The following is a 72,089-nucleotide window of genomic DNA, read 5'->3' as shown; positions in this document are numbered from 1 at the left end:
AGCTGTACATTTCTTGTCTGTGTAGAATTTGTAGCATTGAGATGCTTTAACAATAGAAGTCTTTGGAGGAAAGATTCAGAAGTCAGAACAGAGGTTGATGGCAAGGGAGTGAACAATGGTACTCGAGGGTGTAATTTGTTTGAATGAAACGGAGTGGATGCAGAGGACACATACGAGGGCGGATTGGAAAGTAATGAGACTGAAGGAATCACACAGAAATTTTTTGGCGGAGGCAAATTTGCATGTTTCCATACACTGGACTGTTTGGAATTCAGATTATAGTGACGATTCGTCGCACGTCACAATCAATGTCAGGAAATCGGGTATCCTCTCCAATAATCGAATGGTGTTCTTGTGTGCCCTGAGCTATGATGGACACCTCTGACGATCAGGTGACCAGTCCAGGAAATACTCAGGCATTGGAGCTCAGCAGCAGCACTGGGGAGGGAAGGAAATTGGAATATGCAGACAGAGGAAACTCATAAAGGAGAAAAAGGTGAGGAAGATCCTAGGGGGAGATCTGTGTGTGTGGGTGGGGGAAATCTTTTGTGCTAGTGGGAGATATGTGTGAGGGGGATCTGTGCTACGGGGAATCTGTGTGGGGGGAGATCTGAGCAAGTGGGACAGGTTCATATATGTGTGTGTAGATCTGCCTCTGATTCTAGCCAGTGCCTCCTTAGAGGACGGTCCATTCTCGGGTATTGTTGTTTTTTTCTTTTCTGAAGATGTGGATTCTACATGGAGAAGAGGACGTGAATGGCTACAGGGATTGTAGGTGAGTATGTGTGAGTGTAATAAAGTTGTATTTTCACGGTGTGTGAGTCTTGTCTTTATATTAATATTTCTTTTGCAGGTGAATTATAGGTCCCAGCAGGCCCTTTCTGCCATGCATGCTGGTACCTGTGGTTCTCCAAGTACCATCATGCTGGGGAGGCTTGCTGGGACCTCTAGTTCTTCTGTAAAAGACAATATTAATTCCTCTATTTTTTTTGACACAACCAACCCGGCACCCACCACCCAGGGGTGCCGATAGCCCAGGTCTGGGGGGCCTTGGAGAGGGGAAACCAATAGGCTGCGGTAGGGTCTCGTTCCCGCAAGCCCCAGTGAGCTTCTGGCTCTTAATAAAGCCGGAAGCTCACCACTGACATCACTTGTGATGTCAGTGGGGCCGCCCCCAAACGGCAGTTGTTCCATCTGTAACGCCTCCGTTTGGTCAGCCACCTCACCTGTCCACCTCCAAAACGGTGCGAGCTGTCGATCGAAATCAACAGCCGCCCCCTTTTGGTGCGAGACCCAGAGCGACGGAGCTCCCGTCGCTAGCCGGGTCTCGCGTATGTGCATTGGCCAAACATCGACCCGCTATGCGCTTGCGAGCGGGTCTGAATCAGGCCCACTGTGCGATGTAATGTGAATAAGATTGTACTACTATGTGGCGTAATTTGAATTGGGGATACTATTGTGTGACCATGCCCCTTTCTTTTGAGAAAACGAGGACATGGGGAGTTTCACCACGTCTCTAGGACCACTTTAAGCACTGGCTAAATCGATCTAAAACTGTAATGCAAGTCCTTATTGCACCTATTTACCTCTACTGGTATTCCTGAACGGGCTCAATGGTTTTATCTCCAACACCACTTTGCCTCTCAGGGAGGGATTGCTAAATTTGACAGAGATCTTACAGCATTTGAAACTATGTGGCATATTCAATTGGGTGCAAGACTATAAAATATCCCTCACCTGCGAGGTTTTTCCTGCAGGTGCAGGATTTTTGATATTCAATTAGGTGCAGGGTATTTTTTTCCCATGTCGGGAGGTGTTTTCCTCGCACCTCCAGAGCAAGTGTGATATTTCCTAAAATCGTTAATTTTAGGAAAAATCAGTTGACTTGCTCTGGGACCCCGACAGCACCCCCCCCCCCTTAGGATTAATTAAGCAATTGGAAGTTTCCAATTAGCTTAATTAGTCCTTAATTACTCACCTTCAGCGCTGTCTTCTGCATCCAGAGTCGGGAGCCAGCTCTTCTGCAGCAGGGTGAGTATATCAGTGTGTGTGGTGTTTGTAAGTGTGTATGAGTGGGTGTGTGTGCCCCCCCCGAGTGACAGTGTGGCCCCCCCAGAATGGGCGCTGAGAGACCTACATCTCCCAGCAGCCCTTGCCCCTCCCACCAGCTCCTGGCGCCTCCCAGCAGCCCCCTCTCCAGTAAGAAGATAGAGGGGAGGCCACAGGGCAGGTAAGTGCTTTTTTATTTTTTACGCAGCGCGGGGTTTTCAGAGCTGAAAATCCCGCAACCACTATTTTTTTAATTGGATACCGCAGGGATCGAGAACGCGCATACCTGCTGTATTCCAAAATTGAGCGCGAGGGGCACAAGGTTTTTTACCTCGATAAACCTTGCGCCCAATTGAATATGCCCCTATGTGTTCTCACTCTTCAGATCCCACCCATGTTATCTCAGGTATCTATCAAATCCTTGATTTCCTGATAACCCATCATTCCGTGAAGCTTGGGACAGGGACCTTATAAGTCATGACATACAAATAAATTGGGAGAAGACCTTTCAGATTACCTCTGCATGCTACTTTAGCTTAGAAGTCCTGGAGACTCAATATAAGCTGTTGACAAGCTGTCCAGTAATATTACATATATGTTTCCCTTCTGTTTCTCCTCTATGTTGAAGATGTGGCAAAGATAGAAGTACCCTGAAGCATATATGGTGGGACTGCCCCCTGTGATCCTCCTTTTGGTTCAAAATTATAACATTAGCATCCAAAATTCTGGGTTACCAGGTTCTGACGGGACCGGATTTCTGGTTACTTTTGTATACCAACACACCTATTTCTCGGTATAAGAAATCCCTCCTCAAGCATATAAATATTGCTGCTAGAGCGGTTGTCCCAGTACACTGGTGCTCCGAGGTGGCTCCTTCAGTATGGGATTGGTGTCAAAGATTGGACTTTTATATGAACATGGAGGATGTTTTTCACACAGCCCTAGAGACACATCCAGATTTTGTCGCAACCTGGTTTAGTTAGATGGAGTTTAAGTCCTCTTCCTCATATAAAGGTTTGCGTACATCTCCGATGGTGGGGCGTCTGTGCATGCGCAGGACCAATTCTCTGCACATATGCAAAACGGGTCCTGCATCATTGCGCGCAGTGCCCCCTGAGTTGCAACCTGATTGACAGGCTGTGGCCGTTTGGAGGTGGGGGGGGGGGGGCAGTGCCGGCCTTTTCTCTGAAAAACAGGGTCATTCGCCCCGATTTTCGGAGAGTGCCGAGGCCAGGGTCTCTGTCTTCTGATGTAGACTTCCTGGCCTCAGCTACGGAGCTGCGTGGGACAATCTTTTGACGATGGCTTTTGACCAGCCTGTCACTTTAAATTTTAAACAGAGCGCCACATGCTTCCCTATGGTACAACACAGCTGTCTTTAATAGAGCCACACTGGAGCAGCAGCCGGGGAGAGGAAGGAGATACTGGCACCAGTCAATGCTGGTCAGCCGTCCAGCACCCACCCACTACAGAGACACTACTGCCCCAGGTGATCAGTACCACCAGACCCGATAAGGAGATGGGCTCCTGTATACTGTGACGTTACGCCAACTACCCCACGCTAGTTTTATGTGGAAACTTCACTTGTGTATGAGTTGAGGTGCATGGTCATCTGAATGCCGCACCCAACATCTTTCCTAAGGGACAAAACCCTTCCAGTCCACCAAATATTTAATGGATCTTGGGGTGATTTGAACGCTGTTACAGGGATGTGCCAAATTAAGCCTCTTCGATTGTATGTGCTAGCAGAGGGCTAGTTGGAGACAGGAAGTTTAGCAGTTTGTGAGGTAGGGTCAGATCAACCACAACTGTGCTAATGGTTCCAATGTTACTCGATGTTACCAATGTTTTCGCTGACTTTCAGATGCATGTCATGGGAAGTTGGCGGCTTTATACAGTGGTGGGCGTCTTGGTATAGTGCAGCAGTTCTAATGCGATTGCATTCATTAGCATATTTTCGCAGCTAGCGGGTGCGTGCGAACGCAGCTGTGTGATCCATGCTGAATCAGGCACCTAGATCCAACTTAGAAAATACTCTGGACCAAGAGATCAAAGGTGTGGGATACCAATCCTTCACCTTAGTGGCAGTACATACTCCACGCACTGGGTGACAACAAAGGTAGGGAAGCCACTGGTCTTGTATATACTCAGTTACCACTTGAGTGTAAAAAGACTCACCCTCAAGGACGTATCTTCCCAGGTAATAAATCAATGGGGCAATCCCATTCTCAGTGAGCAGGTAGGGTTGCTGCAGCTTTCTTGCTGAACACATCGATAACGGATTAATAAGGAAGAGGCAATAGGTAGACGTGACGGTGGTACTTTGAATGAACCGACATGGAGTAATTACTGATTGCAAGCACTTCTAATAGCAGCAAGGTTCCCAAGACAGGATTTGGGGTTTACTCCAATCTAGGGTGGAAATGTGTAAGCGTAGCCAGGGGTGGCCCAAAATGTTAGGTTTGCAGCCGATGGAAGCACAAAGAAGGATATTAGCTCTGGCCTTTCCAATGATTATTACAAGATTCTCTCCTCAAGCATTTCTGAAACCCTTATGGCACTATATAATTCCATTTTAATGGGTAATAGTCCTCCACAATATTTTAATTCTGCCACCATCAGAGTTTTACCTAAACCAGGTCGGGACCCAGAACTCCTGAGTTCCTACCGTCTGATATCATTATTAAATACGAACTATAAGATCTTCACGAAGTTACTAGCTAATAGACTTAAATTAGTCCTACCATACATTATACACGCTGATCAATCTGGTTTCATCCACAGCCGCCAGTCTGTTGCAAACATTAGGAAGGTATTCTCAATTATGCAATGGGTGGAATCCGCTGGTTCTCATGATGTCAATGTAATACTACCAATAGATGCCGAAAAGGCATTTGATTTAATCACGTGGGACCACCAATTGGAATCATTGCGGAAGTTTGGGGCACCGGCGGAGTTCACTCAATTAATAGCTAATCTGTACTCTGATCCTATGACACAGGTAATGGGTAATGGATATCTGTCCTCCCCGTTCTATGTAAAGAGGGGTACACGCCAGGGTTGTCCTCTGTCACCTTTACTTTTTGCACTAGCTTTGGAACCCCTGGCGATTGCTCTTCGAGAATCCTCACTTTTTACTGGTATTATGGTAGGGAAATTAGAGGCTAAAATAACACTGTTCGCAGATGATATGCTACTATTCATATCTAAGCCTAGTGAATCTATTCCAGTAATTATATCTTTAATTGAAGATTTTGGGAAATTTGCTGGTTATAAAGTAAATTATACTAAGTCTGAAATGCTTCCATTATCAGGAGAGGTAACAGGATTTGATTTACACCCAATTCTTTCCCTGTTCCCAGTGGTCACAACTACTCTCACATACCTGGGAATTGAACAAGGTATCATTAGTGAAATAGATGTGCTTGGAGATCACACTGTGGCTGATCGAACGGCACCTTGAGACCAACAGCAAGAGCATCACAGACAATTGCCCATTGCTGTTAGGAAGAATCTGATTAATACCCCTTTCAGACATACAACCCAGGACATTTCCTGCTCAGACCCGGGAATTTCTCCTTTGAAAAATCCTGGGTATTTCTTCTAGACCCCGTTTCACACTACAGTGTCTACCCGGGAAATTCCCGGGTAGCACCATTCAGACAAGAGCAGGGTTTTTCAGAGTTTTACACAGTTTTATTAAAGTGGATGGTAAGGTGCAGAGGGACAGGTGGGGAAAGTGGCAGAGGGACAGGTGGGGAAAGTGACACGGGGAAAGTGGCAGAGGGACAGGTGGGGAAAGTGACAGAGGGACAGGTGGGGAAAGTGACACGGGGACAAGTGGGGAAAGTGGCAGAGGGACAGGTGGGGAAAGTGACAGGGACAGGTGGGGAAAGTGACACGGGGACAAGTGGGGAAAGTAACAGAGGGACAGGTGGGGAAAGTGACAGAGGGACACGGGGGGAAAGTGACAGAGGGACAGGGGGGGAAAGTGACAGAGGGACAGGTGGGGAAAGTGACAGAGGGACAGGTGGGGAAAGTGACACGGGGACAGGTGGGGAAGGTGACAGAGGGATACGGGGGGAAAGTGACAGAGGGACAGGTGGGGAAAGTGACAGAGGGACAGGTGGCGGAAAGTGACACGGGGACAGGTGGGGAAAGTGACACAGGGACAGGTGGGGAAAGTGACAGAGGGACAGGTGGGGAAAGTGACATGGGGACAGGTGGGGAAAGTGACAGAGGGACAGGTGGGGAAAGTGACACGGGGACAGGTGGGGAAAGTGACAGAGGGACAGGGGGGGAAAGTGACAGAGGGACAGAGGGGGAAAGTGACAGAGGGACAGATGGGGAAAGTGATAGAGGGACAGGTCACTAAAAATATCTGCTCCTACTCCCTCTCCTTGCCCCCAGCCCCTCTCCTGTATGCGTCATGTGTGATAGAGCAGGAGTCTCCCTGTACCTGTAGTTTCCCAGCTGTAATCTCTTCCTCCACTTCTGCCTGGTGACAGCCGGAAAGTTCCCCCACTGGGGCTGACCACAGGGGAGCCGCTGATCTCAGTGCTGCCGGCGGTGAGTATGGGAAGGGGGGGGGGGGTGCGGGTGCTGTTACCAGCGGCTTTGCTACCGCCGGTAATTATAGGGACAGGGGGGCCGCTGCTCTCAGTGCTGCCGGCGCTGAGTATGGGAAGCGGGGGAGGTGCGGGCGCTGTTACCGGCGGCGCTGCTACCGCCGGTAATTACAGGGACGGGGGCTGCTGCTCTCAGTGCTGCCGGCGCTGAGTATGGGAAGCGGGGGAGGTGCGGGCGCTGTTACCGGCGGCGCTGCTGCCGCCGGTAATTACAGTGACGGGCGCCGCTGCTCTCACTGCTGCCAGCGCTGAGTATGGAGCCAGGGCCAATTAGAAACTGCCCGGGAGGAAAATCCCCGGGTTGCACCATTCACACTAGAGCAGGGTAGTCTTCCCGGGACTTAAGTCCCGGGAAATACCCTGGTCACTTGCAGGGTCGGCTACCCGGGAACATGTTCCCGGGTAGGTACCTTTCACACATACATGAGACCCGGGAATTTTGGCCGAGGCACTGCCAAAATCCAGGGAATCTCAGTATGTCTGAAATGGGTATTAGTCTTTGGTAAATTTTATGCGTGAATGATTCCAGACAATGAGTTGGTGAAACAAGCCTCACTGCCATTACTGAAAGCTGACTCAACAAATAATGAACTTTGTGGATGTCACAGCCATTCTGCTTAAATCAATGATTTACCTCTAAAATCAAAGGAAGCAACTGTCTGGTCTGCAGCTTCATCAGTTCTGAAGACAATATTGATTGAACCATAATGGCAGGCTCTGTCTCTTGCACTAGCATGAATAATATTTCGTCTAAGCCTCACTCTGCAGAAGTTGACCATCTCATTAGCAGTTAAAATGCAATGAAATTGCACATGCAATCATCGCTTGCAAGTGACACACTTCACGTATATTTAATCATACGTCACCACTTACTGCCACTGTCAGACTGGAATCAAAGTCTGGCAATCCACCAGTGGCTGTCAGATAAATCAAGGAGACCAGATCAATCACATCCATCAGCACCTAAAAAAGTTTTATTTAGACGTAAGGATCCAGCCGTCTGCTCTTGACTTGTGACATGGATTTCCTAATTTTGTAATTAAATTCAAGTTATATGCTGTAAGTTTCAACACTTTGCACAAGTTAAGGTAAAAAATGAGAGTTATGGTAAAACTTACCCTTGTTAACTCTCTTTCTTCAAAGTCCATAGGGTCCTTCCCCCTATACCCAGCCCACAGCCTGAAGGCAACTCAGTTTTATTAATAATTCCAAGGCAGGAGTAGGATAGGAGAGAAGGAAGACTGGTACACTGAGGAATCACACTTTCACAAAGAGAAGGAAACAAGTGACCAAGAGAAGGAACCCATAGAAGCCAGGTGCATCAGGGCAGGTGCCCTGTGGACCCTATGGACTTCGAAGAAAGAGAGTTAACAAGGGTAAGTTTTACCATAACGCTCCTATTCTTCTTCAGGGTCCATAGAGCTCCACAGGGAGACAATGGGGATGTCCCAAAGCAGTTGTTCAAGGACGAGGACGTTCCTGAGCTGAGAGGGGAACCCGATGCCCGAAAGAAGTATCCTGAGAGGCATATGTATCAAAGGCATAGTACCTAAGAAAGTTGTGAACAGAAGACCATGTGACAACCTTGCATATTTGTTCAGCAGACGTGCCACGCCAAGCTACCCACAAGGGATCCACAGAGCGAGTAGAATGAGCAGATACTGTAGCTAGCACAGGAAGGCCCATCTGCGTGTAAGCCTGTGAGTTAGTCATGCGAAGCCACCTAACCAGAGTCTGTTTGTTAGCTGACCGTCCCTTCTTGTGGAATCCATATAGAACAAAGAGGGACTCTGATTAATGGAACTAGTACGGTCCACGTGATCTTCAGAGCAAGGACCACATCCAAAGAGGCCTCACCTGCCGATATGACTGGTGATTGAAAAGCCGGAACCACAATTTCCTCATTAATGTATAAACGAGAGACCACTTTGGGAAGGAAATCAGGGCTTGTTCGGAGAACAGCTCTGTCTTGATGAAAGATTAGAAATGGGGAGCAACAGAGGAGCACCGATAAATCCAATACCTTACGGGCAGATGCTATAACCAGAAGAAACAGAGTCTTCGCAGTGAGCCATTTGACATCTACTGAATCCAGGGGTTCGAATGGAGGTTCCTGAAGTGTGTAGAGAACCACTGACAAATCCCATGGAGCCACAGGAGGGACAAAGGGAGGTTGTATACATAGAACACTTTGCAGAAAGGTGTGAACATCAGGTAGAGGAGCAATTCTGCACTAGAACCAGATGGACAAAGCAGAGATGTGCACTTTCAGAGAGGCTAGATGGAGTCCGAGATCCAATCCAGCTTGAAGAAAAGCAAGGATTATAGAAACCCTAAAAAACCAGAGGGTCATATTTTCTAGTAACATACCACTGGAAATATGCATGCCACACCCGGTGATAAATCCTGACAGAGACTGGTTTATGCACTCTGAGCATGGTCTACAAAACTCTTTAGACCTTAGGAGGGATATCTCAAGAACCAAGCCATTATAGACAGACGGGCCAGGTCTGGATGTAAACAGGGACCCTGAGACAACAGGTCTGGTCATAGAGGAAGTTGGAGAGGAGCGTCTATGGAGAGACTTGAAGATACCAATGGCATCTGGGCCAAGCCGGAGCTACCAACAGGACCGTGCCCCCATCTTGCTTGAACTTCCGAAGAACCCGCGGAAGAAGGGAGACTGGGGGAAAGAGATACGCCAAATGGAAGGTCCACTCCACAGATAATGCGTCCATGAAGGCTGTGTCGGGGTCCCTTTTCCTGGTGCCATACACTGGAAGCTTGTGGTTGTGTCGTGAGGCCATGAGGTCCACATTCGGTAGACCCCATTTGTCCACCAGGAGCTGAAAAATTTCTGGATGTAGAGACCACTCCCCTGCATGCACATCTTGACGGCTGAGGAATTTCGCTTCCCAATTGAAAATCCCTGGGATGAACACTGCGGAGATGCCTGGGAGATGATATTCGGCCCATGTGAGAATGCGGGACACTTCTGCCATTGCTGATCGACTTCGAGTGCACCCTTGGTGATTGAGGTAGGCCACTGTCATGGCGTTGTCAGACTGTACTTGTACTGGCTTGCCCTGAAGAATATCTTGAGCCAGAGTGAGGGCTTTGTAGATGGTTCAAAGTTCCAGGACGTTGATTGCTAAGATCGCCTCGGCTGGAGTCCAGCATCTTTGGAAGGAGTGCTGGACGGTCACTGCACCCTACTCGCGGAGGCTTGCATCTGTGATGATGAGTGCCCAGTCCGGGATCCAAAAGGGGTGACCCTTGTTTAAGTGGGATGTCTGTAGCCACCAGGATAGGGACAGGCGAACCGCCGGAGAGAGGCCCATCATCTGGGATCTGAGCAGATGGGGCAGCCCATTCCACCTGGAGAGGTTCAGGTGTTGTAGAGCCTAGAGTGAAACTGAGGGAACTCCACCATGTCGTAGGTGGACACCATGGATCCCGCATCTGCATTGCAGAGTTAATTGACACTCGGCGACTGTGGAGTAACCTGCACACTCGGTGCTGTAGTGCAGAGATCTTGACTGTTGTCAGGAAGATTCTCTGAACCTGAGAGTCCAGGAAAGCTCCCAGATGTACCAATCTTTGCGAAGGGGTCAGGGAAGACTTTTTCCCGTTGATCAGCCAACTTATCATCCAAGTATGGGAGCAGTCTGATCCCCTGACAACAAAGATAGGCCACCATAACTGCCATGATCTTGGTAAAGACCAGAGGAGCTGAAGAAAGCCCAAAAGGCAGTGCTTGAAATTGGTGGTCAATGGATACTGCTGATGAGAGGGTGCTATTGGTACATGTAGGTAAGCATCCTGAATGTCCAGAGACACCATTAAGTCCCCAGGCTCCACAGCCAGGACAATAGAGCATAGGGTTTCCATACGAAACCTGGGTACCCCTATAAACTTGTTCAGAGACTTGAGGTTGAGGATAGGCCAATGAGACCCATTGGGCTTCTGAACTAAGAAAAGGGTAGAATAATAGCCCGTCCCTTCCTGTGATAAGGGGACCAGAATTAATACCCCCGAGAGCAGCAAGAACTGAATGGCCTTCTGGAGGAGCAAGGCTTTGCCTGGGTATGATGGATGTCCTGTGCAAAAGAACTGCTGGGGGGGCCACATTAGAAATGAGAGGGTGTATCTGTGGGAGACCACTTCTTTTACCCAGGCATCTGAGGTGGTCTGACACCAGAACTGGGTGAACTGAAGAAGTTGGCCTCCCACCCTGGCAGCCCCCAGGGAGAGGCCTGTCTTCAGATTTGGTAGGAGGATGTCTAGTACTGTAGCCCAAGGCCTGTTTGGTCTTAGGCTTGGAGGCCTTAGTGAATGCTGACTGCCGTGAAAAGGACTGACCTTTAGCTTTTGTTTGGGGATGAAAGGACTGAAAGGATGACATCCGAGGCTTTGTAGTAGATGCAGAGGGGCAAGAACGCCGTCTTGGAAGCTGCCAAGGTAGTCACAATCTTCTCCAATTCTGGGCCAAACAGGATCTCCCCAGAATAAGGCAGAGACTCTAAAGCCTTTTTAGAGTCCAAATCTGCCTTCCATGAGCGAAGCCAAACAATACGGCAGACTACCACGGAAGTAGCAGATGCCATGGAAGCTAGGAGACCAGTATCCAAAGCTGCTTCTCCAAAATAGGAGGCTGCATCTCTAATGTGAGATATGTAGGACAGCTTTTCCCTCAAAGCATCAGAGGGAAATGTATTTTCTAGGGCCTCTGCCCAACTCTCAATAGCTTTTGCCACCCAGGCCGTAGCCCTGGCAGGACGAGTAATAGCTCCTGTAAGAGAGTATAATGACTTCAGGCAAGGTTCAATCCTTCTATCCATAGTCTCCTTTAACCACTTGCCTGGCACAGTCGTATCAGATACGACCATACCAGACAGGGCTTTCTCTGACATGGTCGTATCTGATACGACCAGTCAGAAACACACAGTGGGCGGCTTGCTGGAAGTTAACTTCCAGCAGCCGCCCACCTCAGAGGGACCTGCTGGTCGCTCTACACTTGCGGCTCCCCCTCCTTTGTGTCCTGATCACTGCTGGCCACAGTGATCGGGCCCCAGCGGCACCCCCCTAGAAGCAGCAGCCACGGCTCATGTAGCCTGATGCAGATCTCAATACAGGTAACTAATCCCAGTACAGCACTCTTCACTATTACTGCGGTAAAGAACCCCCTGGGACATATATATATGTATATGTATATATATGCATATATATATATATATATATATATATATATATACATATATACAGTCAGGTCCATAAATATTGGGACATTGACAGAATTTTTAGATTTTGGCGTCTATTCACCACCACAATGGTTTTGAATGAAACAAACAAGATGTGCTTTAACTGCAGACTTTCAGATTTAATTTGAGGGTAATTACATGCAAATCGGGTGAACGGTGCAGGAATTACAACAGTTTCAATATGTGCCTCCCACTTTTTAAGGGGCCAAAAGTAATGGGACTATCAACTCAAAAGCTATTTCATGGACAGGTATGGGCTATTCCCTCGTTATTTCATTATCAATTAAGCAGGTAAAAGGTCTGGAGTTGATTCTAGGTTTGACATTTGCATTTGGAATCAGTTGCTGTCAACTCTCAATATGAGATCCAAAGAACTGTCACTATCAGTGAAGCAAGCCATCATTAGGCTGAAAAATCAAAACAAACCCATCAGAGAGATATCAAAAACATTAGGTGTATCCAAATCAACTGTGTGGAACATTCTTAAAAAGAAAGAACGCACCGGAGAGCTCAGCAACACCAAAAGACTCTGAAGACCACGGAAAACAACTGTGGTGGATGACAAAAGAATTATTTCCCTGTTGAAGAAAAACCCCTTCACAACAGATGGCCAAATCAAGAACACTCTCCAGGAGGTAGATGTATATGTGTCAAAGTCAACAATCAAGAGAAGACTTCACAATATTGAATATAGAGGGTTCACCACAAGATGCAAACCATTGGTGAGCCTCAAAAACAGGAAGACCAGATTAGAGTTTGCCAAACAACATCTAAAAATGCCATTACAGTTCTGGAACAACATCCTATTGACAGAAGAGACAAAGATCAACTTGTACCAGAGTGATGGGAAGAGAAGAGAAGGAAAGGAACTGTTCATGATCCAAAACATACCACCTCATCAGTGAAGCATGGTGGTGGTAGTGTCATGGCGTGGGCATGTATGGCTGCCAATGGAACTGGTTCCCTTTTATTTATTGATGATGTGACTGCTGACAAAAGCAGCAGAATGAATTCTGAAGTGTTTCGGGCAATATTATATGCTCATATTCAGTCAAATGCTTCAGAACTCATTGAACAGCGCTTCACAGTGCAGATGGACAATGACCCGAAGCATACTGCAAAAGCGACCAAAGAGTTTTTTAAGGCTAAAAAGTGGAATGTTATGCAATGGCCAAGTCAATCCGATTGAGCATGCATTTCACTTGATGAAGACAAAACTGAAGGGAAAATGCCCCAAGAACAAGCAGGAACTGAAGACATTTGCAGTAGAGGCCTGGCAGAGCATCACCAGGGATGAAACCCAGCATCTGGTGATGTCTATGTGTTCCAGACTTCAGGCTGTAATTGCCTGCAAAGGATTTGCAACAAAGTATTAAAAAGTGAAAGTTAGATTTAGGATTGTTTAGTTTGTCCCATTACTTTTGGCCTTTTGGCCCCATAAAAAGTGGGAGGCACATATTGAAACTGTTGTAATTCCTGCACCGTTCACCCGATTTGGATGTAATTACCCTCAAATTAAATCTGAAAGTCTGCAGTTAAAGCACATCTTGTTTGTTTCATTTCAAAACCATTGTGGTGGTGAATAGAGGCCAAAATCTGAAAATTCTTTCAATGTCCCAATATTTATGGACCTGACTGTATATATGTTCGATATATATATATATATATATAATTGATAGATATCGCAGAGCCTCTGTTTAGGGATGGCAACCAACAATCGATGGTTTGCAAACATCGATGGTCTGACTGAAAACAAGTGGTTTGCTATTGCTAGTGGCCATCAATGTTGCACCATCGATGGTAGCCATCAATCGATGTTTAGGAAACATCGACAGTTGTGGTCTACACAGATCTTGCCCAATCGCTAAACAATTGATGGCTTCTAACGATGGTTGAACCATCAATGGTACAGCTGTCAATGGCCATCTCTACAGTATAACATAAAAATTGCTATTTTTATGGTATACTGGGTTTTAAAAAAAATTTTTTTTTCAAATAAAATAGTGATGGATAAGTTTAAAATTATGTTCTTGACCTAATTCAATCATAAAAGAAACCGACAATTTTGGAGCTGTTTTTGGAAAAAGAATTTGTCAGTTAAGTGGTTAAGGAGGTTGCTGTATGGATAGGTAAGGTAGCGTTCTTAACTAGGCATGTCACGTGGGAATCCACAGCTGGGGGGAAATTCCCATTTAGTGCAATCAGTAGCTGGAAGAGGGTAAAAAGAAATCAAGCGTCTAGGCAGCTGAAACCTTTTACTTGCATATTCCATGTTTCACTCATTGGGGCATATTCAATAGGCTGAGAGAATAGCAAAAAACCCGCACCTGCGAGGTTTATCCTGCAGGTGCGGGTTCTTTGCTATTCTATTAGGTGCGTGGTTTTTTATTAAACACGCGTCAGAAGGTTTTTTTCCACGCACCTCCTGAGCAAGCGTGATTTTTCCTAAAATCGTTGATTTTAGATTAAATCATCGACACTTGCTCTGACACCCCCGCGGCACCCCCCCTGAGGACTAATTAAGCAATTGGAAGCATCCAATTAGCTTAATTAGTCCTTAATTACTTAACTCCAGCAGCGCTGTCTTCTTCATCCTGCGTTGGGGGCCGGCTCTTCTGCAGCAGTGGTTCGTATGTCAGTGTGTGTGGTGTATGTGTGTATGAGTGTGTGTGTGTGGATGAGTGTGTGTGTCCCGGTGTCACTGTGCCCCCGCAGTGCTAGTGTGGCCCCCCCAGAATGGGTGCTGGGAGAATTACATCTCCCAGCAGACCTTGCTCCTCCCACCAGCCCCTGAGACTCCCAGCAGCCCTCTCTCCAGTAAGAAGAGAGAGGGGAGGCCACCGGGAGCCGCGGAGACTACTGGAGACCCCTGGTAAGGTAAGTGGTGGGGTTTTTTTACAGTAAAAAATATGCGCCGCAGGGTTTTCAGAAGTGAAAACCCCGCGACCAGTATTTTTGGTATTGAATACCGCGGGTATCGGGAGCGTGCATACGCGCGTTGTTTCTAAACTGGGCGCAAGGTTTTTACCTCGCTAAACCTCGCGGCCAATTGGATATGCCCCATAAGATCAGATAGCTGATCAGAGTGAGGAAATTCTGTCAAAACTACCTTTTGTCGCTTAAAGAGCGGTTCTTTTGCCTTAGGAGTGGGTTCTAACTCTTCTATTTGAAAAATAGATTTTACAGCTCTCACAAGTGCAGGTATATTTAATTTAGAGGGGGGCTCCTTCTCTCCCAAAAGGGGGAATCAGAGTGCAGAGAGAGGTGTGCATCTTTTGCCTCCCCAGATGATAACTTAGAATCTGATAGCTTGGTAGACTGAGAAGATAACACAACTCACTTAGTAGGTTTACTAGGTAAGGGTCTCTCCTTGTGCAGCATTTATTGAAAGGTAGCCAGGAGTGTAGCGTGCAGCCATGGCACCCGGAGCATGTGTTTGCTACCGCGCCCCCACCCCCCAAGTGTGCCACGAAGGGGGCATGTCCGGCATGTATGGGCAAATTAAAGGGAAATATAAATAAACATTAGGGGCAGTATCAAACTGGGACATGGAGGGCTAGATATATTCTCACCCACTAAAGAAATTCCTCCAATTAAAAATAAGCCACACAGTAGTGCCCACAATTCACATTATGCCACACAGTAGTGACCCTTATTCACATTACACCACACAGTAATGTCTTTTATTCATGATACACCACAGCACTTCCCCTTATTCACATTATGTTACACAATAATGGCCACAATGCACGTTATGCCACACATTAGTGCCCATTAATTTGCCTTATACCACAGTTTTGCATATTTTTTCACATTATGCTACACAGTAGTCCCCACAGTTCATATTATGCCACAGTAATGTCTATATTTCACATTATGCCACAGTAGTGCCCCTTATTCACATTATGCCTAACAATAGTGCCCCTTATTTACGTTATGACCCAGTAGTGTCCCTTTTACACATGCCACAGTAGTGCCCCTTATACACATGCCATAATAGTGCTCCTACTAGTCATTCATGACTTCATTGGACTCACCGCTTAGGCTTCCCCTAGTCACGGGTGACGCGACCCAGGCTCTCAGCAGCAGTAACACCCAGCTCAGGCCTCCCCTCAGCAGCAGGGACACAGCCACCATGTTCTCTCCACCATGCAAACCGGGCCGGCTGACATCAGGGCCAGGGTGGTAGGTGGGACCCACCTCGGAGGTGGAAAAGAGGAGAAGCCAGGGGGTGATGATGGGAGGTGATCGCCTCCTCCTCCCTCTTCATTATTGCCTGTGGGTCCACCCTTCCTCCCTTCTGTTCAGTCCCAGAGCCGGATTAAGATCCCACAGGCCCTATGCAAATCTCCACCTTGGGACTATATATTAGTGTATGTATAAATGCATAAAGTGTATAAATTAGGGATGTGCACCGGTCCATTTTTGCTGGATTTGGATTTGGCTCTGATTCGTCATCCGGCTATGGATTTGGATTTCAATTTGCCAGACCTGCCGTGACTGGTTTTGGATTTGGATTTTTTACAAAAATTGCCAAAAAAAAGCTAAAATCCCATAATTTGGCCTTTTTTTTGTTCCTAGAGTATTATTAACCTCAATAACATTAATTTCCAGTCATTTACAGTCAATTTAGGCCACCTCACATCTCACAATATTGTTTTCACCATTTTTATCCAAAGGCTGCAGTGAGCTGGCTAGTTACTAAGCAACAGAGCAGCGGCACAGACACTGCAATTTAAAGCACATCTATTAAACATTGCCCAAGGAGTCACGGTGCTTATACACACAGCGGGCTATTGCCCAAAGAGTCACGGGGCTTATACACACAGCGGGATATTGCCCAAGGATTCACAGTGCTTGTACACACAGAGGGCTGCTGCCCAAGGAGTCACAGTGCTTATACCTCAGCGGGCTATTGCCCAAGGAGTCACGGTGCTTATACACACAGCGGGCTATTGCCCAAGGAGTCACGGGGCTTATACACACAGCGGGATATTGCCCAAGGAGTCACAGTGCTTGTACACACAGAGGGCTACTGCCCAAGGAGTCACAGTGCTTATACACACAGCAGGCTATTGCCCAAGGAGTCATAGGGCTTATACACACAGCGGGATATTGCCCAAGGAGACACAGTGCTTGTATACACAGAGGGCTACTGCCCAAGGAGTCACAGTACTTGTATACACAGAGGGCTATTGCCCAAGGAGTCACGGTGCTTATACACAAAGAGGGCTATTGCCAAAGGAGTGACGGTGCTTATAAACACAAATGTCTATTGCCCAAGGAGTCATGGTGCTGTACACACAGAGGGCTATTGCCCAAGGAGTCACAGTGTTTGTATAAACAGAGGGCTATTGCCCAAGGAGTCACGGTGCTTATACACACAGAGGGCTATTGCCCAAGGAGTCATGGTGCTGTACACACAGAGGGCTATTGCCAAAGGGGTCAAAGTGTTTGTATACACAGAGGGCTATTGCCCAAGGAGTCACGGTGCTTGTACACACAGCAGGCTAAGGCCCAAGGAGTCACGGTGCTTATACACACAGAGGGCTATTGCCCAAGCAGTCACAGTGCTTGTATACACAGAGGGCTATTGCCCAAGGAGTCACGGTGCTTATACACACAGAGGGCTATTGCCCAAGTAGTCACGGTACTTATACACACAGAATGCTATTGCTCAAGTCAGTGCTTATACACACAGCAGGTTACTGCCCAAGGAGTCACAGTGCTTATACACACAGCAGGCTAAGGACCTCATTCAGAGCCGCTCGCTACTGGCGGGCGCTTGCTCTGAATGTGGGTGTTGTTTTTTCTCTTTCTCCGGCCGCTCGCACAGCTTGTGCGAGCGGCCAGGAGACCATTGCGACCATCGGGCTTGCGACGAGACCCTGGGGTAGGGTCTAGCTGCTGCAAGCCTGAGTGGACTTCCTGCTCTAATACAGCAGGAAGTCCACTACTGACATCACTAGTGATGTCAGTAACCCCTCCCAACAAATGCCAGGTATTCCTAAGGGAATGCCTGCGTTTGTCCGACCACCCCCCCTACCCGCCCCAAAACAGGGTAAGCTGTCAATCAACATCGACAGCCGCCCCGTCTTGTTGCCCCGGATGCGGTGCATGCACAGGGTATTAACATCGAGCCGCTTGCGAGCGGCTCTGAATCAGGCCTTAAGACCCAAGGAGTCACAGTGCTTATACACACAGAGGGCTACTGCCCAAGGAGTCACAGTGCTTCTATACACAGAGGGCTACTGCCCAAGGAGTCACAGTGCTTGTATACACAGAGGGCTATTGCCCAAGGAGTCACAGTGCTTGTTTACACAGAGGGCTACTGCACTGCCCAAGGAGTCACTTTAATTAGCAGAGTAGCGCAGCATCAGCGTGCAGTGTGTAGCCACTAGTCTGGAGTCTGCACACATCCAACTTCCTTGCAGAGCTCTGTGTAGCGTCTGACTATCACATGAAGCTGAGTCCCGGCTGGGCGGGCCTTATATAGAGGCCTCGAAGTGGGATCCGAGTCAGGCGGGAACACCCGAGCCGCGGTTCGGGTGGACTCGGATCCCCACTGTTCAGACCGGTTCGGATTCCACAGAATCCCAACCGCTCATCCCTAGTATAAATTTATCACACAGCTCTCCCCACTCACTCAGATCTTCCCCCTTCTCACACATATCTTCTCCCCTCAAACACTCACAACGATCCCCCCTCATTCAGATCCCGGCACGGCTCTCCCCCTTACACAGCTCACCTCCCCTTACACAGCTCTACCTCTTCAATCACCCTCCCCTCCCCTCCCACACACAGCACTCCCCCCTTACTCAGATCTTCTCCTCACTTAGATCCCCCCTTCACACACATAGGGAATCACCTGCTGATGAGCTGAGCCTGAAGCACATAAAGAGATCAGTGCATCCATATGGGGGGGGCTGGTGAGTGCAGAGCCACAAGCATTGCTCTGCTCACACCATGCCCTCTGTCTGGAGGCACTGATCTCTTTATGCGTCTCAGGCTCTGCTCAGCCCTTCATCAGATGCTGACCTCCGGCACCCTGGCCAGAGCAGGCTCCTGGAGCAGGTGCTCCACTGGAACCACCCTTGCTACTCCCCTGGAGGTAGCCGCCAGACTCTGCACTGAGGTAGAAAGTATGTCTACCCATGGGGGAGGCAAAGGATTTGCAGGGAGTACCTGCTGTGGCCATCCCATAGGGGGAGCTACCACAGGGACTGCTAGGTGGTCCACAATTTTTGCCAACGCCTGTGAAAAAGAAGCCCAGGGGGGACCTGAGGAGAGGATGCAGGGGCTGATGGGCCAGGTGCCGTATAACAAGATGCACATACAGTGATTTAACTAGGGGGGTCGAGCGGGGCACGTGCCCTGGATGTCGCTGTGGCAGGCCCAGCAGAAGGGGGGCACCTTCGGTCAGGGAATCATACCCAACGCTTCGCCCCCCCACTCAATGCGCCTGGTCCAAAGAAGACTTGTCACTCTAATAATGAGCAGGCAACTGTGCCTGCTGGTGCTGACTGTAGGGGAGCTGCAGCAGAAGCGCGCAGTCACTGTTATTCCCATTAGAGCTGCCGGGTGACAGAGTGACTATTAGTTTTTTTTGCTGGGGGGGTGGACTGTCACAGGGGGGGGGAGGAGTGTGACTTTTAAAAACAATTGATGTGAGTCTGTCAGTGTGTGTGTACCTGTGTCAGTGTGTGTGTGTCAGTGTCTGTGTGTGTCAGTGTCTGTGTCAGTTTGTTTCAGTGTCTTTGTGTGTCTGTGTCAGTGTCTGTGTGTGTCTGTGTCAGTGTGTGTGTGTATCTGTGTCAGTGTATCTGTGATGGTGTGCTGAGAGACAACAAGGGGGGGAGGCGATGGTGTGGCTAAGAGACGATGCAGGGGGAGATGATGGTGTGCTAAGACGATGCTGGGGGGGCGGTGATGGTGTGGTTGAGAGATGACGCAGGGGGGAGGTGATGGTGTTGCTGAGAGATGACACAGGGGGGGAGGTGATGGTGTGGCTGAGAGATGACGCGGGGGGAGGTGATGGTATGGCTGAGATGACGCAGGGGGGAGGTGATGGTGTGGCTGACAGACAATGCAGGGGGGAGGTGATGGTGTGGCTGAGAGATGACACAGGGGGGGTGATGGTGTGGTGAGAGAAGATGCTGGGGGTTAGGTGATGGTGTGGCTGAGAGACGACACAGGGGGGAGGTGATGGTGTGCTGAGAGACGACTCGGGGGGGAGGAGATAGTGTGGCTGAGGGACAACGCAGAGGGGAGATAATGGTGTGCTGAGAGATGATGTAGGGGGAGATTGTGTGCGGAGAGATGCAGGGTGAATGAATCTGGTTAAACCGCTGTTGTATGATGATGACCTTGTTAATATTCCTACACAAACAGGCATCTTCCTGATGATGCGACCTACATGAATAGTGAATACCGACTGAAGACGCCATCTTCCCAGGGAGGATACATTTCCTCAGAGGTTCCACATTGTGAGAAACTTCCATATAGGTAAAGTGCATATGGAATGGAAAGAAATGTTCCCAGAGTGACAAGAAATGGGTGGCGTGTCATGCTGGCACACCCTATTTTCAGTGGCTAGGTCCCTTCAGTATGTAACCACGCCCATTTTGTGTTTGTGTGTGTGTGTGTGTGGGGGGGGGCTGTTCTTCAACTCGCCCTGGGCTCTAAAGACCCTAGTTATGCCACTGTGCACATAGACCATCTTGAATGAGATCCTCTGAAGCTAAGCCTGCTAAACAGGACTTGCAAGAGACCAGAGTGGGAGCAGCAGGCAGCTTGTTATTCCTACCTTTGCTAGACATAGCTGCAAGGATAATACAGCACACAATCTGGCACAGTGTAGTTCGCAACACAGATATACTGTATGTGATAACCCTCACAAATATAGGTAGATGTGAGGTACAGTGAACACACTATACCTTAGTATTCCAGGGTTATTTTGAAAGAAAGAGAAAGGTATAAGCTGACAGTTAAGAAAAGTAACAGACAGCAGTGCATGCAAGCTAACTGCAGTTGGCACTAAATTCAACTACACAGACCGCAGTGGCTGGTAAGAAATAGAGCTGTATAACCTGGCTCCTGGGAGAGGTATACAGGGAGACCAGACCCAGCGTTCCCAGAGACCTGAGGCTATTGCAGAAAATGGCTGCCGTGAGTCTACGAGGGGGCAGAGGGTGAGGGAGGAGCAGCTCAGGGGCGGCAAGACCGCAGTGGAATGGTGTCCTGAGCTGGGGGAGGGGCATCAGAGGACCCTCTCCCCTATACTGACATCAACCACCTGATCCCTGGCCTTAGCTGTCCCCTGCGCCAGTATATGTTATGCCCTGGGGAAAAAATTAAAGTAAAAAAGTAAAAATAAATCATAAAATAAAACTTAGGTTGCTTAATAGCAGCCCCACTGTTCTAACGGTGATCCAACTCCTGCCAGACACCAACGAAACTGAGTTGCCTTCAGGCTGTGGGCAGGGTATAGGGAGAAGGACCGGAGCACCCTGGGATAGAAAAAAAACGTTGCTGTTGGTGTTCGGTCCTCTAAGTACCTCCTACACCCCATTGTCTCACTGTGGAGCCCTATGGTCCCTGAAGAAGAAATTATGTTTTTGTTGACTATAACTAGCATCCATTCAGAGAACTTTGCAACCCGGACAGTTTTTGACAGTTTCTTTTTTTCCCTATTATAGGCCCTAGGTAAAAATATGGCATACTCACATATACCGGCCCACTTCAACCACCAACCACCAGTTTTGTCTCCCAATCACGTCAAATTCGGAGAACAGGCATGGATTTAACACCACAGAATATGAATGAGGAGGAGTGCATTTGTTTAGCATAGTCCAAAACAGATTTAAAAATGATAATGAAATTTTTAGCTATGAAAATAAGGGGATTAAAAAGACCAGTGAATCTAAAATACAAATCGGGTTTTGTAAAAGAGCTACTAGTAGTAACATTAAGTAATTCATATGTACATGATTCAGTAGCATATAACAACAGATATTTGAGATAACAATGTGATTTTCAAGGGAGATACTTTCCAAAATAGCTCAGTTATTCCATTGACAGGAAGCTGTAGTCAGCCTCTCAGCTGGAATTGGCTGATAATATAGAACAACACAATATGTTATACTATGCAATTTAACAAATATTCTGGGGTCTATGTACTTGGAGAGAAATAAAGTGGACGGAGTTAAAGTACCAACCAATCAGCTCCTGTCACTTTACAGGCTGCAAGGCAAATATACTAAGCTCTGGAGTGATAAACTGCCAACCAATCAGCTCCTAACTGTCATTTTTCAAAACACAGCCTGTAACATGACAGTTGGTAGTTTACCACTCTCCAATTTATCACTTTCCAGAGCTTAGTACATCTCCTGTGTTTGAAAAATGACAATTATACTGGGTACACATTGGCAGATATAGCATGTGTGCGTCGGGCATTGTGTGCCAGCGATATGTCTGTGAACGATGTCGTTCACAGACATATCGCGTCTGCTGTGCAGCCGATGCCCAATATATCTGCAGATATATTGGTGCATTGTGATGTGTGTACGGGTGGTCAGCTGACCGCCCGTACACTTACTGCACGGGCCAGCGGTGATGGACAGCTTAACTGGGAGGGCGTAAGTAAATGCCCACCCAGTTGTGATGTCAGTCACAACGAATTAGGCAGTCTGTATGCAGAACATAAGTTCTGCACACACTGCAAATATATCTGCAGATCAGTCAATCTGCAGATATATCGGTCAGGTGTGTACTCACCTTTAGGAGCTGATTGAGTGGTATTTTATGTCTATCCACTTTATCTCTCCAAGGCTTAGTAAACAGACCCCTACAATGAGGGATATCTCAATGTATACCTGCAAATGATATTAGTAGTTCTTTTATGTAAGGCTTCTTCTGAATAAGGTTTTGTGTTCCATCAACGTGAATTTCCATGCAGTCCATTGACCATCAGCTCTGAGAGCAGATGCTTGGCACCGCCCTCCTCTGTAGGGAAACACGCTAGATTTTTTTCACTCTACTTTGTTTAAGCGGTAACTGGGAGGCTTGCTCATCCACCCACCAGCTGTTGCTAAGTGTCAAGCCTTCCGATGAACAAATGGGCATTCCTGGATATCTATCTTGTAAACAACCTAAAAAGAGACATCTTGTGGTAGTGTCTTTGGAGTGTCATGGGCGTGTAGTCAGACTGCCGTGCTAGTTTCAGGTGTGTATTGAGAAAGGATATATCTTTCTGATTAATCATTTGCACCCAGCATGGGGCTGGTGCTAGTGCAGATAGTATATGCCAGATACTAGTAATGAGTGTTGTAGCTGTGGACTTAAAAACACTGGGCGGTGTGACTGTATGCATGAAGTGAAACAGACAGTGGCATAACTACGGCTCTCGCAGCCCACGCGGTGGCTTGGGGGCGCCGGGGACCATTGCTCTGCCACTGCAACTGTGAACGCTGGCCTCTGAAGTGATCAGAGGCTAAGGAAGCCTCTGATCGCTTCAGAGGCCAGCGTTCCCAGTCATGCAGTGCACAGGTGACGTCATGCACGGCTGCGCCTGCTGGATCAAGTTACATGCAGTCAGCCCGGACGACAAGTCAGGTAAGTATGGGGGGGCACTACTTTAAGGGGCACAACTACAGGAGGCACAGCATATGGGCACAACTACAGGGGGCATGGCATATGGGCTCAACTACAGGGGGCATGGCATATGGGCTCAACTACAGGGGGCATGGCATATGGGCACAACTACAGGGGACACGGCATATGGGCTCAACTACAGGGGACATGGCATATTGCCTCAACTACAGAGGGCATGACATATGGGCACAACTACAGGGGGCATGGCATATGGGCACAACTACAGGGGGCACTGCATATGGGCTCAACTACAGGGGGCATGGCATATGGGCAAAACTACAGGGGGCATGGCATATGGGCACAACTACAGGGGGCATGTATACACCTTTGGGGATGTTGGCCACGACGAACGACAGCAGTCGGCAGCATGGCATCGTTAACGAAATCCCCAGATTGAGCTGCATATTCAGCCAACAGGGGAAATCGTTATCGTCCCTCTGGAGCGCGCATCGTCGATCGTTCAGTGCATACACACAAAATTTTGAAGGGGCCACCCCATAGCTTCCCAGCACTCCCCCGGAGTATGTACTTACTGCCGCCTATCATATTTAATACAAGCAAAAACCTACTTGAAATTGAATGACATAAATATAGCTGATTACACCACAAAGAATTAACTAACAAACCATCCCCTTCCAAGCACTCACCGCCCCAATCCCTGCCCCCACTGCCCCCCTACCACGTTCACCGGCTGGGGGTGATACAGGGCTGGATAGCGGCTGCTCCGCTCCTGGCTGTGTGATCTATTCAGTGAGAGCTAAGCTGCCCTGAGGTGAGGACCACGTGTGGCCTGCGGGGACAGGCAGGCGGTGCTGGGCTCAGTGAAAAGTCAGTGGGCTGCAGTGCTGGGCGCTGGCACATGAAGGGAAAGAGAGACGGCTGGTAGAGAAAGATATGGGGTGGTAGGGATAAGACAGGAGAAGAGGGAGCGAGATGGCAAGAGGGCAGAAGAGAGGAGGGGGGAGGGAAAGCCTGACAATGCTGGGCACAAGCTGGTGCCCACTGCCCTGGCAAGTGAAAGGTCCTCAAAACTAGTATCGTAATATTTGCTAACAAGGTGCTTATATGGTAGAAAATAATATGCTAAACATATAACATTAGGCTGTTTGGTGTTCCCTACAGTTTTGTCCTACACAATTGGATTAGCATTCACCTTTGTAAATTGCAATAAGTCATTCCATTATCAAATTCTCATGCAACTAGATGCATATCATACTGCTTTAATCTGTAGCTACCTCAAACTTTACATGGTGGTTTCTTTATATCTCTGGTTGATATCATATAATATTTGAGTGTGCATTAAAACTTGCTCCCTAAGACCAGGGCCGGATTAACGGGGGGCGACAGGGGCGATCGTCCCTGGGCCCCCACACGTTAAAGGCCCCCACACCCATCGGGGTTAAAGTGGACCGGAGGAGGCGGAACCAGTTCCGCCTCCTCCGGCCAACCTAACCCCAGCGCCGCAGGGAGGCTCCTTTTACCAGGCGCCCGCTGTAAACAGCGGGCGCCCGGCTCCCTCCCCCCCCGCAGCGGCAGCCGGAGTCGGAGGCTTGAGCTCACATGAGCTCCAGCTTCCGGCTCACGCAGAGCACTATGGCAGAGACGTCATGACGTCTCTGCCATAGTGTGGAGGAGCAGCCGAGCGGACTGCAGCGGACGCGGGGCTAAGGTTCAGGTAAGTATGAGCTTTATTTATTTATTTTTTTAGTGCAAGCGGCCTACTGGGGGCATTACTGGCCGGGGTGCATTACTAAAGGGGACATTACTCGGGGGGGAGCATTACTCGGGGGGGAGCATTACTCGGGGAGGGAGCATTACTCGGGGAGGGGGGAGACATTACTACTGGGGGCATTACTGGCGGGGGGCATTATTCAGGGGGGAGTATTACTACTGGGGCATTACTCGGGGAGGGGGGAGGCATTACTACTGGGGGCATTATTCAGCGGGGAGCATTACTACTGGGGCATTACTCAGGGAGGGGGGAGGCATTACTACTGGGGGCATTACTACTGGGGGCATTACTGGGGGGGGAATTACTACTGGGAACATTACTCGGGGGGGAAGCATTACTGCTGGGGGCATTAATCAGGGGGCATCTCTATTGGGGGCTCTACTAGAGAGGGAGCATTAGTATTGGGGCACTAATAGAGGGGCATTACTACTGGGGGCATTTCTACAGAGGGCTCTACTAAAGGGGGAATAACTACTGGGGGCATTACTATTGGGGGCACAACTACATGGGTATTTCTACTGGGGGATTTATACAGGGGGCATTTCTACTAAGGCATTACTATTGGGCACACGCCCAATTACTACTGGGGGGCATTACTATTTGGGGCACAACTACAGGGGTATTACTACTGGGGGCATTTTTACAGAGGGCATTACTACAGGGGGCACTACTAATGGGAGTGCTGCATAGGGGGCACTGCATAAGGGGCACTACTACTGGGTGCACTGCATACGGGGAACTACCACTGTGGGCACTGACACTACTGGGGGATCTGCATAAGGTCCCAATTGCGCATACCCCCAGTTTGTCACATTTAATAGGGGCCCCCACATGTTTGTTGCCCAGGGGCCCCCACAGACCTTAATCCGGCCCTGCCTAAGACATTTTAAACATCATCACCTGAGAGGGAGGGGGGCTCCAAATTACTGTCTTGTGCTTTTGACATGCTGCTTTATGTCGCTGATAGCACTTTTACACACATCCACAGTGCGCTTCAGCGTCGCTGAGCAGTTGACCCCCTCCAATATCTTCTGCCACATCAAGGAATTCTTGTGACCACTTGTTCTGGGGGAGATGCAGTCAGGAAGCCAGCGGTCGAAAGACTAGGGGAAGGAGGGGTTAGCATCAGACGGGGTGTCTGACGGGGGGAGGTTAGGGTTAGGCACCCCCCAGGATGGTTAGGTTTAGGGTGCGGAGAGAGGGGGTTAGGTTTAGGTACCCTGGGGGAGATTAGGCTTAGGCACTAGGGGGGGAGTTTACGGTTAGGCACCACTAAGGGAGGGTTAGGGGGGAAGAGAGGGGTAGGGATAGGGTTAATACTTACCCTGTCGGGATCTCCATCTGCTGGCCTTCCGGCGTCGTTATTTCATTCGATTCTGTTCTGAAACAAATGGTCGTAATGCCTCATGACCCCATTGTTGAGGGCCACATTTTCTTCAAATGCAAACTGCACATTGCGGCCACTCTTCGTCTTGGATCCCTATGTGCGTAGGCACTCGTTTGTGAGCGGCTGTTTCTGACTCTGGTGCCATCCGGAATTTCCAACATTACCCTTCCAGGGACAGCAGTAAGGTAACCCAATTGAGGGATTTCATTGGTGAAGTATTATATATTAGCTGACCGGGACGCCGGTATCAGCTGATTAAAATATTTTTTGCCTCAAGAGTATAATTTCTTTAAGCACCTAGGAGTCTGTGGATTGATTCTATGCATCAATAGAGGTGCCCTAATACCATGAGACTATTCTGAGGTCACCATTTTCCGGTGTCTGCTACTCTGAACTGCTATATGTTACTAATATCATCTAATCCATACTAACCCGCTGCCGGGGTCTGCTATCATACTCACTGATTACTAGCACTTGTGCCAATTATGGAAATTTGCCCATGATCTCTACTTGTCTTATTGTGCGACCTTAACAATTTTCCACTGGAAGCATGCTATATATTCCTATTTTTATATCAACAATTTTTTTATTGTATTGCTGCTTGGTCCTATTTAAACATTTATCTGTGTGCACACTAGATTCTTGATTGTAGACTTCACTGAGCTCAATGTCTATCCTGTAGGAGAGTTGTTGTTGTTGCCTTCTATCATAGTATTTATTAATTTAATTTATGTATCTGTTTTAATTATTCCTATTAAACATATAATTGTATCATTGCCGCAGCGCTCCCCTTTTTCTTTGCTTATAACTCTTCTTCTTGCCCTGACCACTGAGCCTAAATCCTGTTCCTCCTCCAAGTCTGACTCCAGCAAAGGCTGTTGCACAGAAACCTCCTCCACGTAAGATTCCATCTTCCCTGTCCTCCTGAACACTGATAAATAACAGAAAATAAAAAAGCCTCCAACACCACTTCACACACACACACGTCACACACATACATACACACCTCACACACACACACATACACACCTCACACACACATACACACCTCACACACACACACACACACACACACACACACACACACACACACACATACACACCTCACACACACACACACACACACACACACACACACACACACACACACACACACACACACACACACACACACACACACACACACACACACACACACACACATACCACAGACTTTCACAAATAATTACAAGACAAAAAACAAATAAAATACTGGACAAAAAAAAGTCAGACTTTAAAAACTAAACAGACTACAGAAAAACACAAGACAACTTACACAACCAACCATGCTACAAACGATTAGAATTTCTGGCCAATACTCTCCACTCCAAGCACTATGTACACTCCAACCAAACCAATGCATGTGTTCTTGGGGGTTCGTGGACATATTTATACCACCATGGTGACGCCTCTGCAGCATGTGCAAATTCTGACCAATCGGATTATGTTTGCAATTTCTTCTGCTGTGCTCCGATTTCATATTCGAATTTGGAGGGTGCAAATTCCATTGTATCACACATTTGTGAATTTAGTTGCAAAAAACACCCAAATTGACTGATTTCACACACTCCATAACATGACTAGTTACACCATCGAATGACAAGCAAGCATGATTCTTTGTAAATGTGTGTTTGCGTCGAAAAACGTTTTGGCGATAAGGTGTGAGAATGGATCGCATCCCAACACGATTCTTATCAAATTTCCCCCTTAGAGTACTCTCTTTACTTAAGTTTGTAACTGATGACTGGGACTGGTGGCATTTTTTACATCTTCGTTTCGTCAAATAAAACCTCTTTTTCTGCTAATGCTGTAGATCAGATTCTGTCAACCTCATCTATGACATTGTAAAAAGCAGCCTTAAAAAACTTGTTGCTCTGAATCTACTGTGGAACTATAAGTCATAGCGTGCCGTGCTAGCCATGCAAAAAAAATTGTAGCATACTTGCTTACATAACCGGAGAGGAGACACAGGTGGGCAGTAATGGGGATGGGGCCGGTCCATTCACGTTATTATGCCCAGCCCTTGATGGCAAAATCCTGTGAAATGTGCATTTTTAAATAGGGGTGGGGCCAAATGAGGAAATTATCATAAAATTGCTTCATTAGGGCCCTCCCCCTCATCACGGATTCACGGATGCCCAGTAAGATTCTTCCCACAATGTAGGCAGGATGTGGGAGGAGTGCCTACTCTTCCGAGGGTGCGGGGTCCCACCCGAAAATAGTATTCAAGCATGATTTGTAGTAGGAAAAAAACTGCAGAAGAGGAGACCCCCATTCCCTACTGATGCCACTGAAACCAAATATAGCAGGGAGAGTATGTATATGGGGCAGGATTTTGTTGGCAGGGGTGAAGAACTGAACAATAATGGACAGATCAGGCCCAGCTCAGTCTTCCACTGAACTACAGTGACAGACAGTGACTGTAGTTCAGTTCTGCACTGCACTGACCTCTCCAATCCGTATGCAGTCAAGCCCATCAGAGTAGGCAGGCCACGGAGCAGGTGGGAGCAGCACAGAGGCCGGCGGGGAGCACTCTGTAGGCACCCATTGGGATTTATGTACTCTGACTGTCCGGGATTTCCAAGCTTCTGCTTTCTCCCACAGTGCATTGAGTCGCCAACTCCCTGGGAACCCATTCTGCACATGCACATGGAGTCCTCCCTTGGTACCCGTTCTGCGCATGCGCCAGTTGTGTCTATCTTTAAGGTGCCTACACACTAGACGATGTGCTCATGATGCGATATTGTGAGCGATTTCCCTTGATCTCTCCCCGGCAGCTCCCCGGCACTCTAGGACACGATATGGTGCTAAAAAGTGCCCAATCTGACCAACAATCTATCATTCATCATTAATGATCTCCAAATCGTTAGATGGTGCACGATATATCGTTAGCTTGCCAAACACCTGACACTGATCTTCAAGATTTCAGCAAAATGTAAATAATGGGCAGGCCTAACTAGGGGGTATATAAAGCAGGCGCCATTTTAGCTCTGTGCACTTCTGCTCTGTGACTAGTGAGGTTTGGTTTATACCTGTTGAACGATGTACATTGCTATTTTGCTCTGCTTTGTTTTGCCTGGCTTAAGTGTGTTTTTGCTGCATTCTATTCTGTACTCTGTGGTGATGGATCCCTATTGCTATAGAGTTCTGCTACCCTATGCTGGGGCTAAGGTGGAAAAGGAGAGGGCCCAGCAAAGGAGGAGAGCATGCTGGACGAAGGAGTGGCTGCTGCAGAGGGATACTCGCTCTCACATGTCGCTGCTGATGTAGATTCGGGAAAACAATCTGGACGACTACCGCAACTTCCTGCGCATGCATGATGCCACCTTCCAGGAGTTGCTGCGTCTGGTGACCCCCTATATCCAGAGGCAGGATACTAAACTGCGGAGGGCCATCCTTTAAGGCTATTGTCAAAGTTCCACAGTACCAGTTTTGCAAGGTAAGTAAAAACACAGCACACATTTATTTATTTAGAAAGAAAAAAAGAAAAAAGTTGTTTTGTGAAAATGTGGAAAACAATGTAAAATTTGAAGCCAACATGGCAGCGTGTAATAAAACTTCTTCATGACAACACTATAAAACTGGCATTCCAAACATGGAAAAAACAACTGAAAATGCTTTTTTTTTTTTTTATATACTGTATATGCATTTATAATGTAAAAGGCAATTATCAACAAGTTTTATCAGTCCCGATAGCTATGCTGCTCTATGATATATGGTGAGTCAGACGCCGGATTTAATCGGCCAGGAGACACATGGCGCAAGTACAGATTGAGGCCCCGGCTTCCAACAATCTGTCCATATGCCATGTGTTTAGTGACTATGTCCAATCAGCGTCATCACCACCATATACCATAGAGTAGCTATTGGAAAAGATAAAACTTGTTGATAATTGTAAAAACACATCAAATAAAATTGTTAAAGGTTGTGAACCCCAAAAATCTCCTCCTCAGACTCCAAAAGGGCACTATATATTGCCAGGCTTGAGGTAGACGGGTTAGTGGGTGGCGGAGTAGGCTTTGACTGAGTTGGAGGCGGGAGGGGTAGGTGGGTAGGGATGAGGGTCAGCGATATATGTGGCTGGTTACAAATTATTTCTGAGCCCCCTGATGACTAAATCATACAGCAGACGCTGAAATTCAAGCTGCATGTCCAGCCTCATCTGCCTCATGGAGCTATTTATGTGGGAAGTTAGGTGATCAAATTGGTAGGGGGGCATTCTTAAGACCTCTTCAGCCTACCTCAAGAAGTCGTCAGCATGCTGCGTGGTCTGTGGCTGTTTTCCTCCCTGCCAATGCCTTCTGTTTTGTGTAGCTGTTGGTGGTGGGCATGGAGGTAGTGATACCTCCCCGTCACTTTCCCCGATGAGGCTCAAATCAGGGGTCCCTGCCAACTCCAGCTCATGGGTGGAAGTCTGTTGGAAAAAAAATAAACCAAAAATTAGTGCTCATGTTTTAACTAATATTTATTTTTTTCTAGTTTCCTACAACCGTAGATAAGTGGAGAACCATCGCTGAAGAACTTGAACGGGGTTGGAATTTCCCTAACTGCGGGGGAGCCGTCGATGGGAAACATATCTTCATCACCGAACCTGCCAACAGCGGATCCTACTATTATAATTATAAGGGTTACTTCAGTATCGTTCTAATGGTGGTGGTGAAGGTCAACTATGAGTTTGTCTTTGTAGATGTTGGCAAGAATGGCCATGCTTCGGATGGTGGGTCGTTCAAACAGACCACATTCTACCGGTGGCTCATCTCCAAGACCCTCAACTTGCCTACAGGGGAGGAGACCAAGCACGGCCTAAACTTTGTCTTTGTGGCTGACGAGGTTTTGCATTACACATGAATATCATGAAGCCATATGTGCAAATGGACCTCACCAAAGAGAAGCGGATCTACAATACATCGTATTGTGGAAAATGTTTTTGGAATTCTCAGTAGCCGCTTACACATTTTCCATACCTCAATAAACCTGCACGTGACAAAATTGACTGGGTTGTCTTGGCGTGCTGTGTGCTGCATAACTTTCTACTAGAGATGAGCGGTTCGGATTCTGTGGAATCCAAACCGCTCCAAACATAGGGGATCCGAGTCCACCCGAACCCTGTTCGGGTGTTCCCCGCCTGACTCGGATCCCCGTTCGGGGCCGAACGGCAGCCGCCTGATGTCGGATTCTCGCTAGAGAATCCAACATCAGGGCTCCTCGAGTGTAGGGCAGATCGCTGTGATAGCGGTCTGCCCTACACAAAAGTAACACGCAGCCGCCAGCGGCAGCTGTGTGTTTGTTACAGCAGCCAATGAGAGTCACACAGACTCATTGGCTGCTGCACAGAGGGAGACGGCTGGAGCTCACTCAGGAGCTCCGTCTTCCGGCTCCCTCCTCGTCGCGTGGCAGCAGAGCGGATGGCGGCTGGAGCGGGGATACAGGTAAGTTTTTTTTTATGTGTGTATGGGGGCCTGCTAGTAGGGGGGCCTACTACTGGGGGGGGCATACTACTGGGGGCCTGCTAATGGGGAGCATATTACTGGGGGGGGCCTGCTAATGGGGGGCCCTGCTACTGGGGGGGCCTACTACTGGGGGGGGCATACTACTGGGGGCCTGCTAATGGGGAGCATATTACTGGGGGGGGCCTGCTAATGGGGGGCACACTACTGGGGGGCCTGCTTATGGGGGCATACTACTGGGGGGCATACTACTGGGGGGCCTGCTAATGGGGGGCATACTACTGGGGGGCATACTACTGGGGGCCTGCTAATGGGGGACATACTACTGGGGGGGCATACTACTGGGGGGCATACTACTGGGGGTGCATACTACTGGGGGGCATACTACTGGGGGCATACTACTGGGGGCCTGCTAATGGGGGGGGGCTGCTAATGGGGGGCATACTACTGGGGGGGCCTGCTTATGGGGGCATACTACTGGGGGCATACTACTGGGGGGCATACTACTAGGGGCCTGCTAATGGGGGGCATACTACTGGGGGGCATACTACTAGGGGCCTGCTAATGGGGGGCATACTACTGGGGGGGCCTGCTAATGGGGGCATACTACTGGGGGCCTGCTAATGGGGGGCATACTACTGGGGGGGCATACTACTGGGGGCTTGCTAATGGGGGGCACACTACTGGGTAGGGCATACTACTGGGGGCCTGCTAATGGGGGGCATACTACTGGGGGGGGCATACTACTGGGGGGGGCATACTACTACTGCATATGGGGCCCTACTACTAAGGGGACTGCATAGGGGGCACCACTACTGGGGGCATTGTGTAAGGGACCTGCTGGGGGCATTGTGTAAGGGACACTATTGCTGTGGGCATTGTATAAGTGGCACTACTACTGTGGGCATTGTATAAGGGGCATTACTACTGTGGGCTTTGTGTATAAGGGTCATTACTGCGGGCATTGTGTAAAAGGGTCACTACTGTCGGCATTGTGTAAAAGGGTCACTACTGTGTGTCGTAACATAAATAAGAGACACTACTTTATGGTGTAATGTGAATCAGGGGCACTATGTGCGGTGTAATGTGAACAAGTTTGTGCACTGTGACTCCTTGGGCCGTAGCCCACTTTGTAAGCAAGTACTGTGATTCTGCTGGCCGTACCCCACTGGGTGGGTGCACTACTTTTCATTTCTGCCACTGCTGTGTGGCAATGTGTCATAGATGTGCTTTATACTGTGGTGTCTGTGTCATTGTGCCGCTGCTTTGTCGCTTAGTAACCAGTCAGCTCACTGCAACCTTTGGCCAATAATGTTGAAAACAATATTATAAGCTGTGAGGAGTTCTAAATTGACTGGAAATTAATGTTATTGAGGTTAATAATACTCTAGGGAGAAAAAAAAGACCAATTTATTTGATTTTAGCTTTTTTGTAAATTTTTATAAACAAATCCAAATCCAAAGCCAGTCACCGCAGTTTGGCAAATCCAAATCCGGACTACGAATTAGAACCAAATTCAAATCCGGCAAAAATGGTCCGGCGCACATCCCTACTTTCTAAGACACAAAACAAGCCAACAAAGGGCATCTGGCACAGCTATGCCAGACAATCCTGAGCACCCTGAGGAGATTGGCCAGTTGTCATCTGTGGTCACACCTGGACTGCAAAACACAGGGACTGCCCGGGAAAAACAAGTGAGGGAGGAATACATGGACTATTTTAATGGACCAGGGGGCAGTACCATGGCAGAAGGACTGTCTCAGATTAAAAAAAATGGAGCAGACATTTGGGGAAAGGAAGGAAAGTAATGTAAAGAAAAACCAATAACAAACATGGTGTGTATGCACTGTGTCTCTACTTACCAAACCTTCCTCGGACGCCACGCTCGCAACTTTGGCCGCCTCCTCTCCTCCCTCTCGCACCCCTATCAGGACAACTGACCCTCGCTGAGGAGAAAGGAGATCAAATTGTAATACCACAAGGTTGGGTGGTACACTTCATCAGCGAAGACTCCAGATCTTTTGGACTCTTCCACCTGCTACCTCTCTTGAACAAAAACTGGCCTGAGATTCTGGATTATATTCCTCACCCATTTAACAGTTGCTTCACTGTAGTATTGCCTGCTATATTGGACCAACTCCTCCAATGCCAATAATTTTTTGGGGACTTGTTGGCATAGTCACGACAGGTGACCATCTAGAGACATTCCTTGGCTTGCAAAAGCTCTAGAAAGCCATTAATAAAATTGCAACCCTTATAAAAAGACATTTCTATGGGAAAAAATAAATAAAAATTAAATGGACATTTGTCAAACCAATTTTTATTGTTTTTTTATACAGTTTTTTTTATTTTTAGGATTCTTAATGTTGCCATGCGTTGTTGTTTTTAATGTTGTTTATATTATAGTGTTTTTAATGTTGTTTTAAGTTATGCTGTTTTAATGTTACAGCATAACTTAACCCTCTGTGTATACAAGCACTGTGACTCCTTGGGCAATAGCCCTCTGGGTGTATAAGCACCATGACTCCTTGGGCAATAGCCCTCTGTGTGTATAAGCACCGTGACTCCTTGGGCAGTAGCCCTCTGTGTATACAAGCACTGTGACTCCTTGGGCAATAGCCCTCTGTGTGTATAAGCACCGTGACTCCTTGGGCAATACCCCTCTGTGTGTTCAAGCACTGTGACTCCTTGGGCAATAGCCCTCTGTGTATACAAGCACTGTGACTCCTTGGGCAATATCCCTCTGTGTGTATAAGTACCGTGACTCCTTGGGCAATATCCCTCTGTGTGTATAAGCACCGTGACTCCTTGTGCAATATCCCTCTGTGTGTATAAGCACCGTGACTCCTTGGGCAATATCCCTCTGTGTGTATAAGCACTGTGACTCCTTGGGCAATATCCCTCTGTGTGTATAAGCACCGTGACTCCTTGGGCAATACCCCTCTGTGTGTACAAGCACCGTGACTCCTTGGGCAATAGCCCTCTGTGTGTATAAGCACCGTGACTCCTTGGGCAATAGCCCTCTGTGTGTATAAGCACCGTGACTCCTTGGGCAGTAGCCCTCTGTGTATACAAGCACCGTGACTCCTTGGGCAATATCCCTCTGTGTGTATAAGCACCGTGGCTCCTTAGGCAATAGCCATTTGTGTGTATAAGCACTGTGACTCCTTGGGCAGTAGCCCTCTGTGTGTATAAGCACCGTGACTCCTTGGGCAGTAGCCCTCTGTGTGTACAAGCACCGTGACTCCTTGGGCAATATCCCTCTGTGTGTATAAGCACCATGGCTCCTTAAGCAATAGCCATTTGTGTGTATAAGCACTGTGACTCCTTGTGCAGTAGCCCTCTGTGTGTATAAGCACTGTGGCTCCTTAGGCAATAGCCCTTTGTGTGTACAAGCACCGTGACTCCTTGGGCAGTAGCCTTCTGTGGGCAGTGAGTTTCAATGCTTCATAGATGTGCTTTAAACTGCGGTGTCTGTGCCGCTACTCTGTCGCTTAGTAACCAGCCAGATCACTGCAGCCTTTGGATAATAATGGTGAAAACAATATTGTGAGCTGTGAGGTAGCCTAAATTGACTGTAAATGACTGGAAATTAATGTTATTAAGGTTAATAATACTCTAGGAACAAAAAAAAGCCCAAATTATGTGATTTTTGCTTTTTTTGGCAATTTTTGTAAAAAATCCAAATTCAGTCATGGCAGGTTTGGCAAATCCAAATCTGGACGACGAATCAGAGCCAAATCCAGCAAAAATGGTTCGGCACACATCCCTAATTTATACACTGTATGCATTTATAAATACACTAATATGTAGCCCCTGGATGGAAATTTGCATAGGGCCTGTGGGACCTTAATCCGGCTCTGGGACTGAACAAAGGGGAGGAAGGGTGGACCCACAGGCAATAATGAAGATCGTGGAGGAGGCGGTCACCTCCCATCATCACCCCCTGGCTTCTCCTCTTTTCCACCTCCGAGGTGGGTCCCACCTACCACCCTGGCCCTGATGTCAGCTGGCCCGGTTTGCACGAAGGAGAGAACATGGCGGCTGTGTCCCTGCTGCTGAGGGGATGCTGAGCTTGGTGTTACTGCTGCTGAGAGCCTGGGTGTGGACACCGTGACTGGGAGAAGCCTAAGCGGTGAGTCTGGTGAGGTCATGAATGACTAGTAGGGGCACTACTATGGCATATGTATAAGGGGCACTACTGTGGCATAATGCGTAAAAGGAACACTACTGGGGCATAACGTAAATGAGGGGCACTATTGTTAGGCATAATGTAAATAAGGGGCAATACTGTGGCATAATGTGAAATATAGACATAACTGTGGCATAATATGAACTGTGGGGACTAATGTGTTGCATCATAATGTGGTATAACGCAAATTAATGGGCACTAACGTGTGGCATAACAGGCATTGTGGCCATTATTGTGTAACATAATTTGAATAAGGGGAACTACTGTGGTGTTTCATGAATAAAATACATTACTGTGTGGCGTAATGTGAGTAAGGGGCACTACTGTGTGGCATAATGTGAATTATGGGCACTACTGTGTGGCTTATTTTTAATTGGAGAAATTTCTTTAGTGGGGGAGAATATATCTAGCCCTCCATGTCCCAGTTTGATACTGCCCCTAATGTTTATATTTCCCTTTAATTTGCCCATACATGCCAGACATTCCCTCTATGTGGCACACTTGGAGAGTGGGGGCATGGTAGCAAACACATGCTCCGGACGCCATGGCTGCACGCTACACCCTTGGTACCAACACACAAAATCGTGTACGAGATTGCATCTTCCTACATCAGGCAAGATCTGCCAATGTATGACCAGCAGGTACGCGCATCACCATCGTGATCGTGAATGGATACTCGCCATTTTGACATATTGTACACGATTTGTCATTCCAATGCGTTGAAATCAGGTGAATATCGTCTAGTGTGTACACACCTTTAGCCAATCCCATAGAGCAACAACTTTCTTCAGGAACTTTCCTGTTTATGGAAACCTCCTACTGCCATGCTTAGATGTTTTTTTTTTCTGTCCTAATGCTGCACTATCAACTACGTGACAGATATTACTAGCATGCAGCTATTTTTTATCAATTAAGCTACCCAACTTAAAATGGAGAAAGATGGAGGGGTAAGTAGGAGAAAACAAATCACAATCTCCTGACTACAGCTTGTGCTTGGGACACATTTTCAGGAACAAATCTGTAAAACCTGGATCTGTAACTGGAAATTAGTAACAGCTCCGTTAAGGTGTTCTTAATATTCAGTCAAGAAATACCACCATTTGTACTTCCTCTTTGATAAAAAAAAGTATTAATGCTGTAACATTTCTCCTGTCCACTAGATGGCAGTCATACAGCATACATCACAAGTCAACTAATGGTTATCCGTGCACTAGACTTGTGCATGAAAACGCTGTAGGGATTTCTTTGTCTATACAAGCTGCTTTCGCATATTAATGATGATTAGCATTCAAAGCCGCCTTCATTGTGGCAACACAGGGAATAATTTAGCCAGATGCTTTAACAACTAGTTCTGTGGTTAGTTTACACACATACAAAATCAGCTAAATGGACAAATTTAATCAGATTGGGTATTTATTTGTATATGTATATATTTTGAGTGCACACATTTTACATAGCACTATGTAAATTATGTTTCTCTTTATATAACTGTAAAAAAATGTGTTACAGCTCCAGACACTTGAACAAAAGTACCCATATATTTTTAGTAATATTACAAGCTCCAACCAGGAGCGCCAAGAGGAAACAGAGGGGGGTGCAGACCAGCCGAGGGGTGACACCAAAGTGCTGGCTCCACCTCAGTGACAGAAGCCGGGTGCTACATTACGTGCAGCACTCGGCTCCTAGCACAGTGAGGGAGCCGGCACTTCACATGGGCTGGTCCCCGGGGGCAGCCTGCACCTCCGGCACCCCCGGTGTAACAAAAAACGGGGTTCGGGCCACGAGGACATGCCCCCACCCATGAGGCCACGCCCCCTTATTTGCTGGCGCGCAACAAGCTCCCCGTCGCGACCCACACCGGTGAAAAGAGAGGTAGGGACACCACTGCTTTGCCATGTGTCTCATATTTGGCCACGCCCCTTGTATCACCCAGGCCTGCAACGCTAGCTCCAATGATTCATCACCTTAGTACAGAGGTACCCAAACTCCCCAATTACATTCCAGGTTTTAAGGATATCCATACTTGAGCCCAGATGGTTAAATCAAATTGACTGAGGTGCTAATTAAGGGCCTGATTCAGAGTCGGACGCTCTGACAATGCGGTAGGGTCTCGCTGCCGCAAACCCAGGAGTGCTTTTGGCTCTATCAGAGCCAAAAGCACTCCCACTGACATCACTAGTGATGTCAGTGGGGCCGGCCCCAGACGGTAGGCATTCCCATGGGAACGCCTCCGTCTGGGCAGCAACGCCCCCTTTGGTGGGCGTGCTGTCACTCACCATCGACAGCACGCCCCCTTTGGTGCGAGACCCATAGCGATGGCTTGGCCGTCACTATTCGGATCTCGCGCATGCGCACTAGGGCACCATCGACCTGCTTGCAAGCGCTCAGCGCTCGCGAGCGGGTCTGAATCAGGCCCTAAGTCACCTGTGCTCAAGCATGGAGATCCTTAAAACCTGCACTATAATGACGGAGTTTGGGAACTTTTGCCTTATTATATAAACCAATCTCAGGGGGTTGAAAAATAATACCTATACCTAATTCACGTTCAACATATAATTGTACTTATAAAGTTGGCAGCACACGCTGCTTATGTAAAAATGAATGAACATTATTGGGCCTGATTCTGAATCTCTGTGCACGGGCGCAAATGGCAAACATTGCATGTTCAGATGCAAAATAACACATTTTTGCATATGTCTATCCTGGGTCGAATGGGTGACAAGGTGATCGCACGTAACCGCCCTAACTTCTGGGAGTGTCATTGGCATGTATCACAATCTCTGTGTGATACTGAGTCATACAAGGGAATTCTGTGTCTGATGGATCTCTTGCACCTAGCTGGTGCAAGTGCAGAGAAAATGATGGCGGTTGTGGTGGCTGGTGTAAAATCAATGGGCGTGATGGTTTTCAGACACTCAAGCCCCCCACCCCCACCCTGCATTAGCCCTATGGATTCACATAAGGTAGTAGTTCTGCCTTCTATAGCCTCCAGCAAACTAAAGCCACTGTGCCTGTAACTCAAATTACAATAAATTGCTTTGGAGTACAATCTAAATGTTGTCTCAGCTCAGATATTATACATGTATCAGCTCAGATATTATATATGTCTCAGCTCAGATACTATACATGTCTCAGCTCAGATATTATACTGTACATTTCTCAGCTCAGATATTATACATGTCTCAGCTCATATTATACATGTCTCAGCTCAGATATTATACTGTACTGTACATGTCTGAGCTCAGATATTCTACATCTCAGCTCAGATTTTATACTGTACATGTCTCAGCTCAGATATTATACTGTACATGTCTGAGCTCAGATATTATACTGTACATGTCTGAGCTCAGATATTATACTATACATGTCTGACCCCAGATATTATACATGTCTCAGCTGAGATATACTATACATGTATGAGCTCAGATATTATACTGTACATTTCTCAACTCAGATATTTTACATGTCTCAGCTCATATTATACATGTCTCAGCTCAGATATTATACTGTACTGTACATGTCTGAGCTCAGATATTCTACATCTCAGCTCAGATTTTATACTGTACATGTCTCAGCTCAGATATTATACTGTACATGTCTGAGCTCAGATATTATACTGTACATGTCTGAGCTCAGATATTATACTATACATGTCTGACCCCAGATATTATACATGTCTCAGCTGAGATATACTATACATGTATGAGCTCAGATATTATACTGTACATGTCTCAGTTCAGATATTATACATGTCTCAGCTCATATTATACATGTCTCAGCTCAGATATTTTACCGTACATGTCTCAGCTCAGATGTTATACTGTACATGTCTCAGCTCAGATAGTATACATGTCTCAGCTGAGATATTATACTGTACATGTCTGAGCTCAGATATTATCCTATACATGTCTGAGCCCAGATATTAAACATGTCTCAGCTGAGATATACTATACATGTATGAGCTCAGATATTATACTGTACATATCTGAGCTCAGATATTTTACTGTACATGTCTCATTGCAGTTATTCTACATGTCTCAGCTCAGATATTACACTGTACATGTCTCAGCACAGATATTACACTGTACATGTGTCTGCCCAGATATTTTACATGTCTCAGCTCAGATATTACACTCTACATGTCTCAGCTCGGATATTCTATATGTGTCAGCTCAGATATTGTACATGTCTCAGCTCAGATATTATACTGCACATGTCTCAGCTCAGATATTGTACATGTCCCAGCTCAGATATCATACATGTCTCAGCTCAGATATCCTACATATCTCAGCTCCAGGGGTGTTTTAAGAGAGGAGGGGGCCCGTGTGCACTCCTCGTGCGGGGCCCTCTCCTCTCTCCCTGGTGGCTGGCAGCCGACTGACGTGGCTAGCCAGCCACCGGAGCATTAGTAGACTCCGGACACTAGAGTGTGCCCGGTGTCTACTGCGCATGCGCAGAACACCGGAAAATGGCTGCCGCGGCCATTATTCTGGTGTTCTGAGCAGCAGTGACACCCGACATGGGACCTTGGACAGGTAAATATAAAAAAAAATTGGGTGCAGTGTGTGCGGTGCGGGGCCCCCCTGGACCTGGGGGCCCGTGTGCCCCGCACACACTGCACCCATTATAGATACGCCACTGCTCAGCTCAGATATTATACTGTACATGTCTCAGCTCAGATATTATATTGTACATGCCTCAGCTGAGATATTATATATGTCTCAGCTCAGATATTATACTAAACATGTCCCAGCTCAGATAAATATACGTCTCAGATATTATACTGTACATGTCTCAGCTCAGATATTATACAGTACTGTACATGTCTCAGCTCCGATTTTATACTGTACATGTCTCTGCTCAGATATTCTACATGACTCAGCTCATATTATACATGTCTCAGCTCAGATATTATACAGTACTGTACATGTCTGAGCTTAGATATTCTACATCTCAGCTCAGATATTATACTGTACATGTCTCAGCTGAGATATTATACATGTCTGAGCTCAGATATTATACTGTACATGTCTGAGCTCAGATATACTGTGCATATCTGAGCTCAGATATTTTACTGTACATGTCTCATTGCAGTTATTCTACATGTCTCAGCTCAGATATTATACTGTACATGTCTCAGCTCAGATATTCTACATGTCCCAGATCAGATGTTATACTGTACATGCCTCAGCTGAGATATTATATATGTCTCATATATTATACTGTACATGTCTCAGCTCAGATATACTGTACATGTCTGAGCTTAGATATTCTACATCTCAGATTTTATACTGTACATATTTCAGCTGAGATATTATAATGTATATGTCTGAGCTCACATATTATACTGTACATGTCTCAGCTCAGATTTTATACAGTAAATGTCTCAGCTCAGATATTATACTGTACATATCTGAGCTTAGATATTCTACATCTTAGCTCAGATTTTATACTGTACATGTCTCAGCTCATAATGTACATGACTGAGCTCAGATATACTGTACATGTCTCAGCTCAGATTTTATACTGTACATGTCTCAGCTCAGATATTATAATATACATGTCTGAGCTCAGATATTATAATGTACATGTCTGAGCTCAGATATTATACATGTCGCAGCCGAGATATACTGTACATGTCTGAGCTCAGATATACTGTACATATCTGAGCTGATATTTTATTGTACATGTCTCATTGCAGTTATTCTACATGTCTCAGCTCAGATAATATACTGTACATGTCTCAGCTCAGATATTACACTGTACATGTCTCAGTTCAGATATTCTACATGACCCAGCTCAGATATTGTACTGTACATGTCTCAGCTCAGATATTACACTGTACATGTCTCAGCTAAGATATTCTATATGTGTCAGTTCAGATATCCTACATGTCTCAGCTCAGATATTATACTGTAGGTACATGTCTCAGCTCAGATATTATACTGTACATGTCTCAGCTCAGATATTATATATGTCTCAGGTCAGATATTATACTGTTCATATCCCATCTGAGATAAATATACATGTCTCAGCTCAGATATTATACTGTACATGTCTCAGCTCAGATATTATACTGTACATGTCTCAGCTCAGATATTATATATGTCTCAGGTCAGATATTATACTGTTCATGTCCCAGCTGAGATAAATATACATGTCTCAGCTCAGATATTATACTGTACATGTCTCAGCTCAGATATTATACTGTACATGTCTCAGCTCAGATATTATACATGTTTGAGTTTGAAATTATACATTGTGACGACTTGGGGTACTTAGCTCGGTAGATGGGTGAATTTGTGCAGTGTCTACGGTGCTCAGTCAGGATCCAACACAGCTTTTTAGGTAAATAAATGGAAATTGTGCTTTACTTTCAGCATATTCAGGTGTAACAAAAATTTAAAGAAAATAACAAATGCCTAGCCCCCATTCAGGGCAACTAACTAACTTCTTCGCAACCAGGGCTGGATTAACAGCGGGGCGACAGGGGCGATCGTCCCTGGGCCCCCACACCTGGAGGGCCCCCACACCTGAAGGGGTTAAAGTGAACCGGAGGAGACGGAACCAGTTCCGCCTCCTCCGGCCAACCTAACCCCGCCGCCGCAGGGAGGCACCATTTGCCAGACGCCCGCTGAGATTGTAACCAGCGGGCGCCCCGGCTTTCTCCCCACAGCGGCAGCCAGAGCTCACGCAGCGCACTATGGGACAGACGTCACACCATGACGTCTCTCCCATGGTGCAGAGGAGCAGCCGAGCGGCCTGGACGTGGACGGCAGCGGGGCTTAAGGTAAGTAATAGCTCTTTTTTTTTGTTTTGTTTTTTTGTGTGCAAGTGGCTATTGTACTGGAGGCATTACTCCGGGTGAAGGGGAGCATTACTACTGGGGGCATCACTCGGGGGGGGGCGTTACTCCTGGGAGGTATTACTCGGGGGCATTACTATTGGGGGCCCCACTTCTGGGGGCATTACTATTGGGGTCACCACTTCTGGGGGCATTACTATTGGGGGCTCTACTACTTGAAAGCGGGGCATTACTACTGTGGCACTACTACAGAGGGAGCACTACTATTAGGGGCACTAATACAGGGGCATTACTACTGGGGGCATTTATACAGAGGGTACTACTACATGGGGCATGACTACTGGGGCCACTACCACAGGGGCCATGACTACTGGGGGCACAACTACAGGGGTATTACTACTGAGGGCATTTAGACAGGGGGCATTACTATTGAGCACACACAGGGGGCATGACTACTGGAAACATTACTATTGGGGGCACAACTACAGTGGTATTACTACTGGGGGTATTTATACAGGGGGCATTACTATTGGGGACACTACCACATGGGGCATTACTACTTGGGGCATAACTACAGGGGGCACCACTCCTGTGGGCACTACTAATGGGTGCACTGCATAAAGGGCACCACTATTGTGGGTACTGACACTAATGAGGTCCCCATTAAGCATACGCCCAGTACATCACATTTAATAGGGGCCCCCACAGACCTTAATCCGGCCCTGTTCGCAACTAACTATAATTGTGCAGCTAAACTGCAAACACGGTTTCTCAGAGTCAAAGTCCCAGTCCATTCTTTGACAGGTATTCTCACAGGCTCCAGCCTACTTATGTTCAGGATCCTGCCTGGCTTTGGCTGCCACAGCTGCTTACAGTCACACAATCTGGCCTGCTTGCAGTCTCACACTCTGCTCCCTGCAGAGTAACATACACAGTCTTTGGAGTTTTAGGGTTCTCCCTACCTCCTGTAAGTCTGAACCAGGCTTCCTAGCCACCAGTGGCTTCCTGGCCCACACTGGTCTTCAAGTGCAGTCCCACCTAGACTATCCTGACTGCAGAATCGTGACTCTCTCGCACTACAGCAATTAGGCATGGCCAAACCTGGCTTTCTCCCGTGTGTGAATAGATCCCTCCTGTTCCACAATGAACACCTGTGTCAGTAATGCAATTTGCCTTCACACTGCTACAACATATACACAAAAATAAATGTATTTAATGTTATGGGAAGAACATTGATCATTTATGAAATGCGCAAGGCCAGTGCCTCTGCTGTATATTGATTTTGATTGTTTTGTATCTGCACTATGTATAGGCAGAACCTAAGCAAGTCACAGCAACAGATAATGCATTCTAAAGAACTATAAACACTTCATGGTACAGACAAGAAAAAAGGTAATTTGCTAATCACAAATACACCAACGTGACCTACTTGTACACACAGGCAAACACCCACTTGGCTCCTGTCATAGAACAGGAGCCGACAGTGCTGACAGCCCAGTCTCTGGGGTCAGCCCAGCATCTCCGGTGATGCTGGGCTGCCCTCGGAGTGATGTTATCAGGATCCCCCGTAAGACCGCTCTCCTTTATTTAGGCCACACCACTTTTTAAAACCGGCACATGGGGTTTACCCAGAGTGCGCACCGGGTCTCCCCAGACCTGGTGACGCCTCTGCTATATAGCTTATTCCACTATGCACTAATATATAGATAAATATATGCATCGTAATTGAATATAAGTGAATACACAGCTCACAAATTATTATTAGAGATGCACAGCAAGTAATAGCTATATAAGAGGGTATGCAGTGGTGCCACAACTACACATGGGTATCCTAAATGTGCAAGCATTAACTCTATCATCCATCCTTGTAATGGGCTATAATTATATCATTAGTGGCTCATTAATACAACTGCAGATTAGAAATCATCCTTGAGTCAATGGAGTGTATCTTTATGCTTAACTACATGGTTTTCATTGGTGTGTTTTGACTGCAGCACTGTGATATAACGATGAGAGCACATTATGCTCTGGCATGCATCAGACTGGTTATACAGTATTGGCAGTAGGGACAGATTCTCTCACGTTTCTGTACATTGGCACATGGTGTTGGAACCAGTGGATGACCTACCTAGCTTCTTGAATTACATTAATGATAACAATGCTACAGGCTTAACTACCATCCTGATTTGGCCGGGAGCCTCCCGAATATCGGGGGCTGCTTCCGGCCCCCCGGAAAGGCAGGCAAGCCTCCCGACATTCCCCAACCCTCCTGACCTCCCCCCAGAATACACTAGAAATCCCCGCTGTGGGGGGGCGGTGACACGATTTGCCCCGAATCGTGTCATCGTGGCCCCGCCCCCTGCTTCACAGTTGCTGAAAATAACGGCAGTGTGAAGAGGGGGCGGGGCCACGATGATGCTAACGCGCGGCCCCACCCCCAGCTCTGCCCCCAACATGTCACATCTGGCCGGACACGCCCCCCGCTGTTAGCCGACACTCAGCTCCCTCCCGGAAGGAGCAAGCTGATTGTCGACAAGTATGCAATGATAACATCTGATTACTGTAGTCTATGATACAAATTCCATACATTTCTTATGATATATATCATAGTAACTAGCAGAGCCGGCCCTAGGCATAGGAATTCTAAGCAAATGCCTAGGGGCATTCCAGGGCTCTGTCCCTCCTCCCCTCCGTGAAGCTGCCTGTGCTGCTGTAGTCAGGAATATTTTTTTTCCTGCTACACAGCATGATTCCAATGCCTCAGCTATGTCGGTGGGCGTCCGAGTCCCCGCCCACTAAAACCGCCGCCGGCGCCCTCCTCTCACCCGACCGCACATAGCAGTGCGGTGCAGACCGTGCAGTGGAAGGCTTCACTATCCGGGCTAATGCATCTGCCTACAGCATCTGCTGTAGGCAGGAAATGATATTTGCAGCTACAGCTTGCTGCTGCTTGACTGACAGCGGGCATCCAAGGCCCCGCCCACTGAAACCCCGGCAGGCCGGCTCGTCACTCCCCGGGCCAGCGATTGGCCACCTGTGGTTCAAACAGAAAACATTGCTAACTGTAGCCCCCACATACGCGCTCAAATGCAGACAAGCCCAAGCTCTGTGAAGGCAGCCTGGCCGGGTAACTGCACCCGACAGTCCTACAGTGCTGGCTGCTGATCACTGTTCAAGGTCTTCTTTCCCTCAGCCAGAGCCTGAGACAGTGCCTCTGTGAAAGGTATGCAGGCACTTACAGAAGGATGTAATAATTGTGGTCACTGTGGTTAATACATGTATGTATGTAGGTGTATATAAATATATATATATATATATGTGTGTGTATATATATATATATATATACATACACACACACCGACTACAAATAGATGCGACTGTACAATGTCATCACTATGTGACATATATATATGTGTATATATATATATATATATATACTTATATATATATATATATATATATATATATATGTCGTGACATTTGTTATCCCAGAAGTGCACCACCGACTGTTTGTTATAAACTCAGTGCTTGCCCTTTTTTGCTTTGGCCACATCATTACCTTGTGTATGTGTGTATATATATATATATATATATATATATAGATAGATATATATATATATATATATATATATATATATATAGATAGATATAGCTAACACATATATATATCTGTATATATATATATATATATATATATATATATATAATTATATGTATGTATACACACTCTCTATATATATTTTTTTAGATATATATATATATATATACTGTATATAGTTTAACTGCCTGTCACCTCAGTCTCTAATGACCCTTTCCCTGAATGCAGCATGGCCCCCGACGTCTCTTTGTTGCTGCCAGCATCGGCAAATGTGTATGCACTTGCTGATGCCGGCACCCCACCGGGTCCCGACGCTAACGAGGTCGGTACACACTAATCATCTTCTAATGTGTACCGGCCATAAGACTGGTGGTGGGATTATCTGCTAGGGGGCACCAGTCAAAATTTTGCCTAGGGCACCAAATTGGCAGGGGCCGGCTCTGGTAACTAGGTATGTTGAGAAGGGGAATGTCCAGGTGAAAACTTATAGGAAGCCTTCTGTGGGCTACATGGTGTTGGAGGCAATACCATGCCACCCAGAACATGTAAAATAGGGTATCCCACGTTGCAATTAGAGCCGTAACTAGACTTTTTGGTGCTCTGTGCCAGAGAGAGCATTGGCGCCTCCACCCCATTTTTTACATAGGGACATAAGATAGTGCACCTGAAAAAGGGCCATGGCTTCATGGGGGAGGGCCAGGGAAGAAATAGGGGTACTCCTGGGGCAGCCAGGAGATGCTGGGGATAAAAGAAGAGGAAGCTACAAGTAAGAATAATAATAAACATGAAAATTGACAGGCCCAAACAGCGCTCCCTGCTCTGCGGTGCCCTGTGCCATGGCACTGGTCGCACTACCCTAGTTACGGCCCTGAGTGCAATTACCACGCATAGGTCTCTATTTATTAACATTATTTTTACAAAAATAAAGTGAAAAAGGGTGTTTTCACACCCTTTTCACATTATTTTAGTATCACTTAAAGTTACCACAGGGCAATTGGAGTAGAATTCGTAAAATTCTACTCCAACGTTACCCCTAATTATCACTTATTTTTAGTAAGCAGATCGCATTTCCCATATTTGTAATGGGAAATGTGATCTGGCCAAAGTTACTAAAAATAAATTGTGAAAAAATACCGTGGGAAAGCCCTGTGATAATAACGCCACCTGGAGGTGGCGTTATCCAGGGTCTTCCCCGGTTACCAGACTCCTGCTCTGCTCTAACGGGCAGAGCAGAGCCCGGAGCCGGCCCCAGTGATCAGCTGTGTGGTCTAAATAGACCACATGCTGATACACTGCAAGAAAAAAATAAATTTAGTAAAATAAAAAAACTTACCTGAGTCCAGGGACCGGTGATCGGGGCTCCCGTGATGCCTCCCCTCCGGGCAGCTGGTCTCCCAGCCTGCACTGGGGCCCGGTCGTCACCTGACTGGGTCCCAGTGCAGGATGGGATGTCAGCTGACCGGAGCCACAGAGGACATCACTGGAGCACCGATCACTGCAGGTAAGTGTAAGTAAGGGAGGGGGGTTGTGGGGGGGGGGAGGGGGAGTCGTGGGGGGGAAGGGGGTGCCGCGATCATTGGGGGAGAGGCTTAGTGATGGGGCGGGGCTTAGTGATGGTCGGTAGGCGCATGCGTCGGCACTTGTCACTGTATTTTTTTGCGAAAATACCGTGATAAGTGTGCGGAGGGGATTCGCAGTGACAGAGCTTTCTCGCAAGCTCTGTCCCTGCAAGGGATTTTTAGTATGCAAATTCAGTCGGTAATATCACACTACAATCTGCATTCAAAATGCGGATTGTAGTAAATAGAGCCCATAAAGAGAAACTGCAGGGATTGGGACACTTTCTCAGAGCAGGCAGAGGAGGAGATAAACAGTTCAGAAAAGAGCTTTTCGGAATGATACATGTGTAAAAGCTATGGCAAAAGTTAACAATTCTGAGCAAAAGGAAAGTTACTGACACATGAATCAGGTGGGGAATAGGAATAAATAGAATTTTGATTATGGGGCTTAATCAGAACACATAACGTCCCCGGCCCCTAGGAACTTAAAGGGGCTGCTTCTGCAAGCAAAAACGGGGGCACATAAATGTTGTGGATAATTAATGTTTGTGGGTACTGGTGTTTTTGTTGGATATCTTACAAATATTAATTGATAAATAGGCCCCTGAGTATAAAAGAAAAGTGTATAGCAAATCTGAGCATGGGAAAATGCTTTTTTGTTTTTTTCAGCACAATCACAAGATAATGTTTCCATGGAAAACAATCTGCAACATGAATGTATAAACATTGATTATTTCTTCCAGTGGGAACGTGATCAGCAATATTTTTTACATAAAGTGAACATTTGTTTGTTGGAATATTTGGTAAATCTTACAGATAGCACATTCATTATACCAACATTTTTGGATTGTCATGTTGGAAGAATTCAAAAATATTCTATAGTAGGTATTGCCAGATGCTTAGCGAAATGGAATAATTTAACTGTTAAAAGAAGAATTTTAGATATTTACATGGAAAAGTTAGAAACTAAGGACAATGAATAACCAGTATGATCTTAAGCCATTCTTGATACCGCTACAGAAATATAAAATCTGGGTATTAATATGTATAGCCCTCAAACTGACCAGGATTGTGATGTAGGCAGTGTGCTGTATTTTAATCATCAAGTCCATTTGTCTGATTCACAATATACAAATGTGGTGTTTCCTATTGATGTTAAATGAAAGACTTTATTTTAGTGTATAATACTTTAATACTCTGTATTATCGACTGCCAATAATGCATTGATAACGTTCCTTTCATTTAGTGTATCTTTCGGATCCCTCCGCCCCTGTCTGGCTCCTTTCGCCGGATGTCGGGGCTCTTGTGCGCATGCGTGACCTGTAGGAGCAGTGAAAAGATTTACTCCTCCAAAAAGGAACAGTAAAGCCGCTCGCAGGACAGCTAATTTTTGTATCAGCTGTCACAGCGCCGGAGCAATGATGAATTGCTTCGGAATCCGCGGCGAGTTAGAAAATTAATTATCGGGGTTCGGACCCCAATAATTAACATCATGAATAAGACAGTTAAGCTGAGCCTCTAGCTCTCAAATAAACAGAGCATTAAGATTCAAAGGTTTCCCAACATTATTCACTGTAACATATTTGGCATATTTGCACAAAACCATTCTGTACATGGGAAGAGATATGCTTGCAGTTCATGTGGGAAAATATATTTTTAAACTATTAATATCATGTTATGTTGTTTTTTTTGTTGGATGGGGTGGGTCTACACAGAAGAAATTACTTGCACAACTCTAGATATTTGGTGCAATGTTCCAGGCATACACATGGTTCCAGTTCTCTGTTTTAATTCCCTATTTATGTTAGTAAAGCAATAATGCCGGTAACTGGCAGAGCTCCATTGTACAAGTCTAGTGATAACATAATCAGCAATAAAGCTAAATAGCTGGGAATCACATAACACAGGACTCTTTTCTCCTACTTTCCTATTCAGAATCAGTTTGTAATAGCTCTAGTAGGCTAAATAGTTATTCTGTTGGTCTATGCAAGCTGAGATTATATATTGTTACTACATGGATCTTTTAAAACTGTCAAATATATTAGAAAACTTTCAATCCAGGCAAATGCCAATTTTTTTAACTTGAAAATGAAGGCCCCCATTTACTAACGAGTTTTATCACCAAAATGAGTGATAAATGTCACTGTGTATGATAAGTGGTGCTCCAGCCAATCAGCTCCCAACTGTCTTTTTCTAACAGTTGACAGTTGGGTGTTGATTGGCTGTAGCACCACACAGTGAAATTTGTCACTCGTTTTGGTGATAAAACTCATTAGTAAAAGAGGCCCTTAAGTCTGATATTCAAGTTCAAATTGATATCATTATCTATGTAATGCATGTTTTCATGTATGTTTTGCGGTAGCTCCATGACCTATGGTATCTATTCAACTTGTGCCCAGTCTTCTATCTCAGGTCATTGAGGTTAAAGTGGGCAAGCAAGAGTCCCTGCAGGTATGATTATAAGGGCGCAGTCGTGCCCTTATATTAAGGCTGACTTGAAAAGAAACAGAATTCTCCCATAGAGAACTCCTGAGGGGGGGCATGGTCTTTAAGGGGCTACACCTCAAAAGCTCTTGGAAGTACAGAGCTGAAATTTGGTATGGACGGGTAGAACTGTTGCTTAGTGCTGAATGCCAAATTTCAGGGTAAAAGAATAAAAAATGAGGAGTTGGGAGTAATCTAAAGCTCCAACTCTCAGTTTTTTTTCTGACACTCTCAGTTAGGACCACTTTTCTGCTGTTCTCTATGGGGGATTTTTGGGAAGGCATAAGTCAGGGTAGAGGGCGAATTTAGACTTGGAGTTTGTTCTATTAGGTAGCTATTGATCCAGGGTAGGTACTTTTGGGGTTTAGGTAATTGAGAAAGTCACAGTTTTTTAACTATTACCTCTCAAATGCCCCTTTATATATATATATATATATATAGGGAGCTTCAACTTGTTGCGCAGCCTCAGTAGGTGCCTTCTGCAGGGGGTTGTTCTCTCTGTGGCTTCACTTGGGTGCACAAAGATGGCTGTCATTTGTGGGCGGTAGCGGCGGTGGGACCCGAGGGAAAGAAACGGCCATTAGCTGCAGCCGGGGACAGAGCCGGCCCCAGCCAATTTGGTGCCCTAGGCAAAATTTTGACTGGTGCCCCCTAGCAGATAATCCCACCACCAATCTTATGGCCGGTACACATTAGAAGATGATTAGTGTGTACCGACCTCGTTAGTGTCGGGACCCGGTGGAGTGCCGGCATCAGCAAGTGCATACACATTTTCCGATGCTGGCAGCAACAAAGAGACGCCGGGGGCCATGCTGCATTCAGGGAAAGGGTCATTAGAGACTGAGGTGACAGGCAGTTAAACTATATACAGTATATATATATATAAAAATATATAGTGTGTGTATACATATATATATATATATATATATATATATATATATATACAGATATATATGTGTGTTAGATATATCTATATATATATAGATATATATATATATATATATATATATACACACACACACACATACACAAGGTAATGATGTGGCCAAAGCAAAAAAAGGGCAAGCACTGAGTTTATAACAAACAGTCGGTGGTGCACTCCTGGGATAACAAATGTCACGACATATATATACGTCATATAGTGATGACATTGTACAGTCGCATCTATTTCTAGTTGGTGTGTGTGTGTATATATATATATATATATACACACATATATATATATATATATTTATATACACCTACATACATACATATATTAACCACAGTGACCACAATTATTACATCCTTCTGTAAGTGCCTGCATACCTTTCACAGAGGCACTGTCTCAGGCTCTGGCTGAGGGAAAGAAGACCTTGAACAGTGATCAGCAGCCAGCACTGTAGGACTGTCGGGTGCAGTTACCCGGCCAGGCTGCCTTCACGGAGCTTGGGCTTGTCTGCATTTGAGCACGTATGTGGGGGCTACAGTTAGCAATGTTTTCTGTGTGAACCACAGGTGGCCAACCGTGGCCCCGGGGAGTGATGAGCCGGCCTGCCAGGGTTTCAGTGGGCGGGGCCTTGGATGCCCGCTGTCAGGGGCGCCGAGAGGGGGGGGAGCGGGTACAGATTACCCGGGCCCGGGCTTCCTGAGGGGCCCAGCCTGGGGGCCCCGGTCCAGCGCCGCTCCCCCTTCCTCACAGCAGCCCAGCACACAGCGTGTGCTGAGCTGTAGTGGAGACTGCTCGTGGCTGCTGAGCAGCAGCCACAGCAGTCTCCTAAGCCTGTGGGGGGAGCGATCACACTGATCGCGCCCCCCCTGGCTTTGCGCCGGGCTGAGGGGGCTCAGAGCGCCCCCCTCCCCAGCGCGCAGCGCCCTATTTTTCCCGGGAAGGGGGCGTGGCCACACCTCCCACGATTAGGCCATGCCCCCTATTACCCAGGCCCGCCGCAGCTCTCAGCGGGCCTGCCCTCTGTCAGCCAAGCAGCAGCAAGCTGTAGCTGCAAAAATCATTTCCTGCCTATAGCAGATGCTGTAGGCAGATGCATTAGCCCGGATAGTGAAGCCTTCCACTGCACGGTCTGCACCGCACTGCTATGTGCGGTCGGGTGAGAGGAGGGCGCCACCGGCGGTTTTAGTGGGCGGGGACTCGGACACCCACCAGCAGAGCCGAGGCATTGGAATCATGCTGTGTAGCAGGAAAAAAAATATTCCTGACTACAGCAGCACAGGCAGCTTCACGGAGGGGAGGAGGGACAGAGCCCTGGAATGCCCCTAGGCATTTGCTTAGAATGCCTATGCCTAGGGCCGGCTCTGACTGGGGAGGGGGGAATTAGCGGGCATTAGCGGCTGCGGCGTGGTCGGTGGTGAGGCTGCGGGACCTGACGGCAGTGCGTCCGACGGCAGACAGATGCAGCATCAGGGAGATCCATGATGCCTACATCTGTGTGTGATAAAAATAAACACAGATGCACGGACGGATCAGTGTAAAAAAAATTCTTTGCAGACCCAGTCCCGGTGGTGCTAAATACAGGGGACAAACGACATAGCACAACCATCACTGGGCTATTCAGAACCAGTCCTGGTTGCCAAAATACGGGGGACAAACGACGTAAGGGTCCCCCGTATTCAGCGCAACCAGCACTGGTTGCACCAGCACCTGGTTCTGGAAATAGAGGGTAAAAAAATGCATACGGTCCCCCTGTATTATCCAGAACCAGCACCAGACGCTTTCTAGCGGGGGACTAATGCCACAGCTAGGGAAGTAATAGAAGGAAACTGGGAAATGGGAAACTTCTGCACTAGTTGATGTATTGTTAAATTATAGACCATAAAGGCAAAAAAGAGAAAAATACCCCAATTTGTAGGTCACCAATTGTATTATTGATAGAATAGTTGGGGGTGCTGCCTAGGGACACTAAACAATTGGATAAGAAAAGAAGGAGAGCAAGAATGTCCTCTTAGTTGGCGCACTAATGAATCTTAATAAATATAACTTTTATTGAAATAATTAAAAGAACAGAACTAAAGTAAAATTAAATATATTATCAGTAACATCATTACAAAATTAAAAATAAATTAAATGTAATAAATTGTATGTGTCTCTGTAAGTATTTTAAATCATGAGTCATATATGTCCACCTGAAAGTACACCTTCTATATATTTGAATACTTCTATATTGCTACTGGGAGAACAAGGTATGTTTTTCATCCACATTAAGCAAAATAAGTGTTGTGCTGCATACACAAAATTAGCTATTCACTGGTATGAAAAATAATCGAAAATTGTACACACAATTTTAATGATATTGGTGTATTAATACCAAGAGAGTGGCGCAACAGTGAGTATAATAGCTAGTTAATGAAAAATAACATTACCTTAATTAGAAACAGGATTTCTGCTATAATAATTAATGTCTGGAGACTGATAAATATCTACCAGTATGGAATCTAATATAGCGGTTGAGATACTGCAATAGTTACAGTTGCTCAATAGTCTCTTGAAAAAGAAACACTATTGCAATGGATTTGCCTGTATGTATCGAATAAGGCACCACAAGAAAGCTCAGGTTTTACCAAAGATAATGTATGGATGATTGTACTGCAGGCAGATCATACTATAATGGGTGCATGTCAAGGCAACCCGAGTTTGCAGTGAGGGTGTCTAATATTCACATGGGAGGACCAATCAAATGGTTCATATGAGTCACATGCTTTCATTAGCCAATGGAAGGTATTCATAAGGATACTCATTCCTCTCTCGATCTATGTTGTCATGTGTATAAGTATCCACCAATGGTATATTATTATTATTGTAAATAGAGAAAGGAAAAAGGCAGTAATTATTCCTATTGAAAAAATACATTAGACAGTGGATGAATAAGGATGATAGTTTGGAAACTTATAATAAAAGATTAAATACTCCAAAATAAGTATAAACGTGTGTATAATTTCAGTATCATATTCCATAATACACATCGATAATAATCAATATAATACAAAACATAATGCATATAAAAATCAGTCAGTTCATTATGTTATATAATAAAAATAAACTAATTAATAAATATGAATATAAGAGAATTAAATTAATATAATAAATATGGTGCAGTGCTAAAAGAAATCTTATAACTAAGTGAACATAATATAGTGATAAAAGTGCAAAGTGAAAAATGAAGATGGGGACATAAAAAAAGGAGTCTCCAATGGTCTATAATTAATGAATAAAACCTGAAAGTGTAACAAGAAAAGTGACAGTGAATTTTACTGTTCAAAGAAAAATAAATTAAAATACATAAACAGTAAAGTATAAGACACAACTTGTGTGTTGAGACATAGTGAATAAATAAAGATAGTGTAAGTTAAGATATTAATTTAAAATAACATCCAATTTATATATTTAATGTAAATAACCAAATTGAAATGTGCAAGTGCTAGGAAAAGGAATAAATGATAACATGTTAAAAAGTATGAAATACTTTATATAAAGGTTAAATCTAATTATAATATTATATGACTGAATATGACACAGGATGTTCAATGTGCTGGACAACTATCTGTATAAGAATAGATGTTCATATAGGCCAACAAATTAACCTGTGGCCACAGGCTCAAAAATACCCCACCATAACAATCCTCAACCATGGGATTGCACTGATAGGGAGATAACTCGAAACTATCATCTGCCATACCATAAGTCTGCAAAGGGCTAACACCTCCTAATTATAATCTACCTGTAGTTAAACAAAATCGATATATTACGACATACCAACTTCAATATTGATAAAGAGTTATAAATATAAGAAGATCACAGAAAGACATAAAAAAAGCAACCCCAAATAAATATCAGATATGTGTCATGATAAAAAGATAATGATGAACAACCCCACAGAATACAATAGGATGGGTAGAGAAAAAACCATAATACATCCTATCCAAATAAATAATTGTTAATCAGATACATCATTGAATTAGTATCTAATTAGATTATATAAATTGTAAGAATGTATAGATAATTCATGCTAACGTACATGATAAATTGAAACATTTTTATAGGGGGATCTAATCAATTCATTAATTCTAGACCATTGGAGACTCCTTTTTTTCTGTCCCCATCTTCATTTTTCACTTTGCACTTTTATCACTATATTATGTTCACTTAGTTATAAGATTTCTTTTAGCACTGCACCATATTTATTATATTAATTTAATTCTCTTATATTCATATTTATTAATTAGTTTATTTTTATTATATAACATAATGAACTGACTGATTTTTATATGCATTATGTTTTGTATTATATTGATTATTATCGATGTGTATTATGGAATATGATACTGAAATTATACACACGTTTATAATTATTTTGGAGTATTTAATCTTTTATTATAAGTTTCCAAACTATCATCCTTATTCATCCACTGTCTAATGGATTTTTTCAATAGGAATAATTACTGCCTTTTTCCTTTCTCTATTTACAATGATAATAATATACCATTGGTGGATACTTATACACGTGACAACATAGATCGAGAGAGGAATGGGTATCCTTATGAATACCTTCCATTGGCTAATGAAAGCATGTGACTCATATGAACCATTTGATTGGTCCTCCCATGTGAATATTAGACACCCTCACTGCAAACTCGGGTTGCCTTGACAAAACTTTAGTGGTGAAACGTACGTCGGCGGGTATAGAGTAGTTTTCACTACTCAGTATTGTGTCCTCTTGTTAATGTATATCTAAATGGCGGATGTAGCCATTTCTCCACCTGCACCTAAGCCGCAAACTATCAGCGGATAACGCTGATCAGTGCACCTATTCATGATTTCTATGTGTTACCATTAGGAAGAGCTGCCGCTATCAGTGACGTGGGCAGGAGAATTGTTGAAATACTTATCATTTATCAATATGTCTGTTCACACACGAATAGTGTAATGGTGAATGTAGCCGCTCTCTCTAACTCACACATCTACAGCATTCAGTTATTGATGAATGCTGATTGTTGTATCTATACATGTTTTTTATGTGTGCCCTTCGTAGTAGGATCTGCCTGTATTAATAAAGCTGATTGGATCAATGATCTCTAAGCATCATAATTAGGAAGAGCTGCCGTTACTAGTGAACTGGGCAGGAATACTGCTGAAATATTTATCTTTTACTATTACGTCCGTTCACATATATATATTTAAGTGGTGAATGTGGCCGTTTTTCCTAATCTACACATCCACAGCATTCAGTAATTAATGAACGCGGATTGTTGCACCTATATTTTACATGCACCCATTATAGTATGATCTGCCTGTGTTAATAAATTCGATAGGATTACTGCCGAAATATAAATCATTAACAATTTTTTTAGAGAAAACAGTCCTCCTTATCAAACTGCACTAATTTAGTTGGCAACTTTAAACCCACGAGTGAGGCTATATATATACAATATACCCTAACCCAATTATGGGTATGAATGAATATCAATTCTTTCTAATTAACGGGTATTAATTAATCTATCATCCTCCTCATGTATTGTGTATTGCTCTCTCTGGGGAGTAGCACATGAGCAGTACAATCATCCATACATTATCTTTGGTAAAACCTGAGCTTCTTGTGGTGCCTTATTCGATACATACAGGCAAATCCATTGCAATAGTGTTTGCAACAGTGTTTCTTTTTTAAGAGACTATTGAGCAATTGTAACTATTGCAGTATCTCAACCGCTATATTAGATTCCATACTGGTAGATATTTATCAGTCTCCAGACATTAATTATTATAGCAGAAATCCTGTTTCTAATTAAGGTAATGTTATTTTTCATTAACTAGCTATTATACTCACTGTTGCGCCACTCTCTTGGTATTAATACACCAATATAATAAAAATTGTGTGTACAATTTTCGATTATTTTTCATACCAGTGAATAGCTAATTTTGTCTATGCAGCACAACACTTATTTTGCTTAATGTGGATGAAAAACATACCTTGTCCTCCCAGTAGCAATATAGAAGTATTCAAATATATAGAAGGTGTACTTTCAGGTAGACATATATGACTCATGATTTAAAATACTTACAGAGACACATACAATTTATTACATTTAATTTATTTTTAATTTTGTAATGATGTTACTGATAATATATTTCATTTCACTTTAGTTCTGTTCTTTTAATTATTTCAATAAAAGTTATATTTTATTAAGATTCATTAGTGCACCAACTAAGAGGACATTCTTGATCTCCTTTTTTTCTTATCCACAGCTAGGGAAGCCCTGTCACCGGGTCCCCCAGCCGAAGCATCAACCCTGACCGCTAGTCAGCCCAGGCAGGGGATGCCTGGGGAGCTCCCTCTCTCCAGGCCACCCCAGGCCTAGGCCGATAGCCCGGGGCTATCCCCAGCACCCTTGGAGTGATGGGTGCTGGGATGATTTGTGTAAAAGTGTAGTGCAAATTAAAGAGTTAAATATTGTCTTTTGCAGTAGAACTACAGGCCCCAGCAAGCCTCCCCAGCATGCTGGTACTTGGAGAACCACAAACACCAGCATGCGGGGCATTACGGCCCCGCTGGTACCTGTAGTTCCACTGCAAAAGAATAAGATAATACATTGGTTTATTGCTTCTAACCCTTAACAACCTTGTACAACTTAATTACTTAACTAATAAATAACGACACAGACAACAACAGCTTGGCTAAAAGGTCACAGCTTTTATTTATAATTAATTAATTAACCTAACCAGGGTGGCAAGAGATGCTGCAGACTCAGTTCCAGCTTTCACCTCACTCAAATACTCGGGGAACGACTGAAACGTACCCCCTCAAGACGCACTAACAATGCGGGGGTCTCACTTCCCCCTTGGGTCAATCCGAGGCACTTACGCACAGAAAAGCGCCCGGGTCCCCCTGCACGGAGAAGGACAAATTCGCCAGGTTCCTCAGGGGCAAGTGCCCCCACAAAGTTATCTTACGCCACATAAAGCCACTGAGCTGCGGCGTACTCCCGCCAAAGCTAGACTCCAGTGGAAACTGGCCCGCCACCCAAAGCAACCGAGCCCCAGAAACACAAGTCCTTATTGCTCACAAAGACCAAGACTAATAACTATGACTTCCGACCAGACGGAAAATTCCAAGTTGAAGTTCCAACAAAAAGCTATGACACAGAACCAACCTACCCAGCGACATAGCATGACGGTCACTGATACATTCACCCTAGACTCTCCCTGACTAACACACAATACTTGTGCACCACTTTCCAAGTCAAAAACGAGGCACCCTTTTGACCACCCACTCCTCCCATCCGACCCTTATTCCAATAATACTCTCACCACAAACAATCGACTCCACACCTTTCAGCTGCACCACTTCACTGCTCTCGACCGGCAACCCCACTCACCAAGCACAAAACAATGTGGCCACCAAGGATCAAGCACGAAAATTTAACTAACCTCGCACACTCTTCTACAACCTGTCACCCTTAAAACAAAACTGCCGCATAACCAAACCATGTTGTTCCAGCACAAAATTATAATAAGGGCCCACGAGACAACCATGCTGTCAACTGCAGCATTACCAGTGAAACAACATTCTGTACCATGAGTACCTCACCAAACCCAACCATCCCGACACAACTTTGAGAAGAACACATAGCAACTACCTAGCAGGGATGCATTAAAGGGGAAACAGATAACCCGAGTGAAGAGGAAAAACTAAAAAACCTATCCGTGAACCAAATTGGGTCAGATCAAGGCTCCCGGGAGGAAAAATTTAAAAATCCCTTCACAACCCCCCAATTGTTGAACGCTAGACGTTCAACGATTGGCTGGTAAACAACGTTTCAGGTTGGCGCCAGGTGCGAAACTACTACTTGTCCTAACCCATAAGTCTCCTAGACAGCTGACTTTCAACGCCCTAACATCTGCATGTATGCAGGAGATGCCCCTTTAAACGCTGTGCCAATAGCTACCCCAATTTTAAAGAATGAGTACCAAAAGCTGAAGCATACGAAACTCCACCAACCAAACCCCGTCCAAAACTTACCAAACTAAAATTTGTAAAGCAGGATAAGATTGGGATGTAAACCGCCATTGCGCCCCACCAGTAGGGCTCCAACCCTATAATGCACCAAAAGGCTGTTGAGAAAAGAAAACTATACACCCTGTGCAGGAGACAAATACTGATTGAGTAAATTGTTTGTGCGATAATCATATAATGCATGTCTCCCGGAGGCCCCCATACCTGCTCTACCCTGTATAATACATAACAGTCTCCTTTTACCCCAAGAAAAACCAAAGACAAAATATTTAAAAATAAAAAACCTGACGATGAAGATGCCTTATTGGCAGCCACCAACTCTCTCTACCCAAATCTCCCTAAAATTTGCTGCCAAGAGGGACAAATGAAAAAGAGAGGCCTCAATCCCACCAGAACCACCTGACCCCTAACACAATCAGCACTTTTAAAAATTGCATGTCAATAGGCCGCCGGGGGATACACGAACCCATTCACCCAACTTGTAATAGCGTATCAACCATAATTTATTGGTTTGGTTATGACTACTTCCAATCTCACAATAGAATAAGATCCCCGCTAATGCTGCCACCAGGCGGTCCTTGTACCGACCCTGCAACTTAAATAGTTACAAACAAAGGAACAAGGCAAATATTCTAAGACTTACCCTCCATAGATGGCTGATCACTATAAGCTCGTCAAGCCTGCCAGACAGACGATTATTTCGCAGTGTAATTGTGAGGAGAGACAGCACCTCCCATTGTATGTTAAAATCTAAAACTTTGACACTCAAACCCGTAAAATGAAATGACGCAACAACAACGTAAAACGAAAATTGATGACTGTCTCAATTTGACGCCAGAAATTAACAAGTCAACAACTCAGTCGCACGGAAAAGAGAACATGGCCATGACAACTGAGAACAGCTCCGAACAGCACAATAATTCGTTAGACCTACCTCACGCGAAACCCGAATCCAAGAATCCACGCAGAAAAACCCATCAAAATTAGGCACCGAACACCCGGAAGAGCCAGCACTGTTGAAAAGTTGCATTCATAAATTACCTTGAAGGCCAAGGCTAAATGCATTTGCCATTAAATTGAACCCGAAAACTGGACCAACTACGGAGTGCCTCATTGCCCTCTGCTTACAAACAAATGATGAGGCTGGCTCTCCCCGACAATGACACGTTCCCCGTCCTAGATACATATCTAACCATAGGAAGATAAAAAATATACAAATAAATAAACAAATAAATAAAAAATAAAAATAACTTAAAGGAACCAATCCACTAACAACCCACGCTCACTACCGATTATGCCAACCATAATGCCAATTATGCCAACTGGCTTCTAGGAGATAATCCCTAAATCGGTAGCTTCGCCCACACAGAGGTGACAGGAGGGGTCAAACAACAGCCCGACCCACAAGAAACTCGGGAATCAGAAACAGGCCACCATCCGTTTCCCGCCACCTCCTTATACAAGGCCTACCAGCATAATAAGCTCTGCGGGGAGACACAGTAACCAAGGGGGGTCGACGCCATTACGCCCAAACCTGAGCCTATATAACTCCCAAAGGCATACCGTACAACCGCCGTAGTTCCGTCAGACAGAGCATCAAAATCTCCCCAATGCCACATCTGAACCTGACACAAGTAACGCCACCATCAGATGTATCAATAAAATACCCATGCTATCAACCTGCTTCACCAAAAGCATTCGGTGAAAATGAGCATGTATTTAAACCCATGATTGTTAGTCAATAGAGAACAAAAAATAAATCAAAATGAAATACTAGAAAAGAAATGTACGCCTCACTCACGACCCACGTCTACTTAGCCTGAATCCCTTTCCTACGTCACAATAGTGAGTGAGCAAGATTCTACAATTTACTTTTTCGGCTCTTTCCTAGCTGAAACGCAACCAGGCAGAAAATTGATTTCACACAATGTAGTTTCCTTTATGCTAAACCTTAAATATCCTGCTACATCATCCTTCCTATCATTATCACTTAAACTCTTGAATAAATGCTGCGCAACCGTCTTACCCGTGCCAGGTAATGGAAATTGAGAGTAAGAAATTAAGCAAAATTAAAAATAAGATTTGTGAAAACAATCCATACTCACCCGAACCTGGTGGTCCCTCAACCTCCTCCACAAAGCTTATGCACGGAGGACCCGCCGTCTCGACCGCCTGGGCCGCCTCGACGCACGGATGCTCATCCGTCGCATTAGTCACCGAGTCTTCACCCAACACTCTTCCTGTAAAGACGCCACCTGTAACTACATGAGACCAGTGAGGAGAAAGCAAATGAGGGGCTATTGAGGAAACAGGGATGTATGGAGGAGTGGGGGGGGGTCGGAGCGGTGAATAAAGTGGAATGAACGCCCGGAGGCGCTGGCAAAAGAGTGCCCACTATGCTGGGGGTGCAGGGGGGGTGGGGTAATGGTGGAGGAGTTAAAGGGTGCCAAAATGAGGAGGGTGAGAGGGGAAGATAAATGGGGTATGATAGATGATGGAGATGATGCACACACCTGCAGCCCCCCCTGCAGCCGTCTCTCCCTCTGCACCCCCAAACACCTCCTGTGTGCCGTCCGCTCCTCCACCCGTGCTAGTGTACCTATTTGTTGTCCTTCTGCCCTGCAGTTGGCCCATTTTGCTCCTCAAAACCCTGATGGTTAATAAATTATTAAAAAGCAATGAAATTCCATAGACATAAAAAACCTTTTCACATGTCCTAATAACAGGGTTGCCTACCCTCCCAATTCGGACGGGAGTTTCCCGATAAACGGGTGCAGCTCCCGCCCCCCCGGAATGGCAGGCAAGCCTCCCGCCTGACGCTGATCCCCAGAGACCCCCCCGACAATACCTGTTAAACCCCCGCAGCGGGGGCCACGGTCATTTTGGCCCCGTCCCCTACTTCACAATGCCTGTTTTTTGGGCATTGTGTAGCGGGGACGGGCCAAAAAGATGCGATCGCATGGCCCCGCCCCTGTCACATCTGCAAACCGACCTCAGCCTGCCCGGACATGCCCCCTTTTGCCAGCCACGCCCCCTGTTCTGCCGAACTGGCTGCTCCCTCCCAGAAGGAGCAGCCAGATAGTCGGCAAGTATGCCTATTAAGGCTTCTTTTAGTTAGACATGATCTGAAATTTCTCAAAACCTACTGAATTTGTGCCAATCAAACTTAAAAAAGCAATGAAATTCAGATCATTAAGGCTGACACTTTAATGGACGTGTTCCTTGCACAATACAAATTTGGTATGTCATCACACCCTGTGGTTAACTGCAGATTCAGCAGTCTCACAGAGTGAGATTGCTGTCACTCACAAAATGGTGGAGCTGCTAATTCACAGAATTGTGTGCTCATTGGGATACACACATGCAGTCTATGCACCCCAAAATAAAAATGTTGCACTTCTTTTCACCTGCAATTTAGAGGTGAATCTTTTTCGCCTATTACATTGCATTGAGTTTCCGTGTACGCATAAAGCGGCTGTAATTGAATACAGAGATAAGTTTCCACCACGCGAAAAGCCGAGATTGGCGATACTTTTCTGCGGATATCGGCTTTTCGCGTCTAATCGAATACGGCCCTGTAAAGGAGCCTGCAGTCGCTGCCGGGTCAGTCTGATGACTGCAGACGGCAATAGTAAATAAAATAATCGCTGTTGGTGACCTGTATAAGGCCCCGCCCTCCTGCAATCTCCCAGACTCCTGGCGGCCCAGTTTCAGCTTGGCTATAACAGCCTGTCATGCAAGAATGCAGTGATAAGTGACGTGATGCGGGGGTCGGGGCCACAGATGGTAAGTGACCCCACAGACCAATTGGCCCACCAGGAATCTTCCCGCTTAAGGTAACAGCCAATCCGCCTGGGAATTCAATTGTTTAAAGTGACGGGAGCTATTCAATTGTTTGTGTTGCTGGGCGCGAGTGCCGTGGGCGATCATCACTTATAGCAGATGTCGTGCCAATCCCAATTAAAGAGACCAGAAAGGCTGGCCGCAAAAAGTTTTATTTAAACAATGTGGTAACATACCACATGTACCCCGTACCCCAGATATAGCAGTGGTGAATGCAATGGATATATATATATATATATATATCTACACAGTATATATGTATATATATATATATATATGTATACACACACATATATTTAATATAAATATATATTTAATACAAGTATATCTTTAATATATACATATATATATATATATTTATATATCTATATAAGAATCAGACGGCACTCCAGGAGACTTTGCAAAATTAGTTAACCACCAACGTGTTTATTCAACGTTTCGGGGTACGGCGGCCCCTTCTTGAGGAACACACATAATGAAACGTTGAATAAACACGTTGGTGGTTAATTCATTTTACAAAGTCTCCCGGAGTGCCGCCTGATTCTCTTCTATATGTTGTATGGCTTTGTCCTATAAGGAGGGCACCAGGAGCAAGGTAATGGCCCGCAGTGGCCAGCAGAGTGCCGGATATTAGTTTGTTTATATATATATATATATATATATATATTTTGGTATAGTGTTATTAATAATAAATGGAGGCCCCGAACACCTCACCCATTCAACGTTTCAAATTTAAGGTACATTTTTCATCAGGTTCCTGATGAAAGATTTACATTAAATTTGCCAACCCACTTCTGAATGAAGGGAGCAGGGACAGCCATGGGCCACTAGCTTATCATGTATCACAGCGGGGATCCAACACTTAGGCTTGCAGCGGCCGGCAGTTATGGCTGAGCATGGTGGGTGGGCAAGGGCACCTCCCCTCCTTCCCTACAGCCAGCACGACCAGTGTTAGACACTGAGCCTATGCTGGTTTTCATGCAGCCTGGTCCCAGGACATAGTAATAGCATACCAGGCAGGGGATCCCTTGGTGGCACTGGGCACCCCCCTCCTATCTCAGGCAATTCTAAAGCTGGGTACACACTAGGACCACGGATTGGCCGACCGGCTGATCCGCTGTCCTATCTGACGATTGCATACACACTTACCATTCGTCGGCCCAATGTGTTGTGCCTGATGTCAAAACTGGGCGTGCATACACACAGCTTGATGTGCCGATATATCTGCACAGCTGATGCCATATGTCTGTGAAAGACGTAATTCCCAGACATATTGCTGGTACACCCCAGCTGACACGCCCACGATATATCGGACGTTCAATTGAACGGCCGATATATTGGCCAGTGTGTACACAACATAAGCCGTCCCAGCAGGAGCTGTCCCATGCGCTCAATGGCCCAATTAGCCCCTGGAAGGATTTCATATGATTTGAAATGCAACACAATTCTGGTGACAGCAATTAGTGCTCTAGAACATTAACTAGATGCAAATAGGTGAATTACAAGACATTAACTTTAATTACACATCAATGAATCTCCTCAGAAGGCAACAAATAGTCTGGATCATACCTACAAATCTATATTAACATCTAGCCTGACAACAAGCTGTATGTTGCTGGGTCTACAGAGGCAATGAATGATTTCAATGTAGACAGGGCTTAGTGGTCTTCAAAGCTTGCAGTCTAAATAAGGATGAATCAGTACCCCGCACAGCCTGGATTCTAATTGTGGATAGATGAATACGTGTGGCTGTCCTGAGTGTCACGTGCAATGCTATTTTTGCTTGTACAGACTCAAATGCATTGAATATTGTTGATAATTTGTGCAGCCTCATTGTGCATTGGCGGCTGTTTCTGGAGATTGAGGCTGGCAAATAACAAAATCTGTGTGTGCCTAATGTTGCACTGTACAAACAGAGATTTATCCACTGTACTCTGAGTGACAAAGCAGTCATCATCCTTGTGTGTCTGAGACTTGTTCTAGGACTGTCTCTGATAAGCACCCACTATTCTCCCAGCTGAGCTTTTCCTTTTCCTGCCAGAGAATCCCTGCAGCTGTCTCAGAATAACATTCATTTCCTTCCTGAATATAGGTCTAGAGTAGCTGTACTCCCCAATGTGCAACTGAGAGGGAAGACGCGGGAGCAGACAGCACATAAGTCAAGAGCTGGCACTGCCCCAATCACTAATGAACTGGCACTGATTTTGTGATGAAAGAGATGGAGAAACAGGACGTATGCACACACAATGTCACAGTGTCATGGCCCGTGGACCAAAGACAATAACGTGTGCACAGTTGACAAGAGAGCACAGTCAATTAGATCTTTTGGAACTGGAGCTAAAAACGAAGGCTCACACAAAGAGAAAGAATCAGCCACATTAATTATCAGACTGAACTCAGACCTAGGAGCCTCTCATCTTGTTTTATTGCATGAAAATTAGAATAAAAGTGCATAGTATAATATAATAATGTAATATATGGATGCATTGAATAATTAACCTTTGACCCCCCTCGCCAGGACTTGTGCGGAACGCTGCACATATCTGTATTGTATGGCAATTACTATAGTACTGTCTGTATTGTACAGGTTTCACCCGCACATATTTGTTCTTCTGCAGACACAGCCTGTCATATACTAGAGGTTACCCTGGTAAGGGCCACCTCAAAAACATCCAACACACACACAAACTCCACAGACATTTCACCTGAATAGCCTGCATTGCTGATAACTCTGTCCCTCATATACCTCTCTCCATCTTCATTTTTCCTTGGATACCCATCATGCACATTCCTCTCATACCTGCCAGGAACTCAAGCAGCATATAGGGGTTACAATTGGGCCTTCAGGACCATTGGTTACAGCAGATGTTTTAACCACTACTTCCCCTATTTCTACTCCACTGGGCTAGTAGCACAATAAATTTGAGGTATTGCTGGGACTCACACAAGCAGCATAACCTGTTATCAATCAAAAGGGAATACATATGTTATCAAATCCCTGCAGCGCCAGGCGGACATGGATGGAAATCCCGGTCGTCTACAAGGTAAGTATCAACTAACCTAATTTACACCCTAACCCTCACCCTCCCTTAGGGGTGCCTAACCCTAACCTCTCCCCCCTGTGCCTAACCCTAATCCCCCCTCTAAGTGCCTAAACCTAACCCCCCCTTCCCCGCCACCTAAACTTGTCCCGCGGGGGGGTGCCTAACCCCTAACCCTCCCTCCCCTTGCCTAAACCTAGCCTCCGTGGGGGTGCCTAACCCTAAATCCCCCCCCGGAACCCTAAACCTAACCCTCCTCCCCCGCGGCTGTCTGCGCTCGGCGCCCAGCATCCCTTCGATCGGGATGCCGGGCGCCGGTCTCCCGGCATAGGTTAATTAACCCTCACAGAGAATCTGTAGTGGAGATGCCGGCGGTCGACCGCCGGCATCATAAACGCATCCCATCAAAAGGCCTGAAAGGAAATTCTACAGCAGCAATGTCCCAACCTTATAACATAAAATAAACACAGAAATAAACACAGCTTAGGCCATTTCTCTAAAAAGCCCTTTTCCAGAATGATGGGACTTTGTTTTGATGTGCAGTGGTATCCATTGAGTTTCTCTATATGGGATCACTCCTATTCCATGCGAAGGGTGTGATGTGCCGTTGCAACGGCGTTAAAATGCTGACAATGACCCGGCACATCGCACCGACCCTGCCTATCGGGCTGCGAGCAAAATTTGGCAAATCCGAGCTGCCGTAAAGTGCAATCACTGCCACGATGATTCTCACCGGCGAGATCATCGTGGCTAATAGGATTGACCCCTGCGGCTTCCCTCTCTATCCATCCTTTCATATGCCTGACCATGCCATGTATCCCATGCCTTTCCTGACCCCTTTCTAATCATTGCCCCTTGCTTCCTTTTAACCTGCCAACTGTCTCACAATTTCTCACTTATGTCATCTCTACCCACCCCATTACTCCTTTGTCCTAGCCACCTCCCAGTCACTGCCCAGGAACGCCAATCACTTTGCTGCCCCATTTCTCATACCGTCTGTCCCGATCGCAACAGCATCCGTGTGCATATACTCATGTGTGTAACTCATGCGCCGTGGGGGTTTTCTGACATTTTTGCGCAATTGCACTTGCAAATAATCACTCATCTACGTGGCCATTGGCTTTGCATGCGGCTCTGAATCAGGCCCATAGTATTTTGAATTGGGGTCAAAAAGTTACATTTTTGGCTCATCTTACCACAAAAAAACCATACCCATATTTTAGCTGGGTCACTGATGTTTTCTGACAAACTCCAGACATGCTTTGATTTTTTTTTTTTCTTCAGTAATGGCTCCTTTCTAGCCACCTTCCCATACCGGCCAGTTGTATGCAGAGCTCCTGGTATGGTTTACTGGTGCACTTTCACTCCAGTCTCAGCCCCTGAACTCTGTAGCTTCTTTAAAGTGATAGTTGGCCTCAATGTGAAATCCCTCAAAAATCTTCTTCTTGTTCTGACATTGAGTTTTGAGGTATGACCTTCTTTAGACAGTGCCTGGGTGGTATGATACTGGTTCTGAGTTTGAAAATTGACTTTATGGACCTACAGGTTTGCAGTAAAAATACTGTTGTTATCACTCTATGGATAACCACAGCTCTTTATATGTGTTCGACAACCTCTTCCCTGATTTTTCCCTCATCACCGAACAATTATTCTAGATTATATAATAAACTCTTCTGGTTGTACAATTGGGTTCGAATAATGTTAATAATGCAAAAGGTTTCTCATGTTAGTGTAAAATTGTGGTATTTGAATGTTATGTCTTATAATTTTGTGTTATGCCAGTACATACCTTATTTGCTCTCATTGCTCGCTGGGACAGTTGGGAGCATTCCAGAAGTTTCCTATTGTACTATAATGGGACGGGTGGGTTAACATTGGAGACTGTGTAAAAACCTCAATTAAGTTTGTATCCTGGAATGTAGAGGGCCACAACACATATATGCAGCTACTGGTCCTAATAACTTTTTTTTTCAAACATATACTGTATGTGCGGCTTAAAGATTGGGTGGAGGGAGCCATGATTATTGGCAGATTCTTACAAGATTCCTTCCATCTATACCTTTTTCTCCCATTCTCTCTGTCTCCTCCACAATTTACTTTTGGTTGATTCATTTTGTCCTATTGTATAGACTGGAATGCTCCGGGTTTGGTAATATTGCCCTGTCGGATAGTGGCGGAACATAGTTTTCACTGTCCCTGCAGTCTTACAATTGGCGGTTCCCAGATTTCCAAACTTTTTTGACCCAACAGTTCTCTATATAGATGACAATACAGAGCACTTAAATGATATCCAACTGCTTTGGGCTGCATGTATGATGTAATTTGGGCAGCACAGATGGTGTAATGGTTAGCATTACTGCCTCACAGCACTGAGGTGTTGGGGTTCGATTCCCACCACGGGCCTAACTGTGTGGAGTTTGTATATTCTCCCTGTGCTTGCGTGGGTTTCCTCCAGGTGCTCTGGTTTCCTTCCTCACTCCAAAAATATACTGGTAGGTTAGTTGGCTCCCCCTCAAAAAAAGTTAATTAACTCTAGTGTGTAAATATGTGTGTGTACATGTGGTAGGGAATATAGATTGTAAGCTCCACTGGAGAAAGGACTGATGTGAATTGCCAAATATTCTCTGTAAAGTGTTGCAGAATTTGTGTGCGCTATACAAATAACTGGTAATAAATAAATAATAATAATTCAGGACCATATAATTTCTTACATTTCCAGTAAGCAGAAGCAATGACAGTCTCGCTTCCAGACCTTGAGCACTGATCTAGCTGCAGCATATTGGCAGATGACACCAATGATGCCCATCAGGCCTTTCAAGATACCCAGTAACTGTTTGATACTTTGTGCACTGAGGGGCCTATTCATTAAACGTAAAAATTCAATGGAGATAATTAGCTTTAGAACTCTCATGGAGTTCTAGCTAATTATAGGTGGAATTCATCATTCCACCTCTCCATAAGTATCTATTCCGAAAAGCTGTCTTTTTTGCGATGACAGCTTTTCGGGAAATAGATACTTTCCCTGCCTACACTACCTTATCGCGTCTGGAAACAGTGCTGCGCATGCGCTGTTACATCTGTAAAACCAGCGCATGCGCAGCACTGCCTACAGATGCGGTAAGTTTCGTACCCCCACCCGACCCCCCCCAACCCCCTCCCCCCTCCGCTCACCTTCCCCCCCCCCCCCCCGACTTACCTGTCCGCGCAGCAGCCTCCGGCTCCGTCCTGCTGGTCTGTCATGTGGTTTCCCAGCAGACCACATGACAGATTAGAAAAAAATTTATATATTTTTTTTCTTTTTCTAAACTTTCTTGTGCTCTGCTGGGGAGCACACATGACAGACCAGCCTCCGGAGCCTGAGGACGGAGCAGAGCGCCGGAGGGACTCGTCGGGGGACCTGCACACGCTGATACAGGTTAGTGGATTCTGCTATTCGCCACCTCACAGTGGCGAATAGTAACTGCATCAAATCTGAAAATTGATAATTTTCGGAATTTGATGAATACCATAATTTCCACATCCCCATACTAATGTATGGGGAGTGTGGAAATTAACGCAGGGGGACTTAGCAAGGAGATATCTGTGATATCTCCTGTGTTAAGTCTGTTCATGAATACCAAAATAACGTTATTTAAGGAAAATGTCCTTAAAAACGTTATTTTAGTGTTGATGAATAGGCCCCTGAGAGGACTCAGCTCAATCTTGACTATCAGAGGAACAAATATTTACAATGGGGTCTGGGAAACTCATGGCAAATGTTATTAGACCCAATACAAGCCCACTTGCATTTATCCCCTGATACACACATTTCAGGTCCCAGTGCCCTCTCAGATTCCGTCTTTCCATCTTTTCTGCATCCCCGGAACACTCTGCTCTAGTTATATAGTATATATATATAGACACACACATATATATATATATATATATATATTTATATAGACACGCACTTGCCTCATGAACTACTGAGATAACTAACTTTTCTGCATACTCAGATAAGCAGCTACCATCTACTATCCATTTCTCTTTTAACTATTTATATTTACTTTATTTTACTTTTATTATGTTTCATACAGTATGCCTAGCTATGGGCATTTTTTATTCTTTGTTTTGGTAAATAAATTTCCCTTGTTTTTATATTACTGCATTTGCACATTGGCCCTCATTCAGAGCCGCTCGTTAGCGGCAGTACGCTCGTTCCGAGCGATGTTTGCACATCTGCGCATGCGTACGGTTTTTAGTACGCATGCGCGAACCAGTCAGTGCGGCCGAAAATCGTTTGTACGCTATATAGCGAGTGCCTGCTATTTTGAGTGACAGAATGAGGCGTATGTGGGTGGTAACAGGGGAAGGTGCTTGAAAATGGGGAGTGGAGATCCGAACGCAGGCGCGCTTAAAGGTCAAAACGGGCGTTTTATGGGTGTGTATATTTAAAACAGCAGCGTCAGTGACCACGTCACTGTGTTATTTTATAGCCAGAACTGCTCGCAAATTTGTGGTAGCAAACACCAACCACAAGAATAGCGAGCAGTTCATACGCTGGTCGATGTACTCGATTAATCTAATAAATAGCGGACATGACGTATGGTGCGAGCGGCCAGGGGGCGTTTTTAACAAATAAACAAGCGTATGTTTTGCTCGCTCGTTCAGACTTAGAGGTGTGAACAGACTGCAATGTGCGTACGGATCATTTGAATAGCCACCCCTTGTTTTTAAACGAACGACCGCAAATAGCGAACGGCTCTGAATCAGGCCCATTGTTTCCTCAAGTGATCTTAGGTTATAGGTCCTTTTGCTTATAGAACGTCAATTATTTATATATTTATTGATAACGCACAGGCACTTTTTTGATTTTATATATTTATTGGTTGGTTCACCAGATTATTGATTGCATGTTATGAATTTCCAGTGATTGCACTAGACACTTTATATTTGCTGTTTGTCACTTTATCCCCAAAAAATATCCATTTCACTGAGTATACCTGTAGCTTAAGGGTTAATTCCAATTTTGTCTATTTGTTTCCGAATACTTGCACTAGTATTGTTTTATTTACCCTGAGCTGACGCCCACAATATATATGGAGCCACTGAATGGTTAAGTTTTAATTTTAAATTTGTTTAATATATCTCATAAATTCACAGAAATTGGCGCTGTACCCATCCATTTTTTCTATATATATATATATATATATATATATATATATATACACAGTACATACAAACACACATACACACAGACAGACAAACACACAGAGACATAGACACAGTACACATATACATTACTTACTGCTTCAGAGGCAGGGAAAGGCATATTGGCCAGCAGCTGAATGGGCGGAGCCAAATATCGGGGGCTGGGCTTAATCGCGGGCCGCA

At 45.5% G+C, this 72,089-nt stretch overlaps 1 long non-coding RNA gene across 1 annotated transcript; it reads left to right on the top strand.

Annotated features, from left to right (window-relative positions):
- Positions 1-23,102: 23,102 nt before the first annotated feature.
- LOC148526448 (uncharacterized) lies at positions 23,103-31,634 on the top strand. The gene is made up of 3 exons (XR_015878233.1): positions 23,103-23,162; positions 29,892-30,187; positions 31,228-31,634. It is a non-coding gene; the product is annotated as an uncharacterized LOC148526448 (long non-coding RNA).
- Positions 31,635-72,089: the final 40,455 nt, after the last annotated feature.

This window comes from Taudactylus pleione, unplaced genomic scaffold (genome assembly GCF_031769625.1).
Source record: "Taudactylus pleione unplaced genomic scaffold, aTauple2 ptg000095l, whole genome shotgun sequence".
Classification (NCBI taxonomy): domain Eukaryota; kingdom Metazoa; phylum Chordata; class Amphibia; order Anura; family Myobatrachidae; genus Taudactylus; species Taudactylus pleione.
Note: the sequence above shows the minus strand (reverse complement) of the source record. Positions and strands in the feature narration are given on the sequence as shown.